We start from the raw sequence: 72,089 nt of genomic DNA on the forward strand, positions 1-72,089 counted from the left end.
CACACACAGTTTGTACACACACAGTGTACACACATACAGTTTGTACACACACAGTGCACACACACACAGTTTGTACACACACACAGTTTGTACACACACACAGTTTGTACACACACACAGTTTGTACACACACAGTTTGTACACACGCACACAGTGTACACACAGTTTGTACACACACACACACAGTGTACACACAGTTTGTACACACACAGTGCACACATACACAGTTTGTACACACACAGTGTACACACACATTGTACACACACACACAGTGTACACACACACACAGTTTGTACACACAGTTTGTACACACACACACACAGTTTGTACACACACACAGTGTACACACACAGTGTATACACAGTTTGTACACCCATAAACAGTGTACACACACACAGTGCACACATACACAGTTTCTACACACACTGTACACACGACACACACAGTTTGTACACACACAGTTTGTACACATACACAGTGTACACACACAGTTTGTACACACACACAGTGTACACACAATAATATCCACGTTTTTGTTGAGCTTACGCACCCAAGGGGTCTCTGTTGAAGAGAGGGAGCAATGGAAAATTAATCTAAATCAACTTAAACTCGAACTCCGCTCTGTGACGTCACCACTCAGCAATATCTCATCGGCGTGAAATGCCAGGCGGCGGTGTCCTTCGCTAGTGACTTCATGTCACCGAGGTATTCGGTGCGCTCTTGAGCGTGACGTCACCTCCGCTTGGTCACTGCAGAAATCTGTTCCGGTACAATCCTTATTTAGGTAAAGCTACGCCCAGTGACTGGCGGAACATTAACATCCTCGACAAATGGACCAAACTAATTAACATAATTTATTCATATTCTTAGTTTTTTCGGTAAAGTCACGTTGAAGAGAAACAACAAAATAACAAAATATATAAAACAATAAAAAATTCTCACGACGTTTCGACCATAACTCAAACGGTCATCATCAGGTGTGTCGGTTTGCATAAATGTATTTTTAAAACGGTACATTTATTTATTTATTTAAAAAACGTTGGCGTCACGCGCAGCGATTTGGCAGTTTGCCCAGGACTAGTCCATCTATTTTTTTTTTAAAGAGGAGGGGGGAGACGAAATTTTTTATAATGTATGCTGTCTGAAAGCCACTGTAAGCGTGAACAATCAATCAAGAACTGAAATGATTTATCAAATCTTTCCAATGATTGCTAAGATAGAATCCATCTTCTCGGTTGAAATTGTCTCTGTGCTTGTATATGTGGATAGCCTCATGAACGAATCTCTCATGGAAGCCAGATGGCTTACAAAGAACCTCCGTCTTGGAAAAGTCAATGGCATGTGAGCCTACTGAATTAGAACAATGATCTGCTACGGCCGAGGTGTTAGTCCTACCGTGTTTAAGGTCTGCTTTATGTTCACGAATGCGGTCCGAGACATGGCGTTTGGTTTCTCCAATGTAACTACTACCACAGAGGCAACTTAGTTTGTAGACACCAGGGTATTGTATGTCCGGAATCACATCTTTTACAGACGGAACCAGATCACGGATTTTATGTAATGTGTTGAAACGGACCTGGATCTTGTGTTTATTCAAGATTTTGGAGATCTTTTTTGTGATCCCAGCAATGTAGGGTAAAGTGATGGTTTTGAAAGGCTCCTCAAGAGGGTTCTTCTTCATGGTTTGAGTGATAGCTTTGCAGATTGTATAGTCGGAGTAACCATTAGCCCTAAGAGCTTGGTGTACGTGCTTGAGTTCACTGCTTATGTGTTCCTGGTCGGATATGCATTGGGCTCTATGATACAGAGTCTTGATGAGAGAATTCTTCTGTGATGGATGGTGGTGGGAATCCGGTTTCAGATAAGCATCCGTATGGGTAGCTTTCCTGTAGACAGAGTGGCTCATTGAACCATCAGGTCTCTTTTTAATTAGGACATCCAAAAAAGGTATCTTGCCATCTATTTCGACTTCCATGGTAAATCTGATGGCTGGGTGTATGGAATTGATGTGGTCGAAGAATTGGTCTAGAGCAGGCCGGCCATGTGGCCAGATGACAAAAGTGTCATCCATGTACCTCTTCCATAAGGTTGGGCGCAGAGTGGCAGTCTGGATGGCGTCAGTCTCAAATTTCTCCATGAAAATGTTAGCTATAACTGGAGAAAGGGGGGAGCCCATTGGGGTGCCCTCAGTTTGTTTGTAGAAAGTTCCATTCCAAGTGAAGTATGTATTGGTTAAACAGTGTCTCACCAGGGGGGGTACCTCAGTGTTTAGTCCTTGATGAACCAAGTCTTCAATGATTGCAATGGTGTCAGGTACAGGAACCTTGGTGAATAAGGAAACTACATCAAAACTGACAAGCAGGTCGTCTGGGGACAGGGAAATACCCTTGATTGTTGATACCAGGTGAGTAGAATTTTGTACCGCAGAGGTGGTCTTTCCAGTGAAAGGACGCAGGATTTCAGACAAAAAACGAGCTAGTTTGTAGGTGGGGGAGCTGATAGTAGAGACTATGGGACGAAGAGGTGTATCAACTTTATGTATTTTTGGTAAGCCGTATAATCTTGGTGGCCTGGCAGCAGAAGGTTTCAACGAAAACTGTTTAGATTGATCAATTAATGCGGTTGAATCAGAAATTATTTTGTTGGTTTGTGTGACGAGGCTGTTGGTGGGATCTCTTTTTATTTTTGTATAACTACCATCGTCGAGTAATTCTTTAATTTTGTTGTTGTATTCTATTTTATCCATGATGACAGTAGCATTGCCTTTGTCAGCTGAGAGAACTACAATATCATTCCTCTTTTTTAATTTATATAATTCAAAACGCTCATCTTTGCTGAGGTTGCTAGCTGGCATCTTAGCGTTTTTGAGGGTTGTAGCGATTTCAGATCTTGCTACGTTTGCAGCGATGTGACCCAGAGAGCAATACGCACAGAACTAGATCAGTTAGACAAGACACTCTACAAATCACACTTATCATTGACGGCAATAATGTCCACATCGGATTGGGAACATGTAGACAATATGACTGCCTCTTCAGCTGCTACTATGTCGACCAAATGTAAGGAAAACCTGATTTCCAAATTTAACCTCCTCTTCAACAAAAGACCGGACCCACACACCAAAAAGTTAGACGTTAATAAAGTCGTAATTAATCGCAGTAACAGTTCTATTTCCGATGGTCTGAAATCCGTTTTAGCTAAAGGTCTAAACTTTGCAGTCACACCTAAACACATACCAGTTAATGATATAATTGCCCAAGTAGACGTTGCTCTCAGGGGCCTGGGTCACATCGCTGCAGACGTAGCAAGATCTGAAATCGCTGCAACCCTCAAAAACGCTAAGATGCCAGCTAGCAACCTCAGCAAAGATGAGCGTTTTGAATTATATAAATTAAAAAAGAGGAATGATATTGTAGTTCTCTCACCGTTAACACCGCGGTGCACGCACAGACACTAGTGACACTCGCTCGTGTCTCACCGTTAACACTGCGGTGCACGCACAGACACTAGTGACACTCGCTCGTGTCTCACCGTTAACACTGCGGTGCATGCACAGACACTAGTGACACTCGCTCGTGTCTCACCGTTAACACTGCGGTGCAGACACAGACACTAGTGACACTCGCTCGTGTCTCACCGTTAACACTGCGGTGCAGACACAGACACTAGTGACACTCGTGTGTCTCACCGTTAACACCGCGGTGCACACACAGACACTAGTGACACTCGCGCGTGTCTCACCATTAACACCGCGGTGCACGCACAGACACTAGTGACACTCGTGCATGTCTCACCGTTAACACTGTGGTGCAGACACAGACACTAGTGACACTCGTGCGTGTCTCACCGTTAACACCGCGGTGCACACACAGACACTAGTGACACTCACGTGTGTCTCACCGTTAACACCGCGGTGCACACAGACACTAGTGACACTCGCGTGTGTCTCACCGTTAACACTGTGGTGCACACACAGACACTAGTGACACTCGTGTGTGTCTCACCGTTAACACCGTTGGTGCATGCACAGACACTAGTGACACTCGTGTGTGTCTCACCGTTAACACCGTGGTGCACGCACAGACACGCGCCGGCGCGGGCCACCGTTGGTATTTTAATATGCGCGTGCGACACACCCACACTGAATTTTGATTTAAAGCTTTCGTGACTGCAGTAATTCATATTCTTAGTTCTTTCGGTAAAGTCACGTGACTTTACCGAAAGAACTAAGATTATACACCCACACTGATTTATAGTCACCCACACACCGTCGTACGCCGATCGCTGTCCCACCGCTCTTCACACGCACACATGCACCACGCGTCACAACGTCAGTCTGTGCTAAGATTTATTTCCGAATAGGGACACCCGTTTATGGCCCCCTCCAGCCAGCACCCTTCGGACAGCGCCTAACCTCCTGTCACCTGGCCGTCGCAGAGTGCGTCTATCCCCCAAGCTCGAGCTGACTGAATTGGCCCCCCTCCCCGTACCCACTCACCTCTTCGGCTGCCCCATGGGGGCTGGGGAAGATGCTCACCTTGGGGACTTTTTCTGTCCGACCGTTTCCAGCTCCACCCTGCATTGGTCGAACAGACGCTGAGGACGGCTGGTCTCCTCCGCCGCTCCAGAAGGACTCTGATTCAATCCGCCCCTCCGGCCCCCTTATGTCTCCAAAGCCCCCCTTAACCCCTGGGTCACATGACGTCATCCTGCGCATCCAATCGAATCCTCTTTACGGACGTTTTGAGCGCTCTGGCCGTTGGGAGGGTGGGGGGGTCGCGTCATTCCCCCCCTTCCCATTGTCTCTGTGCCTGCGTTCCTCGCCGTTGACTCATCGATAATCCCCTTGCTCCCTCCAACTTGAGTCAACTCTTATCTGCCTAGGGGCTTTTCCCTCCCACCCCACTGTTTACCCTGCCACTGGGTGCTGGCCTTGAGGTCCCCCCCCCCCCGTGTTGTGTATGCTTCATCAACACCCTTTGCTATGTCAGCTGAATTTAGCTTTTATAAATATTCCTTTTGTAGCCAGACAGCTGAAATTGTGTGCTCGGAGTTTTGGGTGAACATTCATTTTGAAGATACGAGGGCTTCCAGGCATGTTTATAACCATTTGCCCTCTCATTGAGTGCCACAACAGCCCGTGTGATGAATTTTTGAAATTTTTTCACGATATCATGAATATATGAATAATAAACACGTGTAAGTCGCGTGTGACTGTATATTTGCATTCCTCTGTGCCTCGATACTGACGTGTAGATGGTGTGGATATTCTTTTTTTCTGTCTGCAGCTGATGCTGGTCTGATGGAGCAAAGGCAGTCAGCACAGCAGCTTGGTACAACAAGCCAACAATGCAACCAGCGTGCATACAGCACGGATCGGACTGTAAATTTTACACAGCACCAGATAACTCGCACAGGAGAGAAACCCTTCAAGTGCAGTGTGTGTGGGAAGGCATTTTCATGCTCATCTGCTCTTGTAACACACCAGAGAACACACACAGGAGAGAAACCCTTCAAGTGCAGTGTGTGTGTGAAGGCATTTTCAGATTCGTCTAATCTTAAAACACACCAGAGAACACACACGGGAGAGAAACCCTTCAAGTGCAGTGTGTGTGGGAAGGCATTTTCACGGTCATCTGCTCTTAAAACACACCAGAGAACACACACGGGAGAGAAACCCCTCAAGTGCACTGTGTGTGGGAAGGCATTTTCACGGTCATCTGCTCTTAAAATACACCAGAGAACACACACGGGAGAGAAACCCTTCAAGTGCACTGTGTGTGGGAAGGCATTTTCAGATTCATCTGATCTTATAAAACACCAGCGAACACACACAGGAGAGAAGCCCTTCAAGTGCACTCTGTGTGAGAAGGCATTTGCACAGTCAGCAGTTCTTCAAAGACACCAGAGAACACACACAGGAGAGAAACCCTTCAAGTGCAGTGTATGTGGGAAGGCATTTTCACGGTCATCTGCTCTTAAAACACACCAGAGAAGTCACACAGGCATCAGAAAATCCACAAGGAGCGGAGTCGGAGTCTGAAATCATCTTGTGAAAGTCAAAGTGCTGTAATGAGCCCATCCCTCATGAAACAAAAACCAGAATAAAATCCCAGCTTGGACACTTTTAAAGGTATCGAGGTGAAATATGAAGGGGTGAAGGTGAAATGTGGTGAAGTGATGGGGAAGAGCGAAAAAGTGACGTAAAATGTGAAGATGAAGATTCACCGCCAAAATGGGACCTTCACATCGATGGAGGCAACGTAAAGCAGGAGGAGAATTCTGACCGTGAGAGCGAGGCAACTCCCAGCAGTTTGTGGAAGTGGAGGTGTGGGTGGACTTCTTCGACAATATGAAGTCAAATGGAGACCAGTTAGTCGATGTGTAAGCTTGAGACAATGAAGCTCCAATAGATTCACCTTTGTCAACCTGCAGAGTAAGAGCGGCCAGTATTTGTGGACCTGTGGGTTGGCTAGATCTCTAACCCGGAGAGAGAGTCAATAAGCTCCCAAGCATTCACGATGTTATAATATTTGCATTTATACGGTGCTTGCTTAATTGCCTCAGCAATTCGGAGTTTTGTATCATATCGCATCTCAAACACTCGAAGAGCATCCCCAAGTAGCAGCTGCCCCTGTGTGGCACAATGTGGTGGCCCTGCACCAGCCTGCATGTGGACAAGAGCCTGTCAGTAGGGGGCGATGATTGATGTGTCATCTCAGTTGTGTAGTTTGTAGGTAATGTTTTGAATTTGCAAAATTTTGACTCAGACGCCAGCATGCAATGGCCTACTCGTTTTGAATGACACAATAGTATGTTTTACATACACTGTGAAGCAGATGGTGTATTTTTTTTTAAATAGCTTCTTGTTAATATGATATATCGTGATGCAGTATATTTCGCTGCAGTAATTCAATGTTAATATTCCCGTCAATAATTTAGAATGAATACTTGTCTGGTTTTGTGCATACTTGTAACATTTGATCTGTAAGGGTCAAACATTGAATAAGTGATGTTAGGACAAAGTGTGTGTGTGTTTTGGAAGTAACCTGTACAGAGAACTCAGGTGAGACCCGTTGTTCTTGTGATACAGGTCAAAGGGCACTTTTGTGTTTCACGAAGTATCTGCCTCTGGAGCAACTCATTGTCTTTGAAATAGGGAGCACGCTCGGATCATTCATCAGTTACAAGGCATACCACTTGAAAGTTACACGTATAGGAGGAGGTACATTCTCTACAACACGAATTGTAGTTTTGTCTTATGTGTTGACGTAGATTTTGTCTAACTGGGACTAGAAGTGCTCCTTGCTGATTGACGTCTGGATGTTCGTTACCTATCGGTTGAAGCAAACCCCACTGCTGTTGTTGAGACGCTGTCACAACATTTGCACACGAAGGACACATTCACGCAAGTACCCCATGCTCCGTTTTGAAGTTTTAAAATGAAACATCTTTGAATTGTGTTGTGTTTTGAATTAGATGATTTTATTTCTTCATTAAAAGTTAATTTTACATCTGGAAGACTTAGTTGAAAAGGACATTTCGTGTGAATTTTCTCTCGTCGTTAAGTAGACAATGGCCTTGCCGGGGGTTCGGTTCGATGCGGACTTTCACCTGGTAGGGGATTGCGGGATCGAGATAAGGCGACACGGAGCTGCTGGCCGTCTGCAGATCGATTCCAACGTAATGGAGCGTCTGTCCCTGCGCCTCTGTCGTTCGCATGCAGGGGGCGCGTGTAGGTTTACAGCGCCCCCTGCATGAAAACGACAAAGTGCAGCATTCATCACAAAGTTGTGCGTTTGTATTTTAAATGTTATTCTTTTATAAGGTGATGTTAATATCGAAAACTGACACATAGCTGGCATGCCATAAATAGGAAATTAACTCTGCTTATTCGTATCAATGTATTCATATATGTTGATGAACTGTTTTCAAGCAGATTTTGTGTCTCTAACAGCGACTACAGGGACCACGTGATTGTTTAAAAATGTCTTTGATTATAACTATAATTGCCTACAATTCGTCATGTGTAGCTTATTTAGACTATAATTTATTCACTACTCAAAATGTATTTACTTGAAAACATGGAGCTGATATTTATTCTTGGTTCTTTCGGTAAAGTCACGTAGAAGGGAAACAATAACAAAAATATAAAACAATTAAATTCTCACGACGTTTCGACTGCAACACAAGCAATCATCATCAGGTGTCACACAGGCACACACACAGAGACACAGGCACACACAGATACAGGCACACAGTGTGTACACACACTGTACACACACACACTGTACACACACACTGTACACAGTCTGTACACACAGTGTACACACGTACAGTGTGAACACAGAAACAGTGTGTACGTACACACACAGTGTGTACACACACACAGTCTGTACACACAGTGTACACACAGAAACAGTGTGTACACACAGAAACAGTGTATACACACAGAAAGTGTGTACACACTACAGAAAGTGTGTACACACTGTTTCTGTGTGTACACACACACACACGGTGTATACACAATAATGTCCACGTTGTTGCTGAGTTCACGCACCCAAGGGGTCTCTGTTGAAGAGATGGAGCAATGGAAAATGAATCTAAATCAACTTAAACTCCATCCACGCTCTGTGACGTCACCACTCAGCATGACCTCGTCGGTGTGAAACGCCAGGGGGAGGTGTGCCTCGTTAGTGACGTCATGTCACCAAGGTATTCACCCCACCCCCGTCCACCGCGCCCTTGAGCGTGACGTCACCTCTGCCTGGTCACTGCCGATATCTGTTCCGGTACAATCCTTATTTGGGCAAAGCTACGCCAAGTGACTGGCGGCTCATTAACATAATTTGTCCGTTAAAGCCGTCGCGAGTTTATTGGGACGGGTTCAGCACACACAACCCCATCCCTCGACATATGGCCCGGGCTCATTAACATAATTTTATTCATAGAAATATGTTTTACCCTTTTAACTGGCACAAAAAACTGACACCTTTATTCAAGGCATCATGTTTGCCAGTTAAAAGGGTAAAACCTATTTCTATATCTTGTTTCTGGCAAAAGAGGTCTCATAATATAATTTTATTCAGTTACGGAGCCGCTCGTGGGAGGGGAGTGTCTTGTACCCGGACGTGACGTCATGTCACCTGCTGCTGCCGCGTGACGTCTTGAGGTAACAGGAAGCGATCGCTTCGCTCTTGCACTGAAATCCGAGGTGAGAAATTATTATCGTGTTGGTGTTCGTGGTTGTTGTGGTGGTGGTGGTTGTTGTTGTTGTTTACCAAGGTAGAGCCTCTCTCTCGTAGGGATGTCAGTTGAGTAGCAGCGAGCATGGGAATCGATGTCCAGGTTGGAACTTTACAATGCGGGGCCTAGCCACGCGGGGCCTTGCCTCCTGCCCTCGCCTGATTGCATTTACTTTAATTATCTCTCTTAAGTTTAATTTGTCTTCACCCGGCTCGCCACTTTGTAACTTTGTTTTATTGTCAATATTCACGCAGTTTTTATTTTCTTTTGTTAGCAGGCCAAGCCCGCTTGAGCTGCTATACCGCTCTTGTTATCAGAAGCGACCTGCCCACAACACAAGGTGAGGCTTTGTCAACGTGTGTGAATGTTTTGACTTAAAACTTTGGTGACTGCAGGAATTAATATTCTTGGTTCTTTCGGTAAAGTCACGTACATAGAATATAAAATAACAGATAATAAATTTAATGAAAACTAAATTTTTTTAAAATGAAGCAAAAAACCCACGACGTTTCGATCGCAACACAAGTGGTCTTTATCTTATTAAATTTAATCTGTTATTTTTATTTTCTATCTACGTGACTTTACTGAAAGAACCAACAATACGTGCGTCCATGTCTATCGGTCAAAGACGCTAAGCGCGTGCCGCTGTTGACTCTGAATGTGTGGAGGGGAACACCTTCACCACGGGGAGAGAGAGACAGAGACACGGATAGCCTTGGCTATGTTGATTGATCCTTGATTCATTACTTGGTGGAGTGAGGAAGAATTAATGCTGAGCAGATGAAGGTGGCCAGGCATGGTGCTGGTCATACCGCCACCTGTTTACTCATGGCAGTATGTGACAGTGTCACGTTTGTTTGCAGTAAAGTCTATTAACTCTGTTGAACACGGAAGTTATATCAAGACAATAGTTTATTTTTGTTTTCCTCTGGAATGCTTTGTAAGAATGGAAACAGGAGGTGAACACAGCACACACATGCAGCTGAATTCGGAACTGTTCATCCCAGCATTCAAGGACATCTGAGCCTGGATTCACACCTCTAAGTTGCGATTGAACATTAAGTCATGCATTTCTGCAAAACACAAATAGTATTGTTTTCAACACCCTTTGCTATGTCAGCTGAATTTAGCTTTCATAAATATTCCTTTTGTAGTCAGACAGCCAAATTTGTGTGCTTAGAGTTTTGGGTTAACATTCATCTTGGAAGATATGAAGGCTTCCAGGCATATTAATGACATCTGCCCTCTCATTGTGTGCCCTAACAGCCCGTGGAGAGAAACCCTTCAGGTGCACTCTGTGCGTGAAGGCGTTTGCACGTTCATCAAATCTGATGAATTTGAGAAACTTTTCACTACATCATGAATATATTAATAAGTATAGACGTGTAAGTCACGTGTGCATTCCTCTGTGCCTGACGTGTAGATGGTGTGGATATTCTTTTTTTATGTCTGCAGCTGACGCTTCCTCTGCAGAATTGGTCTGATGGAGCAAAGGCACTCAGCGCAGCTCGGTACGACAAGTCAACAATGCGACCAGCGTGCATACAGCACGGACCGGACTGGAAATCTGACACGGCACCAGAGGAGTCACACAGGAGAGAAACCCTTCAAATGTACTGTGTGTAACAAGGCATTTGCATGGCCATCAGTTCTTCAGACCCACCAGAGAACACACACGGGAGAGAAACCCTTCAGGTGCAGTGTGTGTGGCAAGGCGTTTGCACAGTCATGTAATCTTGTAAAACACCAAAGAACACACACGGGAGAGAAACCCTTCAAGTGCAGTGTTTGTGGGAAGGCATTTGCACAGTCATCTGATCTTGTAAAACACCAGAGAACACACACAGGAGAGAAACCCTTCAAGTGTGCTCTGTGCGGGAAGCCATTTGCAGATTCATCAACTCTTCGAAGACACCAGAGAACAAAAAGGCATCACAAGGAGCGGAGTCGGAGTCTGAAATCAGCTTGTGAAAGTCAAAGTGCCGCAATGAGCCCATCCCTCATGAAACAAGAACCAGACGAAAATCCCAGCTTGGACACTTTTAAAGGTATCAAGGTCAAATATTAAGAGGTGATGGTGAAATGTGAAGAAGTGATAAGCGAAGAAGTGAAGGTAAAATGTGAAGATGAAGATTCATCTCCAGAATGGGACCTTTACATTGATGAAGGCAACGTGAAGCAGGAGGAGAATTCTGACTGAGGCAGAGTGAGGCAACTCCCAGCAGTTTGTGGAAATGGAGGTGTGGGTGGACTTGCTCCTAGACAATACAAAGTCAAGTGGAGACCCGGTAGATGTGTAAGCCAGAGACGATGTCGCTACAATAGATGCACCTTTGTCACAGGCCTTTAATGACAGTAATGTGAAGTTGAGCACTTTGTGGGCCCGTGGGTTGGGTAGATCTCTAACCAGGAGCAAGAGCCAATAAGCTCCCAAGCATTCACTATGTTATAACAATTGCTTTTACATGGTGCTTGCTTAATTGCCTCAGCAACTCGGAGTTTTGTGTCGTACCTCTTCTGAAACACTCGAAGAGCATCCCCAAGTAGCAGCTGCCCCTGTGTGGCACAAGGTGGTGGCCCTGCACCGGCCTGCATGTGGACTAGAGCCTGTCAGTAGGGGGCGATGATTGATGTGTCATCTCAGTTGTGTAGTTTGTAGGTAATGTTTAGAATTTGCTACAATTTCACTCAGACGCCAGCATGCAATGGCCTACTCGTTTTGAATGACAATAGTATGTTTAACATACACTTTGAAGCAGACTGTGCAACTTTTTTTGAAAGCTTCTTGTTAATACGATGTAACGTGATGCAGTATATTTCACTGCAGTAATGGTTAATATGCCTGTCAATAAATTTAGAATGTATACTTGTCTGGTTTTGTGCATACTTGTAACATTTGATCTGTAAGGGTCAAACATTGAATAAGTGATGTTAGGACAAAGTGTGTGTGTGTGTTTGAAAGTAACCTGTACAGAGAACTCAGGTGAGACCCGTTGTTCTTGTGATACAGATCAAAGGGTGTTTTTGTGTTCCACGAAGCATCTGCCTCTGGAGCAACTCATTGTCTTTGAAATAGGTAGCACACTCGGATCATTCATGAGTTACAAGGCATACCACTTGAAAGTTACACGTATAGGAGGAGGTACATTCTCTACAACACGAATTGTAGTTTTGTCTTACGTGTTGACGTAGATTTTGTCTAACTAGGGCTAGAAATGCACCTTGCTGATTGACGTCTGGATGTTCGTTACCTATCGGTTGAAGCAAACCCCACTGCTGTTGTTGAGACGCTGTGCACCAATAAGGGTTCAACACATTGACGGCCTTCAGGCCAGGAAAGTCACAACATTTGCACACGAAGGATGCATTCACGCAAGTACCCCATGCTCCGTTTTGAAGTTGTAAAATGAAACAGCTTTGATTCGTGTTGTGTTTTGAATTAGATGATTTTATTTCGTCATTAAAAGCTTGTATCAATTTACATCTGGAAGACTTCATTGAAAAGGACATTTCGTGTGAATTTTCTCTCGTCATTAAGTAGATGGCCTTGCCGGGGGTTCGGACACAAACAGTGTACACATAGTGTACACACACACAGTGTACACACACAATGTACACACAGTGTACACATGCACACAGTGTACACACACACAGTGTATACACACATAGCGTACACACACACAGTGTATACACAGTGTACACACAGTGTACACGCACACTGTACATGCACAGTGTATACACTGTACACATACACAGGGTATACACTGTACACACACACAGTGTACACACATACAGTGTATACACAGTGTACACACACAGTGTATATACACACACAGTGACACAGACAGTGACACATAGTGTACACACACAGTGTACACACACACACAGTGACACAACAACAACCGCCATTCGCCACTAAGTGGCGGTGACGTCACCACGACGCTTGTGCCAGGCACAGTGACACATACACAGTGACACACAGTGTTTACATACACACACAGTGTGTACACAATAGTTTCAGTTTATATATATTTGGTATACCCCTGTGAGCCATTCGGCTCTTGAATCAAGTGCAACCACAACAAACACAAACAAGAACAAGAAACACATCTTAAAGTGACTACTTTGTGTGCCTGCAAACAGAAAATCCATTAAAAAAACAGCAAAATGTTCCTGAAAAAAGCACCGTACACCAACGCTGTGTGCTAAAAATCCCAGTGGGATGCAATGTCCACGTTGTTGTTGTTGCTGAGTTCAAGGGAGGGAGCAATGGAAAATGAATCTAAATCAACTTAAACTCCAACCCCGCTCTGTGACGTCACTACTCAGCCTCACCTCATCGGCGTGAAACGCCAGGGGGAGGTGTCCCTCGCTAGTGACGTCATGTCACCAAGGTATTTACCCCACCCCATCTACCGCGCCCTTGAGCGTGACGTCACCTCTGCCTGGGTCAACTTGCGTTATCTGTTCAAGTACAATCCTTATTTCGGCAAAGCTACGCCCGGTGACTGGCGGCTCATTAACATAATATATTCGTGTCGACTGTCGCGAGTTTATTGCGACGGGTTCAGCACCCACGCCCCATCCCTCCACGTATGGGCCGGGTTCATTAACATAATTTATTTTAAATTAAGACCCGCTCGTTGCGGGAGGGGAGTGTTCTTGTACCACGCAAGTGACGTCATCTCCTGCTGCCGCGTGACGTCACGAGGTAACAGGAATCTGCCGCTCCGCGCGTGAACTGAAATCCGAGGTGAGAAATTCTCATGGTGGTAGTGGTGGTGGTCGTTGTGGTGGTGGTGGTTGTTGTTGTTGTTTACCAAGGTAGAGCCTCGCTCTCTCTCGTAGGGATGTCAGTTGAGTAGCAGCGAGCATGGGAATCGATGTCCAGGTTGGAACTTTACAACGTGGGGCCTAGCCACGCGGGGCCTTGCCTCCTGCCCTCGCCTGATTGCATTTACTTTAATTATCTCGCTTAGTTGAGCAATCTTTGTAAGAAAGTAATCTACCAGGCTATGCGTTTATTGTGTGTTGACCGACTCTCTGTGTTGCATTGCATTACATTTCCAAGTTTTACTCAGTTTGTTTGATTAAATGTGCTTTTGATTTAAAGCTTTCTTGACTGCAGGGATTTATATTCTTTGTTCTTTCGGTAAAGTCACCACCACGTAGAAGGGAAACAATAAAATAATAAAAATATCAAACAATAAAATTCTCACGACGTTTCGACTGCAAGACGAGCAATCATCAGGTGTGAAAACCACAGCAAGAAAATTTTCTTGCTGTGGTTTCTTGCTGTGGTTTTCACACCTGATGATGATTGCTTGTGTTGCAGTCGAAACGTCGTGAGAATTTTATTGTTTTATATTTTAATTATTTTATTGTTTCCCCTTCTACGTGGTGACTTTACCGAAAGAACCAAGAATATAAGTGTGCTTTCTCTCTCTCTGCGTGTACTCGTGTTATTATTATTTCCTGCAGTCACCAAAGTTCCAAATCTCTCATTGACACAAGGCCGTAATTATAATATATTATAATAATTATAATATATATTGGTGGGGGACATATCCCCCCACAATAATTAAACATGCTCAAAATGTCTCCCCCAATTTATTGCTATAAAAATATTTTTTTAAATAATAATTGCTATGCTATGTTAATAAAAACAACTTGCTAAACCTTGGCCACAAAATGTGGACTTGTCTTCATATAACAATGCGTAGATTTGTGTTTGTATGATTGCGTTGTACTTTATGAATCCCTAATCTCTGCCATTACATACTATGAAACAAGAAAAGTTAAAAAGTAAAAACAGAGCAATGTAATACAATACAATATTATACATTATTGTATCAAATAATACAAACATTCCATCCCATGTGTTAGTGAAATTTTTCAATATTTTAGGAAATGTCAGGAAATTAGTTTTCAAATTTAGATTTTTTTCCTGGGGGGGGGACCCCAGAGCCCCTGGTAGATTTGGTCCCCCACAATGTTGACTCCATGGCTACGGCCTTGCATTGACTCGCAGATTTCTCTACACCCCCTCCCCTCTCTCTCTGCCCCTCTCTCTCTCTCTCTATTTAAGGCCTCGACACAGAGGCGTTGTTTCTCTGTGTGCCTACAGTGAGGGAAAAAAAGTATTTGATCCCCTGCTGATTTTGTACGTTTGCCCACTGACAAGGAAATGATCAGTCTATAATTTTAATGGTAGGTTTATTTGAACAGTGAGAGACAGAATAACAACAAGAAAATCCAGAGAAACGCATGTCGAAAATGTTATAAATTGATTTGCATTTTAATGAGGGAAATAAGTATTTGACCCCCTCTCAATCGGAAAGATTTCTGGCTCCCAGGTGTCTTTTATACAGGTAACGAGCTGAGATTAGGAGCATACTCTTAAAGGGAGTGCTCCTAATCTCAGCTTGTTACCTGTATAAAAGACACCTGTCCACAGAAGCAATCAATCAATCAGATCCCAAACTCTCCACCATGGCCAAGACCAAAGAGCTCTCCAAGGATGTCAGGTACAAGATTGTAGAGCTACACAAGGCTGGAATGGGCTACAAGACCATTGCCAAGCAGCTTGGTGAGAAGGTGACAACAGTTGGTGCGATTATTCGCAAATGGAAGAAACGCAGAAAAACTGTCAATCTCCTTTGGCTTGGGGCTCCATGCAAGATCTCACCTCGTGGAGTTGCAATGATCATGAGAACGGTGAGGAATCAGCCCAGAACTACACGGGAGGATCTTGTCAATGATCTCAAGGCAGCTGGGACCATAGTCACCAAGAAAACAATTGATAACACTTCACCGTGAAGGACTGAAGTCCTGCAGCGCATGCAAGGTTCCCCTGCTCAAGAAAGCACATACATGCCCGTCTGAAGTTTTCCAATGAACATCTGAATGATTCAGAGGACAACTGGGTGAAAGTGTTTTGGTCGGATTAGACCAAAATGGAGCTCTTTAGCATCGACTCAACTCGCCGTGTTTGGAGGAGGAGGAATGCTGCCTATGACCCCAAGAACACCATCCCCACCGTCAAACATGGCGGTGGAAACATGCTTTGGGGTGTTTTTCTGCTAAGGGGACAGGACAACTTCACCGCATCAAAGGGACGATAGACGGGGCCATGCACCGTCAAATTTTGGGTGAGAACCTCCTTCCCTCAGCCAGGGCATTTAAAATGGATGGTGGATGGGTATTCCAGCATGACAATGACCCAAAACACACGGCCAAGGCAACAGGAGTGGCTCAAGAAGAAGCACATTAAGGTCCTGGGGTGGCCTAGCCAGTCTCCAGACCTTAATCCCATAGGAAATCTGGAGGGAGCTGAAGGTTCGAGTTGACAAACGTCAGCCTCGAAACCTTAATGACTTGGAGAAGATCTGCAAAGAGGAGTGGGACAAAATCCCTCCTGAGATGTGTGCAAACATGGTGGCCAACTACAAGAAACGTCTGACCTCTGTGATTGCCAACAAGGGTTTTGCCACCAAGTACTAAGTCATGTTTTGCAGAGGGGTCAAATACTTTTTTCCCTCATTAAAATGCAAATAAATTTATAACATTTTTGACATGCGTTTATCTGGATTTTGTTGTTGTTATTCTGTCTCTCACTGTTCAAATAAACCTTCCATTAAAATTATAGACTGATCATTTCTTTGTCAGTGGGCAAACGTACAAAATCAGCAGGGGATCAAATACTTTTTTCCCTCACTGTATGTGTGTATCTCTCTCTGTGTGTCTCTGTGTTATCTCTCTCTGTCTATGTGTCTCCGTGTCTGTGTTTTGTCTCTCTTTCAAATTGAGCAATCTTTGGAAGAACGTTATCAACCAGGTGGGGTGTTGACTCTTATGTTGGCCGACTCTGTTGTATTGCATTACATTTCTATTCTAGATTTAAAGCTTTCGTGACTGCTAGGATCCATACTCTTTGGTTCTATTGGGTAAAGTTACGTAGGTAAAAAATTAAATAACAAAAATCACGATGTTTTGGCCACAACACAAGCGGCCTTCATCAGGTGAAGGGACGAGACTGTCTAGAGGACAGCGCTGGAGTGGAAAAAGCCACGTGCAGATCACGACCTTTAACCTGTGTGAGAAGAAACAAAGCGCCTTGACAAAGGAATTAGCATAGAATTTAGCATTGAAATGGCTCATTGAAATAGCTAAGTTAAAGGATACTCATTCGCAGAGGCACCCCTTAACAAAGGAATTAGCATAGAATTTAGCATTGAAATAGCTGAGTGATTAGCTTGTAACTGGTCACAGAAATAGCTATGTTAAAGTCAGAGCATATACATTCACCGAGGCACTTAGTACAAATCAAACAGGAGAATTTAGCGAAATACAACCACGCTCAGACCGCGGACCTTTAAACTGTGTGCGAGCAAACAAGGTGTCCTGACAAAGAAATTAGCATAAAAATTAGCATTTGATTGGCCGATTTTAGAAAAGAGGTGTTGTACGTGCCGGTGGACTTGCCGTTTGGCGCGGGGGGGGGGGGAGAGTTTACCTATTGATGGTGTGAAAAGGGAATTTATAAGAGCTGCGAAAGTTTGGGGTGCCACTACTTGAAAAATATACTGTACCATTGAAATTAGTTTAATGTTTAGTTCGATTTAGAACATCTTTCCAATGGTTGCTAAATTTGAAACCATCTTCTCGGTTGAAATTGTGTCTGTGTTTGTAGATCTGAATTGCCTCGTGAACAAATCTCTGATAAAAACCCGTGGGTTTGCAAAGAACCTTGGTATCGGAGAAAATGATATCGTGATCCCCCACAGCGTTGTAACAGTGATCAGCCACGGCAGAAACGAATTCGTTTTGCCGTGTTTCAAATCTGATTTGTGGTCGCGAATTCGGTCAGAGACATGTCAATTTGTCTCCCCGATATAGCAATCACCGCAGGTACAACTCAATTTGTAAACCCCGGGGTACTGTAAGTCAGGAATGACATCCTTCACGGATGGGATCAGATCACGAATTTTGTGTACTGTATTGAACCGGACCTGGATCTTGTGTTTGTTTAGAATTTTGGAAATCTTTTTAGTAATGCCTGCTATATATGGTAGTGTGATGGTTTTGACCGGAGTATCAAGTGGTTGTTTCTGTATGGAGGGAGAAACAGCTTGGCGGATGGTACGATCAGAGTAACCATTCCTTTTGAGGACCAGTTGTACATGTTTTAATTCACTGGTCAGGTGGTGTTGGTCCGAAATGCAATGAGCCCTATGGTATAAAGTTTTGATGAGAGAATTCTTTTGGGTTGGGTGGTGGTGGGAATCAGGTTTCAAGTAGGAATCTGTGTGGGTGGGTTTCCTGTAGACAGAATGCCCCAATGAGCCATCAGGTCTCCTCTCAAACAGAACATCTAAGAATGGTAGCTTGCCATCTTTCTCCACGTCCATGGTGAATTTGATGGCGGGATGTTTGGAATTGATGTAGTGTAGGAAAAGGTTCAGAGCTGGGAGGCCATGTGGCCAAATCACGAAAGTGTCATCCACATATCTCTTCCACAGGGAAGGTCTGAGGGTGGAAGTCTGGATGGCGTCTGATTCAAATTTCTCCATGAATATATTGGCTATCATTGGTGATAAGGGAGATCCCATGGGGGTACCCTCATTTTGTTTGTAGAAGGAGCCATTCCAAGTAAAGTAGGTATTGTTGAGGCAGTGCCTAACCAGTGCAGGTGTGTCGGGGTCTAGTCCATGTTGGACCAAATTTTCAATTATTTCAATGGTATCAGGTACTGGGACCTTGGTGAACAAAGAGACCACATCGAAGCTGACAAGGATATCGTCAGGGGACAGTACAACGTCTTTGACCTACGTGACTTTACCCAATAGAACCAAAGAGGATGGATCCTTGCAGTCACGAAAGCTTTAAATCTAGAAGTGTACACACACACACTGTACACACACACACACAGTGTACACACACACACAGTATACACACACACAGTGTACACACACAGTGTACACACACACACAGTGTACACACACAGTGTATACACAGTGTACACACACACGGTGTACACACACAGTGTACACACACACACAGTATACACAGACACACAGTGTATACACACAGTGTACACACACACAGAGTATACACAATAATGTCCACGTTGTTGTTGCTGAGCTCACGCACCCAAGGGAGGGAGCAATGGAAAATGAATCTAAATCAACTTGAACTCCAATCCCGCTCTGTGACGTCACCACCCTGCATTACTTCATCGGCGTGAAACGCCAGGGGGAGGTGTACCTCGCTAGTGACGTCATGTCACCAAGGTATTCCCCCGTCCACCACGCTCTTGAGCGTGACGTCACCTCCGCTTGGGTCACTGCCGTTATCGGTCCAGTGGCAATCCTTATTTGGGCAAAGCTACGCCCAGTGACTGGTGGCTCATTAACATAATGTTGCCGTTAAAGCCGTCGCGAGTTTATTTCGACGGGTTCAGCGCCCACGCCCCCATCCTTTGACATATGGGCCGGCTTCATTAACATAATTTATTCATTTGGAGAGCCGCTCGTGGGGGGGAAGTGACGTCATACTACTTCCTGCTGTCGCGAGGTAACAGGAAGCTGCCGTGTGCGCGCTTGCACTGAAATCCGAGGTGAGAAATTCTCATCGTTGTGGTGGTGGTGGTTGTTGTTGTTTACCAAGGTAGAGCCTCGCTCTCTCTCGTAGGGATGTCAGTTGAGTAGCAGCGAGCATGGGAATCGATGTCCAGGTTGGAACTTTACAACGTGGGGCCTAGCCACGCGGGGCCTTGCCTCCTGCCCTCGCCTGATTGCATTTACTTTAATTATCTCGCTTAAGTTTAATTTGTCTTCACCCGGCTCGCCACTTTGTAACTTTGTTTTATTGTCAATATTCACGCAGTTTTTATTTTCTTTTGTTAGCAGGCCAAGCCCGCTTGAGCTGCTATACCACTCTTGTTATCAGAAGCGACCTGCCCACAACAACACAAGGTGAGGCTTTGTCAACGTGTGTGAATGTTTTGACTTAAAACTTTGGTGACTGCAGGAATTAATATTCTTGGTTCTTTCGGTAAAGTCACGTAGATAGGAAATAAAATTAAAATAACATAATGAAAATAAATAAAAATTGTAAATAAAGCAAATAAACTCACTTTTTGATCGCAACACAAGTGGTCTTTATTTAATGTAATTGTATAATCTGTTATTGTTATTTTCTATCTACGTAACTTTACCGAAAGAAACAAGAATACGTGTGTCAATCTCTATCGGTCAAAGATGCTCAGCGGAGAGACACGCAAACTCCAACTATACAGCAGGCATCAGGGTCGGGATCGAACCCACGACTTCCTGTATACCAGGTGAGGTAGTTAACATCTCACCACGGAGAGAGACACGCCAACTCCAGTTAGCCTCGGTTATGTTCGTTGATCCTCAATTACTTGGTGTAGTGAGGAAGCATTCATGCCAAGCAGATGAAGGTGGCCAGGCGTGATTCTAAACACGCCACCGCCTGTTTACCCGGTGACAGTGTACAGTTTGTGTTTGCAGTAACGTCTATTAACTCTGTTGAACACGGAGGTTATATCATAACAGTAGTTTACTTTTGTTTTCCTCTGGAACTCTTTGTAAGAATGGAAACAGGAAGTTAACACAGCACACACATTCAGCTGAAGTCGGAACTGTTCATCCCAGCATTTAAGGACATCTGAGCCTGGATTCACACCTCTAAGTTGCGATTTAACATTAATTTATGAATTTCTGCTTAACACAAATAGTATTGTTTTCAACACCCTCTGCTATGTCAGCTGAATTGAGCTTTCATAAATATTCCTTTTGCAGCCAGACAGCTTAAATTGTGTGCTCGGAGTTTTGGGTGAACATTCATTTTGAAGATACGAGGGCTTCCCGGCATGTTTATTACCATTTGCCCTCTCATTGTGTGCCATAACAGCCCTGTGATGAATTTGGGACACTTTTTCACTACATCATGAATATATGAATAAGTATAGACGTGTAAGTCACATGTGACTATATATGCATTCCTCTGTGCCTCGATACTGTCGTGTAGATGGTGTGGATATTATTTTTTTCTGTCTGCAGCTGACGCTTCCTCTGACGCTTCCTCTGACGCTTCCTCCGCAGAATTGGTCTGATGGAGCAAATGCACGCAGCGCAGCTCGATAGGGCAAGGCTCCAATGCGACCGGTGTGCATACAGCACGGATCGTACTGGAGATTTCACACGGCACCAGAGAACTCACACAGGAGAGAAACCTTTCAAGTGCAGTGTGTGTGGGAAGGCGTTTTCACGGTCATCCGTTCTTAAAGAACACCAGAGAACACACACGGGAGAGAAACCCTTCAAGTGTACTGTGTGTGGGAAGGCATTTTCACAGTCAACTGTTCTTAAAAAACACCAGAGAACACACACAGGAGAGAAACCATTCAAGTGCACTGTGTGTGGGAAGGCATTTTCACTGTCATCTGTTCTTAAAAAACACCAGAAAATACACACAGGAGAGAAACCCTTCAGGTGCATTTTATGCGGGATGATGTTTGCACAGTCACCACATCTTCAAGTACACCAGAGAACACACACGGGAGAGAAACCCTTCAAGTGCACTCTGTGCGGGAAGGCGTTTTCACAGTCACCACATCTTAAAGTACACCAGAGAACACACACAGGAGAGAAACCCTTCAAGTGCAGTGTGTGTGGGAAGGCCTTTGCACAGTCATCTGCTCTTGTAACACACCAGAGAACACACACAGGAGAGAAACTCTTGAGGTACACTCTGTGTGGGATGATGTTTGCACAGTCATCACATCTTGAAGTACACCAGAGAACACACACGGGAGAGAAACCCTTCAGGTGCATTCTGCAGGAAGGCGTTTGCACATTCATAAAATCTTCAAGTACACCAGAGAACACGGACGCATCAGAAGATCTGCAAGGAGTGGAGTCTGAAATCAGCTTGTGAAAGTCAAAGTGCCACTATAAGCCCATCCCTCATGAAACACGAACCGGAAGAAAATCCCAGCTTGGACACTTTTCAAGGTATCAAGGTGAAATATGAAGAGGTGATGGTGAAGAGGGAAGAAGTGATGGTGAAGAAGGAAGAAGTGATGGTGAATAGCGAAGAAGTATAGGTGAAATGTGAAGATGAAGATTCAACTCTAAAATCGGACCTTCATATTGATGTCAAGCAGGGGGTGAATTCTGACTGTGAGGCAGAGCGAGGCAACTCCCAGCAGTTTGTGGAAGTGTGGGTGGAGTTTCTCCTAGACAATACAACGTCAAGTGGAGACCCGGTAGATGTGTAAGCCAGAGACGATGTCGCTACAATAGATGCACCTTTGTCACAGGCCTTTAATGACAAGAATTTGAAGTTGAACACTCAATTCCTAGATTCAACCTGCAGAGTAAGAGTGGCCAGTCTTTGTGGACCTGTGGGTTGGGTCAATCTCTCACCAGGAGCGAGAGCCAATAAGCTCCCAAGCATTCACGATGTTCTCATGATAATTGCTTTTACGCTTTGCTCGCTTAATCGCCTCGGCAACTCGGAGTTTTGTATCTCCTCTGAGACGCTCGAAGAGCATCCCCAAGTACCAGCTGCCCCTGTGCGGCTCGGAGTGGTGGCCCTGCACCGGCCTGCATGTGGGCAAGAGCCTGTCAGTAGGGGGCGATGATTGATGCATCATCCAGGTTGTGTAGTATGTCGGCAATCTTGATTCGAAGCTTTTGTGACTGCAGGAATCCACACTCTCGTTATTTCTGTAAAGTCATCACGTGGGTAGAAACATAACAGACCACGGCGTTTAGATCACAACACAAGCAATCGTCATCAGGTGGGACAACCACAGCAAGAAGAAGACGCTGAAGTAGTAGGCGCCTATTTCAGCAGTTTTGTCTTCTTGCTGCTGTGGTTGTCCCACCTGATGACGATTGCTTGTGTTGCGATCTACACTCCGTGATCTATTATTTGTAGCTAATGTTTAGAATTTGCTACATTTTGACCCAGATGCCAGCATGCAATGGCCTACTCGTTTTGAATGACACTGCAATAGTACGGTGTACATACACTGTTAAGCAGGCGGTGCGTATTTTTAAAATAACTTCTTGTTAATACGATGTAACCTGATGCAGTCAATTTCGCTGCAGTAATTCAATGTTAATATGCCCGTCAATGATTTAGAATTAATACTTGTCTGACTGCGCGTACATGTAACATTTTGTCTGAGGGTCACACATTGAATAAGTGATGTTAGGACAAAGTGTGTGTGTTTGGAAGTAACCTGTACAGAGAACTCAGGTGAGACCCGTTGTTCTTGTGATACAGGTCAAAGGGTACTTTTGTGTTTCACGAAGCGTCTGCCTCTGGAGCAACTCATCGTCTTTGAAATAGGGAGCACGCCCGGATCATTCATCAGTTACAAGGCATACCACTTGAAAGTTACACGTATAGGAGGAGGTACATTCTCTACAACACGAATTATAGTTTTGTCTTACGTGTTGACGTAGATTTTGTCTAACTAGGACTATAAATGCACCTTGCTGATTCACGTCTGGATGTTCGTAACCATCGGTTGAAGCAAACCCCACTGCTGTTGTTGAGACGCTGTGCACCAATAATGGTCCAACACATTGACGGCCTTCAGGCCAGGAAAGTCACAACATTTGCACACGAAGGACGCATTCACGCAAGTACCCCATGCTCCGTTTTGAAGTTTTAAAATGAAGCATCTTTGAATTGTGTTGTGTTTTGAATTAGATGATTTTATTTCTTCATTAAAAGCTTGCATCAATTTACATCTGGATGACTCTATTGAAAAGGACATTTCGTGTGAATTTTCTCTCGTCATTAAGTAGATGGCCTTGCCGGGGATTCGGTTCAATGCGGACACACACAGTGTACACACACAGTGTGCACACACAGTATACACACAGTGTACACACACAGTGTACACACTGTACACACAGTGTACACACACTGTACACACAGTATACACACAGTGTACACACAGTGTATACACACAGTGTGTACACACACACAGTGTACACACACACAGTGTACACACACAGTGTACACACAATAATGTCCACGTTGTTGTAGCTGGGCTCACACACCCAAGGAAGGGAGCAATGGAAAATGAATCTAAATCAACTTAAACTCCAACTCTGTGACGTCACCACTCTGCATTACCTCATCGGCGTGAAACGCCAGGGTGAGGTGTACCTCGCTAGTGACGTCATGTCACCAAGGTATTCAGCCCTCCCCCGTCCACCGTGCTCTTGTGCGTGACGTACCCTCCGCTTGGGTCACTGCCGATATCGTTCCAGTGGCAATCCTTATTTGGGTACAGCTACGCCCAGTGACTGGTGGCTCATTAACATAATGTGTTTGTTAAAGCCGTCGCGAGTTTATTGCGACGGGTTCAGCGCCCCCGCCCCCATCCCTCGACGTAGGGTCCAGCTTCATTAACATAATTTATTCAGTAAGCGAGCCGCTCGTGGGAGGGAAGTGACGTCATACTACTTCCTGCTGTCGCGAGGTAACTGAAGCTGCCGTGTGTGCTTGCATTGAAATCCGAGGTGAGAAATTCTCATCGTGGTGGTGGTGGTTGTGGTGGTGGTTGTTGTTTACCAAGGTAGAGCCTCGCTCTCTCTTGTAGGGATGTCAGTTGAGTAGCAGCGAGCATGGGAATCGATGTCCAGGTTGGAACTTTACAACGCGGGGCCTAGCCACGCGGGCCTTGCCTCCTGCCCTCGCCTGATTGCGTTCACTTTAATTATCTCGCTTAAGTTTAATTTGTCTTCACCCGGCTCGCCACTTTGTAACTTTGTTTTATTGTAAATATTCACGCAGTTTTTATCTTCTTTTGTTAGCAGGCCAAGCCCGCTTGAGCTGCTATACCGCTCTTGTTATCAGAAGCGACCTGCCCACAACAACACAAGGTGAGGCTTTGTCAATGTGTGTGAATGTTTTGACTTAAAACTTTGGTGACTGCAGGAATTGATATTCTTGGTTCTTTCGGTAAAGTCACGTAGATAGAAAATGAAATAAAAATAACAATAAAAAATAGTAAATGAAGCAAAAAAAAACTCACGTTTTGATTGCAACACAAGTGGTCTTTATTTAATGTAATTGTATTATCTGTTATTGTTATTTTCTGTCTACATAACTTTACAGAAAGAACCAAGAATACGTGTGTCAATGTTTATCGGTCAAAGACGCGCAAACTCCAGATATACAGCAGGCGGCAGTGTTGGGATCGAACCCACGACTTCCTGTATACCAGGTGAGGCAGTTAACATCTCACCAGTTAGCCTCGGCTATGTTAATTGATCCTCGATTAATTACTTGGTGTAGTGAGGAAGCATTAATGCTGAGCAGATGAAGGTGGCCAGGCATGATTCTAGACACGCCACCTCCAGTGTGTGACAGTGTAAAGTTTGTATTTGCAGTAAAGTCTATCAACTCTATTGAACACGGAGATTATATCAAAACAATAGTTAATTTTTGTTTTCCTCTGGAACTCTTACTAAGAATGGAAACAGGAGGTGAACACAGCACACACATGCAGCTGAAGTCGGAACTGTTCATCCCAGCATTTAAGGACATCTGAGCCTGGATTGACACCTCTAAGTTGCGATTGAACATTAATTTATGAATTTCTGCATAACACAAATAGTATTGTTTTCAACACCTTTTGCTATGTCAGCTGAATTTAGCTCTCATAAATATTCCTTTTGTAGCCAGACAGCCGAAATTGTGTGCTCGGAGTTTTGGGTTAACATTCATCTTGAAGATACGAGGGCTTCCAGGCATGTGTATAACCATTTGCCCTCTCATTGTGTGCCATAACAGCCCTGTGATGAATTTGGGACACTTTTTTTACTACATCCTGAATATATGAATAAGTATAGACGTGTAAGTCACATGTGACTATATATGCATTCCTCTGTGCATCGATACTGACGTGTAGATGGTGTGGATATTATTTTTTTCTGTCTGCAGCTGACGCTGGTCTGATGGAGCAAAGGCAGTCGGCACAGCTCGGTACGACAAGTCAACAATGCGACCAGCGTGCATACAGCACGGATCGGACTGGAAATTTGACACGGCACCAGAGAACTCGCACAGGAGAGAAACCCTTCAAGTGCAGTGTGTGTGGGAAGGCTTTTGCATGGCCATCTGCTCTTAAAATACACCAGAGAACACACACGGGAGAGAAACCTTTCAAGTGCAGTGTGTGTGTGAAGGCATTTTCACAGTCATCTGCTCTTGTAGATCACCAGAGAACACACACGGGAGAGAAACCCTTCAAGTGCAGTGTGTGTGGGAAGGCATTTGCGCAGTCATCTGCTCTTGTAGCACACCAGAGAACACACACGGGAGAGACACCCTTCAAGTGTACTCTGTGTGGGAAGGCGTTTACACTTTCATCTACTCTTGTAATACACCAGAGAACACACACGGGAGAGAAACCCTTCAGGTGCACTCCGTGCGGGAAGGCGTTTGCACAGCAATCACATCTTATAGAACACCGGAAAACACAGAAGCATCAGAAGATCCACAAGGAGTGGAGTCTGAAATCAGCTTGTGAAAGTCAAAGTGCCACAACAAGCCCATCCCTCTTGAAACAAGAACCGGAAGAAAATCCCAGCTTGGACACTTTTAAAGGTATCGAGGTGAAATGTGAAGAGGTGATGGTGAAGAGGGAAGAAGTGATGGTGAAGAGGGAAGAAGTGATGGTGAAGAGGGAAGAGGTGATGGTGAAGAGTGAAGAAGTGAAGGTGAAATGTGAAGATGAAGATGAAACTCCAAAATGGGACCTTCACATCGATGGAGGCAACGTGAAGCAGGAGGAGAATTCTGACTGTGAGGCAGAGCGAGGCAACTCCCAGCAGTTTGTGGAAGTGGAGGTGTGGGTGGACTTCCTAGACAATACAAAGTCAAGTGGAGACCCGGTAGATGTGTAAGCCAGAGACAATGTCACTACAATAGATGCACCTTTGTCACAGGCCTTTAATGACAAGAATGTGAAGTTGAACACTCAGCTCCTAGGTTCATCCTGCAGAGTAAGAGCGGCCAGTCTTTGTGGACCTGTGGGTTGGGTCAATCTCTCACCAGGAGCAAGAGACAATAAGCCCCCAAGCATTCACTATTTTATCATAATAATTGCATTTACACGGTGCTTGCTTAACCGCCTCAGCAACTCGGAGTTTTGTACCTCGTCTGAAGCACTCGAAGAGCATCCCCAAGTAGCAGCTGCCCCTGTGTGGCACAAGGTGGTGGCCCTGCACCGGCCTGCATGTGGACAAGAGCCTGTCAGTAGGGGGCGATGATTGATGCGTCATCTCAGTTGTGTAGTTTGTAGGTAATCTTGATTCAAAACTTTCGTGACTGCAGGAATCCACACTCTTGAGTTCTTTCAGTGAAGTCACCACGTGGGTAGAAACAACAGATCACGGCGTTTAGATCACAACACAAGCAATCGTCATCAGGTGGGACAACCACAGCAAGAGAAACTGCTGAAGTAGTAGGCGCCTACTCCAGCAGTTTCTTCTTATTGCTGCTGTGCTTGTCCCACCTGATGACGATTGCTTGTGTTGCCATCGAAGTGCCGTGATCTATTATTTGTAGCTAATGTTTAGAATTTGCTACATTTTGACCCAGACGCCAGCATGCAACGGCCTACTCATTTTGAATGACGCAACAATAGTACGTTGTACATACACTGTTAAGCAGGCGGTGCGTATTTTAAAAATAGCTTCTTGTTAATACGATGTAACCTGATGCAGTATATTTCACTGCAGTAATTTTTGTTAATATGCCTGTCAATAATTCCGAATGAATACTTGTCTGTGCGTATTTTAAATGTTATTCTTTTATAAGGTGATGTTGATATCGAAAACTGCCACATAACCGGCATGCCATAAATAGGAAATTAACTCTGCTTATTCGAATCAATGTATTCATATATGTTGATAAACTGTTTTAAAGCAGATTGTGTCTCTAACGGCGACTACAGGGACCACGTGATTGTTTAAAAATGTATTTGATTATAACTATAATTGCCTACAATTCGTCATGTGTAGCTTATTTAGACTAATTTATTCACTACCCAAACTGTATTGACTTGAAAACATAGAGCTGATATTTGTAAGCAATGTCTTTTTTATTTTACGTTTGGAAAAAAATATTTGCACAAATGTAACTTGTTCAGATACAAGGTGAATTCACAAGGCTTTGTAAAAAATCCAATATTTTAGAATTTTGCCTTAACGGAGAATATTTTTTTTAATGTTGGTAAAAATAAAGATTCAGAAATATATATTGTGCCGTGTCTACAATTTTATTGTAAAGTGGAATTGGTAAAAAAAAATGATGGTTCAATGAGCCACTCTGTCTACGGGAAAGCTACCCATATGGATGCTTAGCTGAAACCGGATTCCCACCACCATCCATCCCAGAAGAATTCCCTCATCAAGACTCTAAACCATAGAGCCCAATACATATCCGACTAGGAACACATAGCCAGTGAACTCAAGCACGTACACCAAGCTCTTAAGGCTAATGGTCACTCCGACTACAATCCGCAAAGCTATCACTCCAACCATGAAGGACCCTCTTGAGGAGCCTTTCAAAACCATCACTTTGCCCTACATTGCGGGGATCACAAAAAAGATCTCCAAAATCTTGAATAAACACAAGATCTAGGTCCGATTCAACACATTACATAAACTCCGTGATCTGGTTCCGTCTGTAAAAGATGTGATTCCGGACATACAGTACCCTGGTGTCTACAAACTAAGTTGCCTCTGTGGTAGTAGTTACATTGGAGAAACCAAACGCCATGTCTCGGACCGCATTCGTGAACACAAAGCAGACCTGAAACACGGTAGGACCAACACCTCGGCCATGGCAGATCATTGTTATAATTCAGTAGGCTCACATGACATTGACTTCTCCAAGACAGAGGTTGTTTGTAAGCCATCTGGCTACCATGAGAGATTCATTCATGAGGCTATCCACATATACAGAGACAATTTCAACTGGGAAGATGGATTCTGGCTTAGCAATCATTGGAAAGATTTGATAAACCATTTCGGGTCTTAATTGATTGTTCACGCTTATGGTGGCTTTCAGACAGCATCCATTATTTTCGTCTCCCCCCTCCTCTATTCCGAACTTAGATGGACTCGTCCATCTGAACAAACTGTCAAATCGCTCTCCGTGGTGCTAACGTTAAAAAAACCCGCCAATTTTTTCAAAATTTCTTGCTGTGGTTTTCACACCTGATGACGATTACTCGTGTTGCAGTCGAAACGTCGTGAGAATTTTATTGTTTTATATTTTTATTATTTTATTGTTTCCCTTCTACGTGGTGGTGACTTTACCGAAAGAACCAAGAACATTAATTCCTCGCAGTCACGAAAGCTTTAAATCAAAATTTATTATTACTTCGTTAACACCTTTCACTTTCGCACGCCGCTAATTTTTTGCGACAAGAGGTTTCATTACTATAGGTGACACGTGCAGTGGGTCCAAGACGAGGCGAGACGGTTCGCTAGAGGCAACACGTTTATTCAACAAGGGAACCACAGCACAGAGGGGTGACGACTCCTCACAGCCGATAACCTCAGGAGGCCATCCCTCCACACTACGGTGCCCTTACTCTGGTTCGAGCACTAACCCTACACTGGTTATGTCTGAACTCGACCCTAGCCAGGGTCACTGGGCTCTTCGCTTCAGGGTCTTCAGGGTCTTCAAGGTAGCGCTCAGAGTCTTCTTCAGAGCTTCAGGTGGACGGGGACCACCAAACCGTTCAGGGGTCCGGCTTTTATCCCTGTTCCAGGGTCTCTCCGCCCCTGGCCAAGCCTTCTGGAACTCTCTAGAGGGCCCTGGAACATCCCCCAGCCCCGTCCGCCCCCCCCCCCCCCCCCCCCACGGTCTTGGGGTCTGGGGGCCCTGTTAGTCCCACCTGGTCTGTATACCACCCCGTTGACGCATGTCCGCTATTACAGGTCAGCTCCCGTGGTAATACGCATACAGCCCAACAATGGCACTACATCATCCCCCCCCCCCTTGTAGCATCCAGGCGTCTGCTACGTTCACAGGAAGCCCTAGACGCATGCACGAATATGCTCAAGGTGCCATGTCATACGTTCGAGCGTAGGGATGTCCCCGACTTATTTATTACCTTTACATGTAATCCAACTTGGCCTCAGATAAAACAAAAAAAGCAATAACTTTCATTCGGCCAGACACCCAGCCGTCGATACGACTTCACAGCCAGGGTGTTCAGACGAAAGCAAGTCAAATTCATCGAGAGCATTCACTGAGAGTCGTGTTTTTTGGAGAAACAAGATGCTGGATGTACTCAACTGAGTGGCAGAAACGAGGACTTACACATCATAGGGGTTTCCCCATTTTTTCTGGCAACAAAACTGAAACCTTTTGGCGTCCTCTGCTCGAGCACCAATTGGGTCGAGGCTCTCAAGAAAGCCGTCCCTTGGTGTGGACCAATCGGTTTCAAGGACAATGCCACATATTATCATAGTGCGTGTGTTTTGTTTGCATTTTGACTGCAGGTATTGTGGTTAATGCAGTAACATGAATCCTTGTAAAAAGGTTTCAGTTTTGTTGCCAGAAAAAAGGGGAAAAACCCCTATTATTATATTTTGGTCCCGCCAAAGGTGGTCTAATGATGTAGATGACTTCCCCACGCTCATATTTTAATCTGGCTGAAAGAATAAAATCATCCAATCCAAATCCAGAGGAAGACCCAAAATCTGTTTGCAGTAGTGACCGCAAATATGATTCATGGACCATGCGGAAACCTTAATGTCAATGCAGCAGCATGTATGAAGGACATAGAGAGCAGCAAGAAATATCCGAGACAATTTATTAAAGACACACAAACTGGAGATGATGGATATCCTTGCTATAGAAGGTGAGCTCCAGCAGACGGTGGATACACAGCAAGACTGAAGATTAGAGGCAACACGGAAATCGAAATGGACAACAGGTGGGTTGTTCCGTATTCTCCGCTTCTTTCTAAAATGTTTCAGGCGTAGATGTGTTGACCACGCTCCACCTCCTCCAGTCAGTGTGTGTATCATGGTGTGTGTGTCAGTGTGTGTGTCAGTGTGTGTAGGGGAGCGATAGTGTAGCGGTTAGCGCGCTGCACTATGAACCTGGCGACCCGGGTTCGATTCCCGCTCACGGCCAACACCAGTGACGATTATCTGAACCGGTCCCGGGCCTCCCCTAGGTCGACTCAGCCTCAAATGAGTACCTGGTGCGGTGTGTAAACATTGCCACTGGGGAGACAAAGGCGGTCGGGCGTGGTGCTGGCCACCCACCCCCTCGTGTACCGTTCTGGCCTTCATAGGTGCTCGCTAACAGCACTTGCCCCTACAGTCTGTTACAGGCTATATGGGGGATCTTTGTCTTTGTCTTTGTCAGTGTGTGTAGGTGCTCGCTAACAGCACTTGCCCCTACAGTCTGTTAAGGCTATACGGGGGATCTTTGTTTTTTGCTTTGTCAGTGTGTGTGTGTATCAGTGTGTGTCTGAGTGTGTGTGTGTTAGTGTGTGTCAGTGTGTGTGTGTGTCAGTGTGTCAGTGTGTGTCTGAGTGACTGATTGTCTGAGTGAGTGACTGAGTGACTGTCTGAGTGAGTGACTGAGTGTCTGAGCACGTGTCTGAGTGACTGAGTGTCTGAGTGAGTGACTGAGTGACTGAGTGAGTGACTGAGTGTCTGAGTACGTGTCTGAGTGACTGAGTGTCTGAGTGAGTGACTGAGTGAGTGACTGTCTGAGTGTCTGAGTAAGTGTCTGAGTGAGTGACTGAGTGAGTGACTGAGTGTCTGAGTGAGTGACTGAGTGAGTGTCTGAGTGAGTGACTGAGTGAGTGACTGAGTGAGTGACTGATTGTCTGAGTGAGTGACTGAGTGACTGTCTGAGTGAGTGACTGAGTGTCAGAGTACGTGTCTGAGTGACTGAGTGTCTGAGTGAGTGTCTGAGTGACTGAGTGAGTGACTGTCTGAGTAAGTGTCTGAGTGAGTGACTGAGTGAGTGACTGAGTGTCTGAGTGAGTGTCTGAGTGAGTGACTAAGTGAGTGACTGAGTGTCTGAGTGAGTGACTGAGTGAGTGACTGAGTGTCTGAGTGAGTGACTGAGTGAATGACTGTCTGAGTGAGTGTCTAAGTAAGTGTCTGAGTGAGTGACTGAGTGAGTGACTGAGTAAGTGTATGAGTGAGTGACTGAGTGAGTGACTGAGTGTTCGAGTGAGTGAGTGAGTGACTGAGTGAGTGTCTAAGTGAGTGACTGAGTGAGCGAGTGAGTGACTGAGTGAGTGACTGAGTGAGTGACTGAGTGAGTGACTGAGTGTCTGAGTGAGTGTCTGAGTGAGTGACTGAGTGAGTGACTGAGTGAGTGTCTGAGTGAGTGACTGAGTGAGTGAATGACTGAGTGAGCCACTCCCAACACCCTCACCCGCTGCCCGGTAGTCTCCTCACCCTCCTCCTCTCCACCCTACACCTCACCACCCAGCCCCTCCTCACCACCCTACACCTCATCACCCAGCCCCTCCTCATCACCCTACACCTCACCACTCAGCCCCTCCTCACCACCCTACATCTCACCACCCAGCCCCTCCTCACCACCCTATACCTTACCACCCAGCCCCTCCTCACCACCCTACACCTCATCTCCTCCTCCTCACCCTGCATCTCCCCTCCAGCTGGGGTTTCTCAGCCATGATGTCGTCTATCTGCTTGAGAATCCGGCACTCCTCCACCCTCTTGAGACTCGCCACCCTCTCCTCCTTCTCCTCCTCCTTCTCCTCCACCTCGTCGCCCGACTTGTAGTCGCCATCATCGACTGCACTGCGTGATCTCCATAGTCCCCTCCTCTTCTTTTTCTTCTTCCTCCTCCTCCTCCTCCTCGTCTTCCTCTCCTCCTCCTCCTCCTCGTTCTCCTCCTCCTCGTTGTCCGCCACCTCCCCATCGTCTCGTGCTCTGTCGACGCTCGGCTGCAGGCGGCTGGCGCGAGACTTCAGCAGCAGCCTGCGGACGCCCCCCGTAGACTCCACCACCTCCTCCTCCTCGCCCCTCCGCTCCTTCACCTCGTCACCCTCCACCACCACCTCGTCCTCCGGCGATGAAGACGACGACAACGACGATGCGTCCGAGAACGACCAACAGCTGGAGGACGATGACGACGCTCTCTGCTGCCGGTATTGTTGCTGAATTTGTCTCCGTCGCTGCCGCTGCTTCTCCAGGGCGCGACCCCGGCGCCTCTCGGTGGGCGGCGGCGGCTCAGCCAGCGGCCGCGGCATCAGCGAGCAGAAGTGGAACGTCGCCCCACGCGGGGTCGACCGCCGCTTGCCCGCGACCGCCGCCGCCGGCAGCGGCGGAGGAGGAGGAGGAGGAGGAGGAGGAGGAGGAGGAGGAGGAGGAGGAGGAGGAGGAGGAGGAGGAGGAGGAGGAGGGGGAGGAGCGCGGCAGGTAGAGGAGCCCGGGCAGGGATCGGGATTCGGTCCCACCGGGCAATCCGCCGCCGCCTCCCGCCGCTTGCTTAGCGGAGACCGCCCGGCCAAAACCTCCTCCTCCTCTTCCTCCGCCGCCTTCATCGCCGCCTCGGCCTCCTCTTCCCCTCCTCCTCCTCCTCTCGCTCCGCCTCCTCCTCCTCCGCCCCTCCTGCTGCTCCCCCTCCTGCCCATGCCCTGCCACCAAAAGTCGAAGTGTCTCTTCCGCGCCGCACGCGGTCCAACCGCGGCCTCCCTGCGTCTCTCCGCCTCCTCCTCCTCCGCCTCCTCCTTGCCCGCCGCCTCGTCAGCACCGAGCGCCGGCCCCGACTCTCCGCCGCCGTCTCCGCGCTCCGGGGCGACCCTCGGGCTGATTCCCGGCGTCGGCCGGGCGCCGCTGCTGCCGCCGCCGCGGGAGCTCTCCTGGGGGGGCGCCGCCGCCGCCGAAGTCTCCCGGCGGCGGCGCCCCCCCTCGAGAGCCCGGAACGTCACGGGGCGACGAAGACGACGGCCGCGGCGGGGAGGCCCCGGCGCGGGCCACGGCCCCCCGGCGTCGTCGCCGAGCGGGCGAGAGACCTTGGAGGGCGCCGCGTGGGACTCGGCTCCTCCTCCTCCGGCGTCGTCCGTGGAGCGCTTGGGCACCCGGATGGGCCGGTAGGAGCGAGCCCTCATGGAGGGGGCGGCTGTAGCCATGGCCGGGGTCGGGGCCGGGGCCCGGGCTGGGGGAGGCCGTCTGGGAGGCCGCTGGTGAGGGGGGAGGGCCGGAGGAGAGGGAGGAGACGCGGGATCAGATTCCAGCATTCAGCGCGCAAACATCCCGGTAGCGGTGGTGTTATTAGTGGTAGCGGTGGTGGTCAGTGATTGTAGTGATGTTGGTAATGGTGGTGGTGATGGTAGTGATGGTAGTGTATGGTAGTAGTGGTGGTGGTGCTGGTAATGGTGGAAGTGGCGGTAGAAGTGGTGGTGGTGATGGTGCTAGTAGTGGTGGTAGTAGTGGTGGTGTAATGGTGGTGGTAGCGTTGCTGGTAGTAGTGGTGGTAATGGTGGTGGTAGTGATGGTAGTGTATGGTAGTAGTGGTGGTAATGGTGGAAGTGGTGGAAGTGGTGGTGGTGATGGTGCTAGTGGTGGTGGTAGTAGTGGTGGTGTAATGGTGGTGGTAGTGACACCCGAGATTATATACAGGTTAAGGGGGGGGGGAGAGACAAGAAGGGCCGTGGGGCGGGGGCTAAGTTAAGCCGCCTTCTGTTATGCTGCAGGGGGTTGGGGGGGGACGGAGAGATGGCCGTGTGCAGGTTGAAGAGCGTTACACACGTGAACCAGAGGCAGTAGTTAAGCTGACAAACTGGTTGCCTTGCTGAGTATTCTGCTGTAAACTATACGGCTGCTAAAGTTTAACTTGGGTTTACTTTATTTTTTTTACCTCCGCGACTTTACCGAAAAAAATCCAAAGAGTATGAATCCTTGCACATCACGAAAGCTTCAAATCTAGCGCCTCACATCGTGTTAGTTTGGCACCGATGTTCGTGCTGATTGTTTTAAACTAGATCAATAAAACAACATTGATTACAGCCCCAGCTCAGGTTTTTTTTCCCATCAATGAAACACCCCCTGAAGTTAGAGCACCTTCCAGGATATAAACCAACACTGCCGCACGTCTGTCCAAGAGCTGTGTAAAAAAACAATTGAGTTGAAAAAAATGTCAAGCCGACAGGGAAAGGGGCTCCTGGCAACTGTGACCGCCAGCCAGGTCGATGTATTGGTAATGAGAATGTGCAATTTGTTTTATCCTTGGAAACACGGACTATGAATAAAACGAGATATTCTTAACTCTTTCGGTAAAGTCACGTTGAAGGGAAACAATAAAATATATATAAAACAATAAAAATTCTCACGACGTTTCGACCATAACACAAACGGTCGTCATCAGGTCGAAACGTCGTGAGAATTTTTATTGTTTTATATATATTTTATTATTTTATTGTTTCCCTTCAACGTGACTTTACCGAAAGAGCTAAGAATATAAATTACCGCAGTCACAAAACCTTTAAATCAAAAATTTAAAACGAGATACTCGCAGAGTTTACGCTTCTGAATGTGCACTTGTTCAAGCGATTCACTCGGTCTAAGAGGCAGACGCACGGTAAATTATTGGGCGGCACTTTGTAAGCTCCTAAGGGAGACAAAGCGAGCTTGAACACGACGCGCTCGAGTGAAGTCTTTGAGCGACGCATAGTTCATAGTTTCATTTATTTGGTATAGCCCTGTGAGCCATTCGGCTCTTGAATCGGGTGCAACCGCAACAAACAAAAAACATGAACAAGAAAACATCTTAAAGTGATTACGTGACTGTGCAAACAGAAAATACAGGAACAAAAATATCAAAATATTCCTGAAATAGCACCGTACACCAACGCTGTGTGCAAAAATCCCAGTGGGATGCAAGTCAAATAACAACAACAACCACAAGACAACTAAGATTAAAGCCATCAGTCTAACTCCGTACTACAATAAACAAAACATGGCCAAAACAAACAAAAAATTCGAAATCACCAAAATAAAAGCCATAAATGCAATGTAACAGTGATCATAGGGAGTGTGACCGATTTTTAACAATAAACTACATAAATAAATTATAACACCAAAATCTAGAGCCATAATTTAGGCCACTGAATAGCAGTGGCAGCTAGGGTTGTACAACTCCTCTAGAGCACATTGACACGCGTGCATTGCAAATAATTCAAGTTTAAAACACGCAGCAAAGATTCGTTACAAAAGCCTAGCGGCAGCCTTCACGCATCCTTTGGAAGCTTGCCAACCCACAACATAACCTAGAGACCATCTTCCAGGTCTCTATGGAGGCCATCGCATGACAGCGGCATCTGTAGCCGGCCAAAGTGCCGCCTCGGCCGGCTGGGCAATCTAGCCGAGACCGGTGACACTCCCGGAATAGGCCTCAACACGGCACTCACCAGCGCAACGCTGCGTAGGTGTCTGGGCGGGGGGGTCTTGAGCTATATCCTCCTTTGTGGTGAGGTTACAAACAAAACAATGTCCTCGTGTGGTCGTGGTGGAGGAGGAGATTCGACGTTCCGTGCCTCGAATCACGGGCAGGCGACTCGGCGGGGCTGTTATCACGTGAGGCCTTAGCAGGGCGCTTTTATAAACCGTAGTGCGGATAGGCGAACACGCAGTGCGAGCGAGGCTCAGATTCTGTAGAATTGATAAACACTGCCCATAGACTAAGCACTGCCCATAGACTCAACACTGCCCATAGACTCAGCACTGCCCATAGACTCAACACTGCACCATAGACTCAACACTGCACCATAATAGACTCAGCACTGCCCGTGGATTCAACACTGCCCGTAGACTCAACATTGCCCATATACTCAACACTGCACCATAGACTCAACACTGCCCGTAGACTCAACACTGCCCATAGACTCAACACTGCCCATAGACTCAACACTGCCCCATAGACTCACCACTGTGATCTCTACATTGGGTCAAACTTAACATCTCTTAATGTTCGACGGCTTGTGCACCAGATCTTATTTATTCACGATGTACTTACAAAAAATTCCGCAGACTACCTACTGGATCTCCTCTCTGTTTCAAAGAACAAATTTGACCTCAGGTCTTCGCTCATTTACCAGCTTCACATTCCCTATTGCCGTACAAAAACTGGAGGAAGGGCCTTTGCTATTCATGACCCCAGGGCCTGGAATGCTATTGCCAATAAACTGCAACTTGAATCACCACCTATGAGATCTTCACTCAAAACTGCTCTAGAGGAGTTGTACACCCCTAGCTGCCACTGCTATTTAGTGGCCTGAAATATGGCTCTAGATTTTGGTGTTATAATTTATTTATGTAGTTTATTGTAAAAAATTCGGTCACACTCCCTATGATCACTGTTACATTGCATTTATGGCTTTTATTTTGGTGATTTCGAAAAGTTTTTTTGGTTTAGGCCATGTTAATGTTTATTGTAGTACGGAGTTAGACTGATGGCCTTAATCTTAGTTATCTACATAATGACACCTTGCCGATATTAACTATGTTAACCTATTTGTATTTTTTATTTTTAAATTATATCTTAAAGCTATTTTATATTCGATATTTATTCAATTTTATATACTTCAGCCCCTTGGTGTTAGACTTTTAACCCTTATTATTATTATAGTAAGACTTGTTTAAAACTTATTTAAGATTTTAGATTCCTATATGTTGAATGTATGCACCATCCTGCCAAAGTAAATTCCGTGTCGGTGTGAACTTTCATAGCGAATAAAACCCTTTCTGATTCTGATTCTATTGTGGTTGTTGTTGTTGTTATTTGACTTGCATCCCACTGGGATTTTTGCACACAGAGTTGGTGTACGGTGTTATTTCAGGAATATTTTGATATTTTTTCCTGTATTTTCTGTTTGCACAGTCACATAATCATTTTAAGATGTTTTCTTGTTCATGTTTTTTTGTTTGTTGCGGTTGCACCCGATTCAAGAGCCGAATGGCTCACAGGGCTATACCAAATAAATGAACAAATGAACTAAAATGAACTAATATCGAAAGGCACATTAACATAATTTATTCATACTCTAATTTATTTATTTACGGAGAAGCTCATTGTGGGAGGAGCGTGTTCCGTTCCCCGGAAGTGACGTCATGGCACCTGCTGCCGCTTGACGTCACGAGGTATGCTTCCTGCACTGAAATCCGAGGTGAGAAATTCTCATTGTGGTTGTGGTTGTTGTGGTGGTGGTTGTGGTTGTTGTTTACCAAGGTAGAGCCTCTCTCTCGTAGGGATGTCAGTTGAGTAGCAGCGAGCATTGGAATCGATGTCCAGGTTGGAACTTTACAACGCGGGGCCTAGCCACGCGGGGCCTTGCCTCCTGCCCTCGCTTGATTTGCATTCACTTTAATTATCTCTCATAAGTTTAATTTGTCTTCACCCGGCTCGCCACTTTGTAACTTTGTTTTATTGTAAATATTCACGCAGTTTTTATTTTCGTTCTTTTGTTAGCAGGCCAAGCCCGCTTGAGCTGCTATACCGCTCTTGTTATCAGAAGCGACCTGCCCACAACAACACAAGGTGAGGCTTTGTCAACGTGTGTGAATGTTTCGACTTAAAACTTTGGTGACTGCAGGAATTAATATTCTTGGTTCTTTCGGTAAAGTCACGTAGATAGAAAATAAAAATTAAATTAAATGAAAAATTGAAAATAAAGCAAAAAAACCCACGAGGTTTCGATTGCAACACAAGTGGTCTTTATCTTATTAAATTTAATCTGTTATTTTTATTTTCTATCTACGTGACTTTACTGAAATAACCAACAATACGTGCGTCAATGTATCGGTCAAAGAGGCTAAGCGCGTGCCGCTGTTGACTCTGAATGTGTGGAGGGGAACACCTTCACCACGGGGAGAGAGAGACAGAGACACGGATAGCCTCGGCTATGTTGATTGATCCTCGATTCATTACTTGGTGGAGTGAGGAAGAATTAATGCTGAGCAGATGAAGGTGGCCAGGCATGGTTCTGGTCACACCGCCACCTGTTTACTCATGGCAGTGTGTGACAGTGTCAAGTTTGTGTTTGCAGTAAAGTCTATTAACTCTGTTGAACACGGAGGTTATATCAAAACAATAGTTTATTTTTGTTTTCCTCTGGAACTCTTAATAAGAATGGAAACAGGAGGTGAACACAGCACACACATTCAGCTGAAGTCAGAACTGTTCATCCCAGCATTCAAGGACATCTGAGCCTGGATTCACACCTCTAAGTTGCGATTGAACATTAATTCATGCATTTCTGCAAAACACAAATAGTATTGTTTTCAACACCCTTTGCTATGTCAGCTGAATTTAGCTTTCATAAATATTCCTTTTGTAGTCAGACAGCCGAAATTGTCTGCTTAGAGTTTTGAGTTAACATTCATCTGGAAGATATGAGGGCTTCCAGGCATATTAATGACATTTTCCCTCTCATTGTATGCCATAGCAGCCCTTGGAGAGAAACCCTTCAGGTGCACTCTGTGTGGAAGGCGTTTGCAGATTCATCAAATCTGATGAATTTGGGAAACTTTTTCACTACATCATGAATATATTAATAAGTATAGACGTGTAAGTCACGTGTGCATTCCTCTGTGCCTGACGTGTAGATGGTGTGGATATTATTTTTTTCTGTCTGCAGCTGACGCTTCCTCTGCAGAATTGGTCTGATGGAGCAAAGGCACTCAGCGCAGCTCGGTACGACAAGTCAACAATGCGACCAGCGTGCATACAGCACGGACCGGACTGGAAATTTGACACGGCACCAGAGAAGTCACACAGGAGAGAAACCCTTCAAATGTACTGTGTGTGGGAAGGTATTTTCATGGTCATCTGCTCTTAAAAAACACCAGAGAACACACACAGGAGAGAAACCCTTCAAGTGTACTCTGTGCGGCAAGGCATTTTCAGATTCATGTTATTTTGTAATACACCAGAGAACGCACACGGGAGAGAAACCCTTCAAGTGCAGTGTGTGTGGGAAGGAATTTTCAGATTTATCTACTCTTAAAAAACACCAGAGAACACACACAGGAGAGAAACCCTTCAAGTGCAGTGTGTGCGTGAAGGCATTTGCACAGTCATCTAATCTTGTAACACACCAGAGAACACACACGGGAGAGAAACCCTTCAGGTGCACTCTGTGCGGGAAGCCGTTTGCAGATTCATCAAATCTTCGAAGACACCAGAGAACACAAAAGCATCGGAAGATCCACAAGGAGCGGAGTCGGAGTCTCAAATCAGCTTGTGAAAGTCAAAGTGCCGCAATGATCCCATCCCTCATGAAACAAGAACCGGACGAAAATCTCAGCTTGGACACTATTAAAGGTATAAAGGTGAAATATGAAGAGGTGATGGCGAAATGTGAAGAAGTGATGGTGAAATTTGAAGAAGTGATGAGCGAAGAAGTGAAGGTAAAATGTGAAGATGAAGATTCAACTCCAAAATGGGACCTTCACATCGTGAAGCAGGAGAAGAACTCTGACTGTGAGTCAGAGTGAGGCAACTCCCAGCAGTTTGTGGAAGTGGAGGTGTGGGTGGACTTGCTCCTAGACAATACAAAGTCAAGTGGAGACCCGGTAGATGTGTAAGCCAGAGACGATGTCGCTACAATAGATGCACCTTTGTCACAGGCCTTTAATGACAAGAATGTGAAGTTGAACACTTTGTGGGCCCGTGGGTTGGGTAGATCTCTAACCAGGAGCAAGAGCCAATAAGCTCCCAAGCATTCACTATGTTATAATAATTGCTTTTACACGGTGCTTGGTTAATCGCCTCAGCAACTTGAAGTTTTGTGTCGTACCTTGCCTGAAACACTCAAAGAGCATCCCCAAGTAGCAGCTGCCCCTGTGTGGCACAAGGTGGTGGCCCTGCACCGGCCTGCATGTGGACAAGAGCCTGTCAGTAGGGGGCGATGATTGATGTGTCATCTCAGTTGTGTAGTTTGTAGGTAATGTTTAGAATTTGCTACATTTTCACTCAGACGCCAGCATGCAATGGCCTACTCGTTTTGAATGACACAATAGTATGTTTTACATACACGGTGAAGCAGACTGTGCAACTTTTTTTAAAAGCTTCTTGTTAATACGATGTAACGTGATGCAGTATATTTCACTGCAGTAATTCAATTTTGTTAATATGCCTGTCAATAATTTAGAATGTATACTTGTCTGGTTTTGTGCATACTTGTAACATTTGATCTATAAGGGTCAAACATTGATTAAGTGATGTTAGGACAAAGTGTGTGTGTGTTTGAAAGTAACCTGTACAGAGAACTCAGGTGAGACCCGTTGTTCTTGTGATACAGGTCAAACGGTGTTTTTGTGTTCCACGAAGCATCTGGAGCAACTCATTGTCTTTGAAATAGGTAGTACGCTCGGATCATTCATCAGTTACAAGGTGTACCACTTAAAGGTTACACGTATAGGAGGAGGTACATTCTCTACAACACGAATTGTAGTTTTGTCTTACGTGTTGACGTAGATTTTGTCTAACTGGGACTAGAAACGCTCCTTGCTGATTCACGTCTGGATGTTCGTAACCATCGGTTGAAGCAAACCCCACTGCTGTTGTTGAGACGCTGTGCACCAATAAGGGTCCAACACATTGACAGCCTTCAGGCCAGGAAAGTCAGAACATTTGCACACGAAGGACGCATTCACGCAAGTACCCCATGCTCCGTTTTGAAGTTTTAAAATGAAACATCTTTGAATTGTGTTGTGTTTTGAATGAGATGATTTTATTTCCTCATTAAAAGCTTGTATCAATTTACATCTGGAAGACTTCATTGAAAAGGACATTTCGTGTGATTTTTTTCTCGTCGTTAAGTAGATGGCCTTGCCGGGGGTTCGGTTCAATGCGGACACAAACAGTGTACACACACAAGTGTACACACAATGTACACACACTGTACACACAGTGTACACACTACACAGTGTACACACACATTGTGTACACACAGTGTACACACTCACAGTGTACACACACAGTATACACACAGTGTATACACAGTGTACACACACTGTATATACACAGTGTACACACACATTGTACACACATAGTGTACACACACACAGTGTACACACACGGTTTATACACACTGTACACAGTGTATACACAGTGTACACAAACAGTACACAGTGTACACACAGTGTACATACAGTATATACACAGTGTACACACACACAGGGTACACACACAGTGTATATATACACACACAGTGTACACACACAGTGTACACACACTGTATATATACACACACAGTGTACACACACAGTGACACAGCGACACACAGTGACACAGTGTATACACATAGTGTACACACACACAGTGTACACACACAGTGTACACACACTGACACACACACAGTGACACACATAGTATACACAGTGACACAACAACAACCGCCATTCGCCACTAAGTGGAGGTGACGTCACCACGACGCTTGTGCCAGGCACAGTGACACACACAGTGACACAGTGACACACAGCGACACACAGTGACACACAGTGTACACATAGTGTACACACACACAAGTGTACACGCACAGTGTACACACACACAGTGTAGACACATACAGTGTACATACAGTGTATACACACAGTGTACACACACACAGAGTGACATACAGTAACACACATAGTGTGCACACACAGTGACACACACAGTGACACACAGCGACACACAGTGTACACACAATGTACACACACACTGTACACACGCAGTTTATACACAGTGTACACACACAGTGTACACACACAGTGTATACACATAGTGTACACACACACAGTGTACACACACACAGTGTACACACAGTGTACACACAGTGTGCACACACACAATGTACACACAGTGTACATACACAGTGTACACATGCACAGTGTACACACACAGTGTACACACACAATGTACACACACAGTGTACACACACACAGTGTACACACAGTCATCTGGTCTTAATTGCGTTATTCCAATTCATAACACAATTCACGTCACCGAGGCTCGACCCGCATTATCATAACCACGCCCACTCGCATAAATTAATACGATTATCTCCCGAATCAGCTTAATTTATGTGCATAATTACACAAATTAACATAATTTCTGATAAATTATGCAAGTCTCAAATTTCATTAAATTTTCATCAATTTTCATAACACCTAAATATACAAGTTACAGAGCCGCTCATTGTGGGAGGGGCGTGTCTCTTACCCCGGAAGTGACGTCATGTTACCTGCTTACCCGCGTGACGTCGCAAGGTAACAGGAGGCTGCCGATCTGCGCTTGCACTGAAATCCGAGGTGAGAAATTATCGTGGTGGTGGTGGTGGTCGTTGTTGTGGCGGTTGTTGTTGTTTACCAAGGTAGAGCCTCTCTCTCTCGTATTGATGTCAGTTGAGTAGCAGCGAGCATGATGGCGCCGATGATGGCAGCCTCGGCCGGTTGGTACGCCCTGTTTTGTCCAGTTTTGTCTTGAGAGGGGCTTGCTGTTCAACACACTCGTGCTGGTGAGAGAGGCCTGCTGTTCATCACACCCGTGCTGGTGAGAGAGGCCTGCTGTTGTGGGGCCTGTTGTTCATCACACCCGTGCTGGTGAGAGAGGCCTGCTGTTCAGTACACCCGTGTTGAGGGGCCTGCTGTTCAGCACACCCTTGCTGGTGAGAGAGGCCTGCTGTTGAGGGGCCTGCTGTTCAGCACACCCGTGCTGGTGTGAGGGGCCTGCTTTTCAGCACACCCGTGTTGGTGAGAGAGGCCTGCTGTTCAGCACACCCGTGCTGGTGAGAGAGGCCTGCTGTTTAGCACACCCGTGTTGAGGAGCCTGCTGTTCAGCACACCCGTGCTGGTGAGAGGGGCCTGCTGTTCATCACATCCGTGTTGGTGAGAGGGGCCTGCTGTTCAGCACACCCGTGCTGGTGAGAGAGGCCTGCTGTTCAGCACACCCGTGTTGAGGGGCCTGCTTTTCAGCACACCCGTGTTGGTGAGAGAGGCCTGCTGTTCAGCACACCCGTGCTGGTGAGAGAGGCCTGCTGTTCAGCACACCCGTGTTGAGGGGCCTGCTGTTCAGCACACCCGTGCTGGTGAGAGGGGCCTGCTGTTGAGGTGCCTACTGTTCAGCACACCCGTGTTGGTGAGAGAGGCCTGCTGTTCAGCACACCCGTGCTGGTGAGAGAGGCCTGCTGTTCAGCACACCCGTGTTGAGGGGCCTACTGTTCAGCACACCCGTGCTGGTGAGAGGGGCCTGCTGTTCAACACACCCGTGCTGGTGAGAGGGGCCTACTGTTCAGCACACCCGTGCTGGTGAGAGGGGCCTGCTGTTCAACACACCCGTGCTGGTGAGAGGGGCCTGCTGTTCAACACACCCGTGCTGGTGAGAGGGGCCTGCTGTTCAACACACCCGTGCTGGTGAGAGGGGCCTGCTGTTCATCACACCCGTGCTGGTGAGAGGGGCCTGCTGTTCAGCATACCCGTGCTGGTGAGAGAGGCCTACTATTCATCACACCCGTGCTGGTGAGAGGGGCGTGCTGTCCATCACACCCTTGTTGGTGAGAGGGGCCTGCTGTTCATCACACCCGTGTTGGTGAGAGGGGCCTGCTGTTCACCACTCCCATGCTGGTGAGAGGGGCCTACTGTTCAACACACCAGTGCTGGTGAGAGAGTCCTGCTGTTCAGCACACCCGTGCTGGTGTGAAGATGGCGCTGATGATGGTAGCCTCAGCCGGTCGGTGCGACCTGTTTTGTCTTGTTTTGTCTGTCAATTCAGTGTTTTGCCAAGATTTTCGGAGTTCTCTAACAAGAGACGAACTTTTAAATATCAGGGAAACAACTCCTGTGGATTTAATTCCTACTTTTCTGCTTCCAGCGGCAGAATTAGTAGTCATTCATGTCAATGCTGCGCTAGGCTTTGCTCAAGCAACAAAACGCCGCCCAAGGGGTAAACGGTCGGGGGCTCTAGTACGGCTACGCAGACGCGGGATCCGAACAGTGCTTCCGAGCTTTTTCCTCTCCAACGTACGTTCACTGTACAACAAAATGGATGAACTTCAGCTACTGATGGTAAAAAACAAAGACTTTCTTTCAGCTTCTGCATTGTGCTTCACGGAAACATGGCTGTGTGATTTGATTCCGGACACTTCGCTACAACTAGCAGGTTTCCATCTTGTAAGATCGGATCGTGACATAGCACTCTCCGGCAAGACGAAAGGCGGTGGTATTTGTTTTTACATTAACAGTGGCTGGTGTGTAGATGTCACAGTGATTCTGCAACATTGTTCTCCACTCCTTGAATCAATTTTTATAACCTGTAAACCGTTTTACTCGCCTCGCGAGTTCGCGTCGCTCATTTTGGTCGGAGTTTATTTGCCGCCTTGTCCTCAGGTTAAAGAAGCCCAACGCATGCTCGCCGATCAGATTCTGAGTGTGGAGCGAGCAAATCCAGATTCGTTGGTTATCGTACTTGGCGACTTTAACAAAGGTAATCTCAGCCACGAACTCCCCAAATACATACAATTCATTAAATGCCCAACCAGAGAAGAGAACACTCTGGATCACTGCTACACTACAGTCAGTAGAGCCTACCACGCCGTCCCCCGAGCAGCACTAGGACACTCTGACCATGCCATGGTCCACCTGATTCCTGCATACAGGCAGAAACTAAAACTCTGTAAACCTGCTGTGAGGACATCTAAACAGTGGACCAGTGAGGCTGTGGAAGATTTGCGGGCGTGCTTAGACTGTACTGACTGGGATATGTTCACGACTGCTACCAATAGTCTGGATGAACTCACAGAGGCTGTGACGTCCTACATCAGCTTCTGTGAGGACTGCTGTGTCCCAACACGTACCAGGGTGAACTTTAACAACAATAAGCCCTGGTTCTCAGCAAAGCTCAGAAGGTTGAGGTTGGAGAAGGAGGAAGCGTTTAGGAGTGGAGATAGAGACAGATTCAAGGAGTCGAAGAACAGGTTTAGCAAAGCGGTGAGAGAGGCTAAATGACTGCACTCAGAGAGACTAAAACACCAGTTCTCTACAAACGACGCTGCTTCTGTCTGGAGAGGGCTCAGGCAGATCACCAACTACAAACCCAGAGCCCCCCACACCACTAATGACTCCCGCCTAGCCAACGACCTGAACGAGTTCTACTGTAGATTTGAAAGACAATTGGACTGTCCTGAACCACCCCTTCCAACCCAAGAGGCCCCATCCCCCACCAATACTATAGAGACGACTATCTCCTTTCAGGAGGGAGAAGTGAATAGACTTTCAAGAGGCAGAATCCACGCAAAGCAGCCGGGCCGGACTCTGTCTCTCCAGCCACCCTCAGGCACTGCGCTGACCAGCTGTCTCCGGTGTTCACCAACATCTTTAACACCTCCCTGGAGACATGCCATGTACCAACCTGTCTCAAGTCCTCCACCATCATCCCTGTGCCCAAAAAGCTAAGGCCAACAGGACTAAATGATTACAGACCGGTCGCCCTTACATCTGTGGTAATGAAGTCTTTTGAGCGCCTGGTCCTGGCACACCTCAAAGCCATCACAGACCCTCTCCTGGACCCCCTTCAGTTTGCCTACAGAGCCAATAGGTCTGTGGACGATGCAGTTAACATGGCCCTCCACTTCACCCTACAGCATCTGGACGCCCCAGCATCCTACGCCAGGATCCTGTTTGTGGACTTCAGCTCTGCCTTCAACACCATCATCCCTGCCCTGCTTCAGGACAAGCTCTTCCAGCTGAACGTGCCATACACCACCTGTAAATGGATCACAGACTTCCTGTCTGACAGGAAGCAGTGCGTTAAGCTGGGAACACAAGTCTCTGACTCCAGGTCCATCAGCACCGGAACTCCTCAGGGCTGCGTCCTTTCCCCTCTGCTCTTCTCCCTGTATATCAACAGCTGCACCTCCAATCATCTGTCCGTCAAACTATTGAAGTTTGCGGATGACACCACCCTCATTGGGCTGATCTCTGGTGGGGATGAGTCTGACTATAGGTGGGAAGCTGACAATCTGGTGACCTGGTGTAGCCAGAACAACTTAGAGCTAAATGCTCTAAAGACAGTTGAGATGGTTGTGGACTTCAGGAAGAATACAGCACCACTCACCCCCATCACCCTGTCAGACTCCCCAGTCAAAATTGTAGAGTCCTTCCGCTTCCTGGGCACTATTCTCTCCCGGGACCTCAAGTGGGAATTGAACATCAGCTCCCTCACCAAGAAAGCTCAACAGAGGATGTACTTTCTACGGCAGCTGAAGAAATTCAACCTGCCAAAGACAATGATGGTGCAATTCTATACAGCGATCATTGAATCCATCCTCACCTCCTCCATAACCGTCTGGTACGCTGCTGCCACTGCCAAGGACAAGAGCAGACTGCAGCGTATCATCCACACTGCTGAGAAGGTAATTGCCTGCAATCTACCAACCCTCGAGGACCTGCACACGACAAGGTCCATGAGGCGAGCGAGGAAGATTATGGCCGATTTCTCCCACCCTGGACACTCTCTGTTTCAGCTACTCCCCTCCGGCTTAAGGCTTCAGTCCATCAGGACCAAAACCTCACGCCATAAAAACAGTTTCTTCCCATCTGCTGCTGGCCTGTTAAACAAGGCCAAGGGCTAACACTGTTTTAAACATTTGCTCTACATAACGACACCTTGCCGATATTAACTATGTTACCCTATTTGTATTTTTTATTTTTAAATTATATCTTAAAGCTATTTTATATTCGATATTTATTCAATTTTATATACTTCAGCCCCTTGGTGTTAGTTAGACTTTTAACCCTTATTATTATAGTAAGACTTGTTTAAAACTTATTTAAGATTTTAGATTCCTATATGTTGAATGTATGCACCATCCTGCCAAAGTAAATTCCGTGTCGGTGTGAACTTACATGGCGAATAAAACCCTTTCTGATTCTGACTCTGATGGGAATCGATGTTCAGGTTGGAACTTTACAACGCGGGGCCTAGCCACGCGGGGCCTTGCCTCCTGCCCTCGCCTGATTGCGTTTACTTTAATTATCTCGCTTAAGTTTAATTTGTCTTCACCCGGCTCGCCACTTTGTAACTTTGTTTTATTGTAAATATTCACACCTGATGACGACCGTTTGTGTTATGGTCGAAACGTCGTGAGAATCTTTATTGTTTCATATATATTTTATTATTTTATTGTTTCCCTTCAACGTGACTTTACCGAAAGAACTAAGAATATGAATATAATATTCACGCAGTTTTTATTTTCTTTTGTTAGCAGGCCAAGCCCGCTTGAGCTGCTATACCGCTCTTGTTATCAGAAGCGACCTGCCCACAACAACACAAGGTGGGGCTTTGTCAACGTGTGTGAATGTTTTGACTTAAAGCTTTCATGACTGCAGGAATTAATATTCATGGTTTATTCGGTAAAGTCACGTAGATAGAAAATGAAATAAAAATAACAGATAATAAATTAAATGAAAAATAAACAAATTTGAAAATGAAGCAAAAAACCCACGACATTTCGATCGCAACACAAGTGGTCTTTATCTTATTAAATTTTATCTGTTATTTTTATTTTCTATCTACGTGACTTTACTGAAAGAACCAACAATACATGCGTCAACGTATCTATCGGTCAAAGACGCTAAGCGCGTGCCGCTGTTGACTCTGAATGTGTGGAGGGGAACACCTTCACCATGGGGAGAGAGAGAAAGAGACACGGATAGCCTCGGCTATGTTGATTGATCCTCGATTCATTACTTGGTGGAGTGAGGAAGAATTCATGCTGAGCAGATGAAGGTGGCCAGGCATGGTTCTGGTCACACCACCACCTGTTTACTCATGGCAGTGTGTGACAGTGTCAAGTTTGTGTTTGCAGTAAAGTCTATTAACTCTGTTGAACACGGAGGTTATATCAAAACAAGTTTATTTTTGTTTTCCTCTGAAACTCTTTATACGAATGGAAACAGGAGGTGAACACAGCACACACATGCATCTGAGCCTGGATTCACACCTCTAAGTTGCGATTGAACATTGATTTATGCATTTCTGCATAACACAAATAGTATTGTTTTCAACACCCTTTGCTATGTCAGCTGAATTTAGCTCTCATAAATATTCCTTTTGTAGTCAGACAGCCGAAATTGTGTGCTTAGAGTTTTGGGTTAACATTCATCTTGAAGATATGAAGGCTTCCAGGCATATTAATGACATTTTCCCTCTCATTGTGTGCCATAGCAGCCCTTGGAGAGAAACCCTTCAGGTGCACTCTGTGTGGAAGGCGTTTGCAGATTCATCAAATCTGATGAATTTGGGAAACTTTTTCACTACATCATGAATATATTAATAAGTATAGACGTGTAAGTCACGTGTGCATTCCTCTGTGCCTGACGTGTAGATGGTGTGGATATTATTTTTTTCTGTCTGCAGCTGACGCTTCCTCTGCAGAATTGGTCTGATGGAGCAAAGGCAGTCAGCACAGCAGCTCGGTACGACAAGTCAACATTGCGACCAGCGTGCATACAGCACGGACCGGACTGGAAATCTGACATGGCACCAGGGAACACACACGGGAGAGAAACCCTTCAGGTGCACGATGTGCAGGATGGCGTTTACACAGTCATATCTTGTAAAAGACCAGAAAACATACACGGGAGAGAAACCCTTCAAGTGCAGTGTTTGTGGGAAGACATTTTCATGGTCATCTGCTCTTAAAAAACACCAGAGAACACACACAGGAGAGAAACCCTTCAAGTGTACTCTGTGCGGCAAGGCGTTTTCAGATTCATGTAATCTTGTAACACACCAGAGAACACACATGGGAGAGAAACCCTTCAAGTGCAGTGTTTGTGGGAAGGCGTTTGCACATTCATCAAATTTTCGAAGACACCAGAGAACACAAAAGCATCAGAAGATCCGCAAGGAGTGGAGTCTGAAATCAGCTTGTGAGAGTCAAAGTGCCGCAATGAGCCCATCCCTCATGAAACAAGAACCGGACGAAAATCCCAGCTTGGACACTTTTAAAGCTATAAAGGTGAAATATGAAGAGGTGAAGGTGAAATGTGAAGAAGTGAAGGTAGAATGTGAAGATGAAGATTCATCTCCAGAATGGGACCTTTACATTGATGAAAGCAACGTGAAGCAGGAGGAGAATTCTGATTGAGGCAGAGCGAGGCAACTCCCAGCAGTTTGTGGAAGTGGAGGTGTGGGTGGACTTGGTCCTAGACAATACAAAGTCAAGTGGAGACCCGGTCGATGTGTAAGCCAGAGACGATGTTGCTCCAATAGATGCACCTTTGTCACAGGCCTTTAATAACAAGAATGTGACGTTGAACATGAGTTCCTAGGTTCATCCTGCAGAGTAAGGGCGGCCAGTCTTTGTGGGCCCGTGGGTTGGGTAGATCTCTAACCAGGAGCAAGAGCCAATAAGCTCCCAAGCATTCACTATGTTATAATAATTGCTTTTGCACGGTGCTTGCTTAATCGCCTCAGCAACTCGAAGTTTTGTGTCGTACCTCGTCTGAAACACTCGAAGAGCATCCACAAGTAGCAGTTGCCCCTGTGTGGCACAAGGTGGTGGCCCTGCACCGGCCTGCATGTGGACAAGAGCCTGTCAGTAGGGGGCGATGATTGATGTGTCATCTCAGTTGTGTAGTTTGTAGGTAATGTTTAGAATTTGCTACATTTTCACTCAGACGCCAGCATGCAATGGCCTCGTTTTGAATGACACGATAGTATGTTTTACATACACTGTGAAGCAGAATGTGCAACTTTTTTTAAAAGCTTCTTGTTAATACGATGTAACGTGATGCAGTATATTTCACTGCAGTAATCCCATTTTGTTAATATGCCTGTCAAGAATTTAGAATGTATACTTGTCTGGTTTTGTGCATACTTGTAACATTTGATCTATAAGGGTCAAACATTGAATCAGTGATGTTAGAACAAAGTGTGTGTGTGTTTGAAAGTAACCTGTACAGAGAACTCAGGTGAGACCCGTTGTTCTTGTGATACAGGTCAAACGGTGTTTTTGTGTTCCACGAAGCATCTGGAGCAACTTATTGTCTTTGAAATAGGTAGCACGCTCGGATCATTCAAGGTATACCACTTAAAGGTTACACGTATAGGAGGAGGTACATTCTCTACAACACGCATTGTAGTTTTGTCTTACGTGCTGACGTAGATTTTGTCTAACTGGGACTAGAAATGCACCTAGTGATTGACGTCTGGATGTTACCTATCGGTTGAAGCAAACCCCACTGCTGTTGTTGAGACGCTGTGCACCAATAAGGGTCCAACACATTGACGGCCTTCAGGCCAGGAAAGTCACAACATTTGCACACGAAGGACGAATTCACACAAGCACCCCTTGCTCCGTTTTGAAGTTTTAAAATGAAACATCTTTGAATTGTGTTGTGTTTTGAATTAGATGATTTTATTTCTTCATTAAAAGCTTGTATCAATTTTCATCTGGAAGACTTCATTGAAAAGGACATTTCGTGTGAATTTTCTCTCGTCATTAAGTAGATGGCCTTTTCGGGGGTTCGGTTCAATGCGGACACAAACTGTACACACACACAGTGTACACACAGTGTACACACAGTGTACACAAGCACACAGTGTACACACAGTGTACACACAGTGTACACACACAGTGTACACACAGTGTATACACACTGTACACACACAGTGTACATACAGTGTACACACACAATGTACACATTGTACACACAGTGTACACACACACTATACATACAGTATACACACAGTGTACACACACAGGGAACAGTGTATATATACACAGTGTACACACACACAGTGACACCCACAGTGACACACAGCGACACACAGTGACACAGTGTATACACATAGTGTACATACACACAGTGTACACACACAGTGTATACACAATAATGTCCACGTTGTTGTAGCTGAGCTCACACACTCAAGGGAAGGAGCAATGGAAAATGAATCTAAATCAACTTAAACTCCAACTCTGTGACGTCACTACTCTGCATTACCTCATCGGCGTGAAACGCCAGGGGAGGTGTACCTCGCTAGTGACGTCATGTCACCAAGGTATTCACCCCTCCCCCGTCCCCCGCGCTCTTGAGCGTGACGTGACCTCCGCTTGGGTCACTGCCGATGTCGGTCCAGTGGCAATCCTTATTTGGGCAAAGCTACGCCCAGTGACTGGTGGCTCATTAACATAATGTATCCCTTAAAGCAGTCGCAGTTTATTTCGACGGGTTCAGCGCCCACGCCCCCATCCCTCGACATATGGGCCGACGTCATTAACATAATTTATTCTGTTGGAGAGCCGCTTGTGGGAAGGAAGTGACGTCATACTACTTCCTGCTGTCGCGAGGTAACAGGAAGCTGCCGTGTGCGCGCTTGCACTGAAATCCGAGTTGAGAAATTCTGATCGTTGTGGTGGTGGTCGTTGTGGTTGTGGTTGTTGTTGTTGTTTACCAAGGTAGAGCCTCTCTCTCTCAGGGATGTCAGTTGAGTAGCAGCGAGCATGGGAATCGATGTCCAGGTTGGAACTTTACAACGCGGGGCCTAGCCACGCGGGGCCTTGCCTCCTGCCCTCGCCTGATTGCGTTTACTTTAATTATCTCGCTTAAGTTTAATTTGTCTTCATCCGGCTCGCCACTTTGTAACTTTGTTTTATTGTAAATATTCACGCAGTTTTTATTTTCGTTCTTTTGTTAGCAGGCCAAGCCCGCTTGAGCTGCTATACCGCTCTTGTTATCAGAAGCGACCTGCCCACAACAACACAAGGTGAGGCTTTGTCAACGTGTGTGAATGTTTTGACTTAAAACTTTGGTGACTGCAGGAATTAATATTCTTGGTTCTTTCGGTAAAGTCACGTAGATAGAAAATAAAATAAAAATAACAGGTAATCATTTTTCTTTTTTAAATGAAGCAAAAAACCCCACGACGTTTCTATGGCAACATTAATGTTGAAGATGCGAGGGCTTACAGGAATATTTATGACATTTGCCCTCTCATTGCGTGCCATGACAGTGCTGTTTGCACAGTCACACATAGTCACTGTAAGATGTTTTTCTTGGTCGTGTTTTTGTTTTTTTGCTTGTTGTGGTTGCACCCGATTCAAGAGCCGAATGGCTCACGGGACTATAACCAAAATAAATCAAACTGAAAATCAAAAAACTGAAACCGCGTGATGAATTTGGGAAGGTTTTTCACTGCATCTCCAAATACATATAAAAGGCAAAGTTGTGATTGTGTGTGTTGTCTGTTCAAAATGTTTAGCGTACTTCCCGACATGCAACAAACTGGAAATTTGCCATGTGGGTACTTTCCAGACTGTACACCGTGCAAACATTATACAAATACACTTTTAGTTTATTTTTTTGCACGGCAAGTGAGCTGTGACGTCAAATCTGTCACGTGACCCTCGCACGTGGAAGCGTCACGCATTGTAGTGTAGCGGTTAGCGTTGTCTGTGTCTGTCTGTGTGTGTCTGTGTGTGTGTGTAAGCGTAACGCATTATAGTGTAGCGGTTAGCGCTATGCCGCGCTACGAACCCGGCAACCCGAGTTCGATTCCCACTCACGGCCACCACCGGCGACGATTATTTGAACCGCTTCTGGGCCTCTCCTAGGTCGACTTAGCCTCAAACGAGTAACTGTTGTGGTGTGAACATCGCCACTGGGGAGACAAAGGCGGCCGGACGTGGTGGATCCAAGTCCCGGGCGAAGCCGGGTAGTACTGCTAGTCATGAATACATGAATGAATATAGACGTGTAACTCACGTGTGACTGTATATATTCATTCTTCCATGGTTTGATACTGACGTGTAGATGGTGTGGATATTCTTATTTTCTGTGTGCAGCTGACGCTGGTCTGATGGAGCAAAGGCACTCAGCACAGCAAGCCAGGACGACAAGTCAACAATGCGACCAGCGTGCATACAGCACGGATCGGACTGGAAATTTGACACAGCACCAGAGAACTCACACAGGAGAGAAACCCTTCAAGTGCACTGTGTGTGGGAAGACATTTTCAGATTCATCGACTCTTAAAAAACACCAGAGAACACACACGGGAGAGAAACCCTTCAAGTGCACTGTGTGTGGGAAGAAATTTTCAGATTCATTTGCTCTTAAAACACACCAGAGAACACACGCGGGAGAGAAACCCTTCAGGTGCAGTGTGTGTGGGAAGACATTTTCATGGTCATCCGCTCTTAAAACACACCAGAGAACACACACGGGAGAGAAACCCTTCAAGTGCAGTGTGTGTGGGAAGACATTTTCAGATTCATCTACTCTTAAAATACACCAGAGAACACACACGGGAGAGAAACCCTTCAAGTGCAGTGTGTGTGGGAAGACATTTTCAGATTCATTTGCTCTTAAAACACACCAGAGAACACACACGGGAGAGAAACCCTTCAAGTGCAGTGTGTGTGGGATGGCATTTTCATGGTCATCAGCTCTTAAAGCACACCAGAGAACACACACGAGAGAGAAACCCTTCAAGTGCACTGTGTGTGGGAAGACATTTTCAGATTCATCTAATCTTCAAAGACACCAGAGAACACACACGGAGAGAAACCCTTCAAGTGCAGTGTGTGTGGGAAGGCATTTTCACAGTCATCTGCTCTTAAAACACCAGAGAACACACATGGGAGAGAAACCCTTCAGGTGCACTCTGTGTGGGAAGGCATTTTCAGATTCATCTCATCTTCAAAGACACCAGAGAACACACACGGGAGAGAAACCCTTCAAGTGCAGTGTGTGTGGGAAGACATTTTCAGATTCATTTGCTCTTAAAACACACCAGAGAACTCACACAGGAGAAAAACCCTTCAAGTGCACTGTGTGTGGGAAGACATTTTCAGATTCATCTACTCTTAAAAAACACCAGAGAACACACACGGGAGAGAAACCCTTCAAGTGCAGTGTGTGTGGGAAGGCATTTTCACGGTCATCTGCTCTTAAAAAACACCAGAGAACACATATGGGAGAGAAACCCTTCAAGTGCAGTGTGTGCGGGAAGGCATTTGCACATTCATTAAATCTTCAAGTACACCAGAGAACGCACAAGCATCAGAAGATCCACAAGGAGTGGAGTCTGAAATCAGCTTGTGAAAGTCAAAGTGCTGCAATGAGCCCATCCCTCATGAAACACGTACCGGACGAAAATCCCAGCTTGGACACTTTTAAAGGTATCGAGGTGAAATATGAAGAGGTGATGGTGAAATGTGAAGAGGTGATGGTGACGAGCGAAGAAGTGAAAGTGAAATGTGAAGATGAAGATTCAACTCCAAAATGGGACCTTCACATCGTAAAGCAGGAGGAGAATTCTGACTGAGTCAGAGTGAGGCAACTCCCAGCAGTTTGTGGAAGTGGAGGTGTGGGTGGACTTACTCCAAGACAATACAAAGTCAAGTGGAGACCCGGTAGATGTGTAAGCTTGAGATGATGTCGCTCCAATAGATGCACCTTTGTCACAGGCCTTTAATGACAAGAATGTGAAGTTGAACATCAGTTCCTAGTTCAACCTGCAGAGTAAAGAGTGGCCAGTCTTTGTGGGCCCGTGGGTTGGGTAGATCTCTAACCAGGAGCAAGAGCCAATAAGCGCCCAAGCATTCACTATGTTATAATAATTGCTTTTACACGGTGCTTGTTTAATCGCCTCGGCAACTCGGAGTTTCGTGTCGTACCTCGTCTGAAACACTCGAAGAGCATCCCCAAGTGGCAGCTGCCCCCGTGTGGCACAAGGTGGTGGCCCTGCACCGGCCTGCATGTGGACAAGAGCCTGTCAGTAGGGGGCGATGATTGATGTGTCATCTCAGTTGTGTAGTTTGTAGGTAATGTTTAGAATTTGCTACATTTTCACTCAGACGCCAGCATGCAATGGCCTACTCGTTTTGAATGACACAATAGTATGTTTTACATACACTGTGAGGCAGACTGTGCAGCTTTTTTTTTAAAGCTTCTTGTTAATACGATGTAACGTGATGCAGTATATTTCACTGCAGTAATCCAATTTTGTTAATATGCCTGTCAATAATTTAGAATGTATACGTGTCTGGTTTTGTGCATATATGTAACATTTGATCTATAAGGGTCAAACATTGAATAAGTGATGTTAGGACAAAGTGTGCGTGTGTGTTTGAAAGTAACCTGTACAGAGAACTCAGGTGAGACCCATTGTTCTTGTGATACAGGTAAAATAGTGTTTTTGTGTTCCACGAAGCATCTGGAGCAACGCATTGTCTTTGAAATAGGTAGCACCCTCGGATCATTAATCAGTTACAAGGCATACCACTTAAAAGTTACACGTATAGGAGGAGGTACATTCTCTACAACACGAATTGTAGTTTTGTCTTACGTGTTGACGTAGATTTTGTCTAACTAGGACTAGAAATGTGTCTTGCTGATTGACGTCTGGATGTTCGTACCTATCGGTTGAAGCAAACCCCACTGCTGTTGTTGAGACGCTGTGCACCAATAAGGGTCCGACACATTGACGGCCTTCAGGCCAGGAAAGTCACAACATTTGCACACGGAGGCATTCACGCAAGTACCCCATGCTTCGTTTTTGAAGTTTTAAAATGAAACATCTTTGAATTGTGTTGTGTTTTGAATTAGATGATTTTATTTCTTCATTAAAAGCTTGTATCAATTTACATCTGGAAGACTTCATTGAAAAGGACATTTCATGTGAATTGTCTCTCGTCATTAAGTAGATGGCCTTGCCGGGGGTTCGGTTCAATGCGGACACAAACAGTGTACACACACACAGTGTATACACACACAGTGTACACACAGTGTACACACACAGTGTATACACACAATGTGTACACACAATGCACACACAGTGTACATGCAGTGTACGCACACTGTACACACAGTGTACACACTGTACACAAACAGTGTACACACACACATTGTGTACACACAGTGTACACACACACAGTATACACACAGTGTATACACACAGTCTATATACAGTGTACACACAATGTACACACACATTGTACACACACAGTGTACACACACACAGTGTACACACACAGTTTATACACAGTGTACACACAGTGTATACACAGTGTACACAAACAGTACACAGTGTACACACAGTGTACATACAGTATATACACAGTGTACACACACACAGGGTACACAGTGTATATATACACAGTGTACACACACAATGTATATATACACACACACAGTGTACACACACACAGTGACACAGCGACACACAGTGACACACAGTGACACAGTGTATACACAGTGTACACACACTGACACTGACACACACAGTGACACACACATAGTATACACAGTGACACAAGAACAACCGCCATTTGCCACTAAGTGGCGGTGACGTCACCACGACGCTTGTGCCAGGCACAGTGACACACACAGTGACACAGTGACACACAGCGACACACAGTGACACACACAGTGTACACATAGTGTACACACACAAGTGTACACGCACAGTGTACACACACGCAGTGTATACACACAGTGTATACACAATAATGTCCACGTTGTTGCTGAGCTCACACACCCAAGGGAGGGAGCAATGTAAAATGAATCTAAATCAACTTAAACTCCAACTCTGTGACGTCACCACTCTGCATTACCTCATCGGCGTGAAACGCCAGAGGGAGGTGTACCTTGCTAGTGACGTCATGTCCCCAAGGTATTCACCCCGACCTCCGTCCACCGCGCTCTTGAGCGTGACGTCACCTCCGCCTGGGTCACTTCCGATATCGTTCCAGTGGCAATCCTTATTTGGGCAAAGCTACGCCCAGTGACTGGTGGCTCATTAACATAATGTGTCCGTTAAAGCCGTCGCGAGTTTATTGCGACAGGTTCAGCGCCCACGCCCCCATCCCTCGACATATGGGCCGACGTCATTAACATAATTTATTCAGTTACAGAGCCGCTTGTGGGAGGGAAGTGACGTCATACTACTTCCTGCTGTCGCGAGGCAACAGGAAGCTGCCGTGTGCGCGCTTGCACGGAAATCCGAGGTGAGAAATTCTCATCGTTGTGGTGGTGGTGCTGGTTGTTGTTGTTTACCAAGGTAGAGCCTCTCTCTCTCGTAGGGATGTCAGTTGAGTTGCAGCGAGCATGGGAATCGATGTCCAGGTTGGAACTTTACAACGCGGGGCCTAGCCACGCGGGGCCTTGCCTCCTGCCCTCGCTTGATTGCGTTCACTTTAATTATCTCGCTTAAGTTTAATTTGTCTTCACCCGGCTCGCCACTTTGTAACTTTGTTTTATTGTAAATATTCACGCAGTTTTTATTTTTTTCACCAGGCCAAGCCCGCTTGAGCTGCTATACCGCTCTTGTTATCAGAAGCGACCTGCCCACAATAACACAAAGTGAGGCTTTGTCAACGTGTGTGAATGTTTTGACTTAAAACTTTGGTGACTGCAGGAATTAATATTCTTGGTTCTTTCGGTAAAGTCACGTAGATAGAAAATAAAATAATAAAAATAAATGAAAAATAAAAAACTTAAAATCAAGAAAAAACCCACGACGTTTCGATCGCAACACAAGTGGTCTTTATCTTATTGAATTTAATCTGTTATTTTTATTTTCTATCTACGTGACTTTACTGAAAGAACCAACAATACGTGCGTCAACGTATCTATCGGTGAAAGACGCTAAGCGCGTGCCGCTGTTGACTCTGAATGTATGGAGGGGAACTCCTTCACCATGGGGAGAGAGAGACAGAGACACGGATAGCCTCGGCTATGTTGATGATCCTCGATTCATTACTTGGTGGAGTGAGGAAGAATTAATGCTGAGCAGATGAAGGTGGCCAGGCATGGTGCTGGTCACACCACCACCTGTTTACTCATGGCAGTGTGTGACAGTGTCAAGTTTGTGTTTGCAGTAAAGTCTATTAACTCTGTTGAACACGGAGGTTATATCAAAACAATAGTTTATTTTTGTTTTCCTCTGGAACTCTTACTAAGAATGGAAACAGGAGGTGAACACAGCACACACATGCAGCTGAATTCGGAACTGTTCATCCCAGCATTCAAGGACATCTGAGCCTGGATTCACACCTCTAAGTTGCGATTGAACATTAATTCATGCATTTCTGCAAAACACAAATAGTATTGTTTTCAACACCCTTTGCTATGTCAGCTGAATTTAGCTCTCATGAATATTCATTTTGTAGTCAGACAGCCGAAATTGTGTGCTCGGAGTTTTGAGTTAACATTCATCTTGGAAGATAATGCTTCCAGGCATATTTATGACATTTGCCCTCTCATTGTGTGCCATAGCAGCCCTTGGAGAGAAACCCTTCAGGTGCACTCTGTGTGGAAGGCGTTTGCAGATTCATCAAATCTGATTAATTTGGGAAACTTTTTCACTACATCATGAATATATTAATAAGTATAGACGTGTAAGTCACGTGTGCATTCCTCTGTGCCTGACGTGTAGATGGTGTGGATATTCTTTTTTTATGTCTGCAGCTGACGCTTCCTCTGCAGAATTGGTCTGATGGAGCAAAGGCAGTCAGCACAGCTCGGTACGACAAGTCAACAATGCGACCAGCGTGCATACAGCACGGACCGGACTGGAAACTTGACACAGCACCAGAGAAGTCACACAGGAGAGAAACCCTTCAAATATACTGTGTATAACAAGGCATTTGCATGGCCATCAGTTTTTCAGAACCACCAGAGAACACACACGGGAGAGAAACCCTTCAGGTGCACGATGTGCAGGATGGCGTTTACACAGTCATGTAATCTTATAAAACACGAGAGAACACACACGGGAGAGAAACCTTTCCAGTGCAGTGTATGTGGGAAGGCATTTTCATGGTTATCTGCTCTTAAAAAACACCAGAGAACACACACAGGAGAGAAACCCTTCAAGTGTACTCTGTGCGGCAAGGCGTTTTCAGATTCATGTAATCTTGTAACACACCAGAGAACACACATGGGAGAGAAACCCTTCAAGTGCAGTGTTTGTGGGAAGGCGTTTGCACATTCATCAAATTTTCGAAGACACCAGAGAACACAAAAGCATCGGAAGATCCATAAGGAGTGGAGTCTGAAATCAGCTTGTGAAAGTCAAAGTGCCGCAATGAGCCCATCCCTCATGAAACACGAACCGGAAGAAAATCCCAGCTTGGACACTTTTAAAGGTATCGAGGTGAAATATGAAGAGGTGATGGTGAAATGTGAAGAAGTGATGGTGAAGAGCGAAGAAGTGAAGATGAAATGTGAAGAGGTGATGGTGAAGAGCGATGAAGTGAAGGTAAAATGTGAAGATGAAGATTCAACTCCAAAATGGGACCTTCACATCGTAAAGCAGGAGGAGAATTCTGACTAAGGCAGAGCGAGGCAACTCCCAGCAGTTTGTGGAAGTGGAGGTGTGGGTGGACTTGCTCATAGACAATACAAAGTCAAGTGGAGACCCGGTAGATGTGTAAGCCAGAGACGATGTTGCTCCATTAGATGCACCTTTGTCACAGGCCTTTAATGACAAGAATGTTAAGTTGAACACTCATTTCTTAGGTTCATCCTGCAGAGTAAGGGCGGCCAGTCTTTGTGGGCCCGTGGGTTGGATAGATCTCTAACCAGGAGCAAGAGCCAATAAGCTCCCAAGCATTCACTATATTATCATAATTGCTTTTACATGGTGCTTGCTTTATCGCCTCAGCAACTCTGAGTTTTATATCTCATCTCACGCTCGAAGAGCATCCCCAAGTAGCAGCTGCCCCTGTGTGGCACAAGGTGGTGGCCCTGCACCGGCCTGCATGTGGACAAGAGCCTGTCAGTAGGGGGCGATGATTGATGTGTCATCTCAGTTGTGTAGTTTGTAGGTAATGTTTAGAATTTGCTACATTTTCACTCAGACGCCAGCATGCAATGGCCTACTCGTTTTGAATGACACAATAGTATGTTTTACATACACTGTGAAGCAGACTGCAACTTTTTTGTAAAAGCTTCTTGTTAATACGATGTAACGTGATGCAGTATATTTCACTGCAGTAATCCAATTTTGTTAATATGCCTGTCAATAATTTAGAATGAATACTTGTCTGGTTTTGTGCATACTTGTAACATTTGATCTGTAAGGGTCAAACATTGAATAAGTGATGTTAGGACAAAGTGTGTCTGTTTGAAAGTAACCTGTACAGAGAACTCAGGTGAGACCCGTTGTTCTTGTGATACAGGTGAAAGGGTACTTTTGTGTTTCACGAAGCATCTGGAGCAACTCATTGTCTTTGACATAGGGAGCACGCTTAGATCATTCATCAGTTACAAGGCATACCACTTGAAAGTTACACGTATAGGAGGAGGTACATTCTCTACAACACGAATTGTAGTTTTGTCTTACGTGTTGACGTAGATTTTGTCTAACTGGGACTAGAAATGCTCCTTGCTGATTCACGTCTGGATGTTTGTAACCATCGGTTGAAGCAAACCCCACTGCTGTTGTTGAGACGCTGTGCACCAATAAGGGTCCAACACAGTGACGGCCTTCAGGCCAGGAAAGTCACAACATTTGCACACGAAGGACGCATTCACGCAAGTACCCCATGCTCCGTTTTGAAGTTTTAAAAGGAAACATCTTTGAATTGTGTTGTGTTTTGAATGAGATGATTTTATTTCCTCATTAAAAGCTTGTATCAATTTACATCTGGAAGACTTCATTGAAAAGGACATTTCGTGTGAATTTTCTCTCGTCATTAAGTAGATGGCCTTGCCGGGGGTTCGGACACACACACAGTGTACACACACAGTGTACACACACACAGTGTACACACAGTGTGCACACACAGTGTACACAATGTACACACAGTGCACACACAGTGTAGACACACTGTACACACAGTGTATACACAATGTACACACACACAGTGACACACAGTGTACACACGCAGTGTACACACACACAGGGTACACACACAGTGCACACACAGTGCACACACACACAGAGTACACACACAGTGTACACACACATTGTACACACACAGGGTACACACACAGTGTATATACACACACAGTGACACACAGTGACACTGACACAACAACCGCCATTCGCCACTAAGTGACGGTGACGTCACCACGACGCTTGTGCCAGGCACAGTGACACACAAAGACAAAGATCCCCCGTGTAGCCTTAACAGACTGTAGGGGCAAGTGCTGTTAGCGAGCACCTATGAAGGCCGGAACGGTACACGAGGGGGTGGGTGGCCAGCACCACGCCCGACCGCCTGTGTCTCCCTAGTGGCGATGTTTACACCACACTAGGTACTCAGTGACACAGCGACACACAGTGACACACACAGTGACACATGGTGTACACACACACAGTGTACACACACACACGGTGTATACACAATAATGTCCACGTTGTTGCTGAGCTCACACACCCAAGGGAGGGAGCAATGGAGAATGAATCGAAATCAACTTAAACTCCAACTCTGTGACGTCACCACTCTGCATTACCTCATCGGTGTGAATCGCCAGTGGGAGGTGTACCTCGCTAGTGACGTCATGTCACCAAGGTGTTCACCCCTCCCCCGTACACCGCGCCCTTGAGCATGACGTCACCTCCGCTTGGGTCACTGCCGATATCGTTCCAGTGGCAATCCTTATTTGGGCAAAGCTACGCCCAGTGACTGGCGGTTCATTAGCATAATGTGTCCGTTAAAGCCGTCGCGAGTTGCGACGGGTTCAGCGCCGACGCCCCCATCCCTCGACGTGTGGGCCGACCTCGTTAACATAATTTATTCAGTTGGAGAGCCGCTCGTAGGAGGGAAGTGACGTCATACTACTTCCTGCTGTCGCGAGGTAACAGGAAGCTGCCGTGTGTGCGCTTGCACTGAAATCCGAGGTGAGAAATTCTCATCGTTGTGGTGGTCGTTGTGGTGGTGGTGGTTGTTGTTGTTGTTTACCAAGGTAGAGCCTCGCTCTCTCTCGTAGGGATGTCAGTTGAGTAGCAGCGAGCATGGGAATCGATGTCCAGGTTGGAACTTTACAACGCGGGGCCTTGCCTCCTGCCCTCGCCTGATTTGCATTCACTTTAATTACCTCGCTTAAGTTTAATTTGTCTTTACTCGGCTCGCCACTTTGTAACTTTGTTTTATTGTAAATATTCACGCAGTTTTTATTTTCGTTCTTTTGTTACCAGGCCAAGCCCGCTTGAGCTGCTATACCGCTCTTGTTATCAGAAGCGACCTGCCCACAACAACACAAGGTGAGGCTTTGTCAACGTGTGTGAATGTTTTGACTTAAAACTTTGGTGACTGCAGGAATTAATATTCTTGGTTCTTTCGGTAAAATCACGTAGATAGAAAATTTAATAAAAATAACAATGGAAATAAATGAAAAATAAATTGTAAATAAAGCAAAAAAACTCACGTTTTGAACACAAGCACTCTTTATTTAATGGAATTGTATTATCAGTTATTGTTATTTTCTATCTACGTAACTTTACCGAAAGAAACAAGAATACGTGTGTCAATGTCTATCGGTCAAAGATGCTCAGCGGAGAGACGCGCAAACTCCAAATATACAGCAGGCGTCAGGGTCGGGATCGAACCCACGACTTCCTGTATACCAGGTGAGGTAGTTAACATCTCACCACGGAGACACGCAAACTCCAGTTAGCCACGGCTATGTTCGTTGATCCTCGATTAATTACTTGGTGGAGTGAGGAAGCATTCATGCCAAGCAGATGAAGGTGGCCAGGCGTGATTCTAGACACGCCACCGCCTGTTTACCCAGTCACAGTGTACAGTTTGTGTTTGCAGTAACGTCTATTAACTTTGTTGAACACGGAGGTTATATTATAACAATAGTTTATTTTTGTTTTCCTCTGGAACTCTTTATATGAATGTAAACAGGAGGTGAACACAGCACACACATTCAGCTGAAGTCAGAACTGTTCATCCCCAGCATTCAAGGACATCTGAGCCTGGATTCACACCTCTAAGTTGCGATTGAACGTTGATTTATGCATTTCTGCCTAACACAAATAGTATTGTTTTCAACACCCTTTGCTATGTCAGCTGAATTTAGCTCTCATAAATATTCCTTTTGTAGCCAGACAGCTGAAATTGTGTGCTCGGAGTTTTGGGTTAACATTCATTTTGAAGATATGAGGGCTTCCAGGCATGTTTATAACCATTTTCCCTCTCATTGTGTGCCATCACAGCCCTGTGATGAATTTGGGAAACGTTTTTACTACATCATGAATATATGAATATAGACGTGTAAGTCACATGTGACTATATATGCATTCCTCTGTGCCTCGATACTGACGTGTAGATGGTGTGTATATTAATTTTTTTCTGTCTGCAGCTGACGCTTCCTCTGACGCTTCCTCCGCAGAATTGGTCTGATGGAGCAAATGCAGTCAGCGCAGCTCGGTATGACAAGTCAACAATGCGACCAGCGTGCATACAGCACGGATCGGCCTGGAAATTTGACACAGCACCAGAGAACTCGCACAGGAGAGAAACCCTTCAAGTGCACTGTGTGTGGGAAGGCATTTTCACAGTCATCAAATCTGCAAACACACCAGAGAACACACACGGGAGAGAAACCGTTCAAGTGCAGTGTGTGTGGGATGGCGTTTGCACAGTCCCCACATCTTAAAGAACACCAGAGAACACACACGGGAGAGAAACCCTTCAAGTGCAGTGTGTGTGGGGAGGCATTTTCACAGTCATCAAATCTGCAAAGACACCAGAGAACACACACGGGAGTGAAACCCTTCAGGTGCACGATGTGCGGGAAGGCGTTTGCACATTCATCAAGTCTGCAAAGACACCAGAGAACACACACGGGAGAGAAACCATTCAAGTGCAGTGTGTGTGGGAAGGCATTTTCACAGTCAACTGCTCTTAAAAAACACCAGAGAACACACACAGGAGAGAAACCATTCAAGTGCACTGTGTGTGGGAAGGCGTTTGCACGTTCATCTGTTCTTAAAAAACACCAGAGAATACACACAGGAGAGAAACCCTTCAGGTGCTTTTTGTGTGGGATGATGTTTGCACATTCATCACATCTTAAAGTACACCTGAGAACACACACGGGAGAGAAACCCTTCAAGTGCACTCTGTGCGGGAAGGCGTTTTCACAGTCACCACATCTTAAAGTACACCAGAGAACACACACGGGAGAGAAACTCTTCAGGTGCAGTGTGTGTGGGAAGGCATTTTCACGGTCATCTGTTGTTAAACAACACCAGAGAACACACACAGGAGAGAAACCCTTCAAGTGCAGTGTGTGTGGGAAGGCGTTTGCACAGTCATCTCCTCTTGTAACACACCAGAGAACACACACGGGAGAGAAACCCTTCAGGTGCACTCTGCAGGAAGGCGTTTGCACATTCATAAAATCTTCAAGTACACCAGAGAACACGGAAGCATCAGAAGATCTGCAAGGAGTGGAGTCTGAAATCAGCTTGTGAAAGTCAAAGTGCCACTATAAGCCCATCCCTCATGAAACACGAACAGGAAGAAAATCCCAGCTTGGACACTTTTCAAGGTATCAAGGTGAAATATGAAGAGGTGATGGTAAAGAGGGAAGAAGTGATGGTGAAGAGGGAAGAAGTGATGGTGAATAGCGAAGAAGTGAAGGTGAAATGTGAAGATAAAGATTCAACTCCCAAATGGGACCATATTGATGGAGGCAACTTCAAGCAGGGGGTGAATTCTGACTGTGAGACAGAGCAAGGCAACTCCCAGCAGTTTGTGGAAGTGTGGGTGGACTTCATCCTAGACAATACAACGTCAAGTGGAGACCCGGTAGATGTGTAAGCCAGAGACGATGTCGCTACAATAGATGCACCTTTGTCACAGGCCTTTAATGACAAGAACGTGAAGTTGAACACTCAATTCCTAGGTTCAACCTGCAGAGTAAGAGCGGCCAGTCTTTGTGGACCTGCGGGTTGGGTCAATCTCTCACCAGGAGCGAGAGACAATAAGCTCCCAAGCATTCACGATGTTCTCATGATAATTGCTTTTACGCTTTGCTCGCTTTATCGCCTCGGCAACTCGGAGTTTCGTGTCGTATCTCGTCTGAGACACTCGAAGAGCATCCCCAAGTAGCAGCTGCCCCTGTGTGGCACAGGGTGGTGGCCCTGCACCGGCCTGCATGTGGACAAGAGCCTGTCAGTAGGGGGCGATGATTGATACGTCATCTCAGTTGTGTAGTTTGTAGGTAATCTTGATTCTAAGCTTTCGCGACTGCAGGAATCTACACTCTTGGGTTATTTCGGTAAAGTCATCACGTGGGTAGAAACATAACAGACCACGGCGTTTAGATCACAACACAAGCAATCGTCATCAGGTGGGACAACCACAGCAAGAAGAATACGCTGAAGTAGGCGCCTACTTCAGCAGTTTTGTCTTCTTGCTGCTGTGGTTGTCCCACCTGATGACGATTGCTTGTGTTGCGATCTAAACTCCATGATCTATTATTTGTAGCTAATGTTTAGAATTTGATACATTTTGACCCAGATGCCAGCATGCAATGGCCTACTCGTTTTGAATGACACTACAATAGTTTGTTGTACATACACTGTTAAGCAGGCGGTGCGTATTTTAAAAATAGCTTCTTGTTAATACGATGTAACCTGATGCAGTATATTTCACTGCAGTAATTAAATTTTGTTAATATGCCTGTCAATAATTACGAATGAATACTTGTCAGTGCGTATTTTAAATATTATTCTTTTATAAGGTGATGTTGATATCGAAAACTGACACATAACTGGCATGCCATAAATAGGAAATTAACTCTGCTTATTCAAATCAATGTATTCATATATGTTGATAAACTGTTTCAAGCAGATTGTCTCTAACGGCGACTACAGGGACCACGTGATTGTTTACAAATGTCTTTGATTATAACTATAATTGCCTACAATTCGTCATGTGTAGCTTATTTAGACTATAATTTATTCACTACCCAAAATGTATTTACTTGAAAACATAGAGCTGATATTTGTAAGCAGTCTTTTTTATTTATACGTTTGAAAAAATATATTTGCACAAATTGAACTTGTTCAGATACAAGGTGAATTCACAAGGCTTTGTAAAAAATCCAATTTTTCAGAATTTTGCCTTAACGGAGAATATTGTTTAAAATGTTGGTAAAAATAAAGATTCAGAAATATATATTGTGCCGTGTCTACAATTTTATTGTAAAGTGGAATTGGTAAAAAAATGATGGTTCAATGAGCCACTCTGTCTACGGGAAAGCTACCCATACGGATGCTTACCTGAAACCGGATTCCCACCACCATCCATCCCAGAAGAATTCCTTCATCAAGACTGCACCATAGAGCCCAATGCATATCCGACCAGGAACACATAGCCAGTAAACTCAAGCACGTACACCAAGCTCTTAAGGCTAATGGTTACTCCGACTACACAATCCGCAAAGCTATCACTGCAACCATGAAGAAGGACCCTCTTGAGGAGACTTTCAAAACCATCACTTTACCCTACATTGCGGGGATCACAAAAAAGATCTCCAAAATCTTGAATAAACACAAGACCCAGGTCCGATTCAACACATTACATAAAATCCGTGATCTGGTTCCGTCTGTAAAAGATGTGATTCCGGACATACAGTACCCTGGCGTCTACAAACTAAGTTGCCTCTGTGGTAGTAGTTACATTGGAGAAACTAAACGCCATGTCTCGGACCGCATTCGTGAACAGAATGCATACCTAAAACACAGTAGGACCAACACCTCGGCCGTGGCAGATCATTGTTATAATTCAGTAGGCTCACATGACATTGACTTCTCCAAGACAGAGGTTCTTTGTAAGCCATCTGGCTACCATGAGAGATTCGTTCATGAGGCTATCCACATATACAAGCACAGAGGCAATTTCAACCGGGAAGATGGATTCTGGCTTAGCAATCATTGGAAAGATTTGATAAACCATTTCGGGTCTTAATTGATTGTTCACGCTTACGGTGGCTTTCAGACCGCATTCCATTATTTTCGTCTCCCCCCTCCTCTATTCCGAACATAGATGGACTCGTCTATCTGAATAAACTGCCAAATCGCTCTCCGTGGTGCTAATGTTAAAAAACCCGCCACTTTTTTCAAAATTTCTTGCTGTGGTTTTCACACCTGATGATGATTGCTTGTGTTGCAGTCGAAACGTCGTGAGAATTTTATTTTATATTTTTATTATTTTATTGTTTCCCTTCTACGTGGCGACTTTACCGAAAAATAAAATAATAAAAATATAAAACAATAAAATTTAATTGTTTTATATATTTTTGTTATTTTATTGTTTCCCTTCTACGTGGTGACTTTACCGAAAGAACCAAGAATATGAATTCCTCGCAGTCACGAAAGCTTTAAATGAACATTTATTATTACTTCGCTAACATCTTTCACTTTCGCACGCCGCTAATTTTTTGCGACGAGGTTTCATTACCACAGATTACACGTGCAGTGGGTCCAAGACGAGGCGAGACGGTTCGCTGGAGGCAACACGTTTATTCAACAAGGGAACCACAGCACAGAGGGGTGACGACCCCTCACAGCCGATAACCTCAGGAGGCAGTCCCTCCACACTACGGTGCCCTTACTCTGGTTCTAGCGCAAACCCTACACTGGTTATGTCTGAACCCGACCCTAGCCAGGGTCACTGGGCTCTTCGCTTCAGGGTCTTCAGGGTAGCGCTCAGAGTCTTCTTCAGGTGGACGAGGACCGCCAAACCCATTCAGGGGTCCGGCTTTTATCCCCGTTCCAGGGTCTCTCCGCCCCTGGCCAAGCCTTCTGGGACTCTCTAGGGGGCCCTGGAACATCCCCCAGCCCCCCCCCCCCCCCCCATCTTGGGGTCTGGGGGCCCTGTTCGTCCCACCTGGTCTGTACACCACCCTCTGTTGACGCATGTCCGCTATTACAGGTCAGCTCCCGTGGTAATACGCATACAGCCCAACAATGGCGCTACATCATCCCCCCCCCCTTGTAACATCCAGGCGTCTGCTACGTTCACAGGAAGCCCTAGACGCATGCACGAATATGCTCAAGGTGCCATGTCGTACGTTCGAGCGTATGGATGTCCCCGACTTATTTATTACCTTTACATGTAATCCAACTTGGCCTGAGAAAAAACAAAAATAATAACTTTCATTCGGCCAGACACCCAGCCGTCGATACGACTTCACAGCCAGGGTGTTCAGACAAAAGCAAGTCAAATTCATCGAGAGCATTCACTGAGAGTCGTGTTTTTTGGAGAAACAAGATGCTGGATGTACTCAACTGAGTGGCAGAAACGAGGACTTCCACATCATAGGGGTTTCCCCTTTTTTTGTGTCAACAAAACTGAAACCTTTTGGCGTCCTCTGGTCGAGCACCAATTGGGTCGAGGCTCTCAAGAAAGCCGTCCTTTGGTGTGGAACAAGCGGTTTCAAGGACAATGCCACATATATATTATCATAGTGCGTGTTTTTTGTTTGCATTTTGACTGCAGGTATTGTGGTTAATGCTGTAATATGAATCCTTGTAAAAAGGTTTCAGTTTTGTTGCCAGAAAAAAGGGGAAAAACCTCTATTATTATATTTTGGTACTGCCAAAGGAGGTCTAATGATGTAGATGACTTCCCCACGCTCATATTTTAATCTGGCTGAAAGAAAAAAATCATCCAATCCAAATCGATGTTATATCTGTCGAGTTTCCAAATCCAGAGGAAGACCCACCACCCAGCCCCACCTCACCACCCTACACCTCACCACCCAGCCCCTCCTCACCACCCTATACCTCATCTGCTCCTCCTCACCACCCTACACCTCACCACCCAGCCCCTCCTCACCACCCTACACCTCACCACCCAGCCCCTCCTCACCACCCTACATCTCATCTGCTCCTCCTCACCCTGCATCTCCCCTCCAGCTGGTGTATCTCAGCCATGATGTCGTCTATCTGCTTGAGAATCCGGCACTCCTCCACCCTCTTGAGACTCGCCACCCTCTCCTCCTCCTCCTCCTCGTCGCCCGACTTGCAGTCGCCATCATCGGCTGCACTGCGTGATCTCCGTAGTCCCCTCCTCCTCCTCTTCTTCTTCTTCCTCCTCCTCGTCTTCCTCTCCTCCTCCTCGTTCTCCTCCTCCTCGTTGTCCGCCGCCTCCTCCTCGTCTCGTGCTCTGTCGACGCTCGGCTGCAGGCGGCTGGCGCGAAACTTCAGCAGCAGCCTGCGGACACCCCCTGTAGACTCCACCACCTCCTCCTCCTCGTCCCTCCGCTCCTTCACCTCGTCACCCTCCACCACCACCTCCCCCTCCTCCTCCTCGTCGTCCGTCCGCTCCTTCACCTCGTCACCCTCCACCACCACCTCCCCCTCCTCCTCCTCGTCCCTCCGCTCCTTCGCCTCGTCACCCTCCACCACCACCTCCTCCTCTTCGTCCCTCCGCTCCTTCACCTCGTTACCCTCCACCACCACCTCCCCCTCCTCCTCCTCGTCGTCCCTCCGCTCCTTCACCTCGTCATCCACCACCACCTCCTCCTCTTCGTCCCTCCGCTCCTTCGCCTCGTCACCCTCCACCACCACCTTCTCCTCATCCCTCCGCTCCTTCACCTCGTTACCCTCCACCACCACTTCCCCCTCCTCCTCGTCGTCCCTCCGCTCCTTCACCTCGTCATCCTCCACCACCTCCCCCTCCTCATCGTCCCTCCGCTCCTTCACCTCGTCACCCTCCACCACCACCTCCCCCTCCTCCTCCTCGTCATCCCTCCGCTCCTTCGCTTCGTCCCCCTCCACCACCTCCTCCGGCGATGACGATGATGAAGACGACGACGACGATGCGTCCGAGAACGACCAACAGCTGGACGACGATGACGACGCTCTCTGCTGCCGGTATTGTTGCTGAATTTGTTTCCGTCGCTGTCGCTGCTTCTCCAGGGCGCGACCCCGGCGCCTCTCGGCGGGCGGCGGCGGCTCAGCCAGCGGCCGCGGCATCAGCGAGGAGAAGTGGAACGTCGCCTCACGCGGGGCCGAGCGCCGCTTGCCCGCGACCGCCGGCGCCGGCGGCGGCGGAAGAGGAGCCGGCGGCGACGGAGGAGACGGAGGAGGCGGAGTAGGCGGAGGAGCGCGGCAGGTAGAGGAGCCCGGGCAGGGATCGGGATTCGGTCCCGCCGGGCAATCCTCCGCCGCCGCCATCTCCCGCCGCTTGCTTAGAGGCGACCGCCCGGCCAAAACCTCCTCCTCTTCCTCCTCCGCCTTCATCACCGCCTCGGCCTCCTCTTCCCCTCCTCCTCCTCTCGCTCCGCCTCCTCCTCCGCCCCTCCTGCTGCTCGCCCTCCTGCCCACGCCCTGCCACAAAAAGTCGAAGTGTCTCTTCCACGCCGCACGCGGTTCAACCGCGGCCTCCCTGCGTCTCTCCGCCTCCTCCTCCTCCGCCTCCTCCTTGCCCGCCGCCTCGTCGGCACCGAGCGCCGGCCCCGACTCTCCGCCGCCGTCTCCCCGCTCCGGGGCGACCCTCGGGCCGATTCCCGGCGTCGGCGTCTTCCGGGCGCCGCCGCTGCCGCCGCCGCCACCACGGGAGCTCTCCTGGGGGGGCGCCGCTGCCGCCGGAGTCTCCCGGCGGCGGCGCCCCCCCTCGAGAGCCCGGAACGTCACGGGGCGACGAAGATGACAGTCGCGGCGGGGAGGCCCCGGCGCGGGCCCCGGCCCCCCGGCGTCGTCGTCGTGGAGCGGGCGAGCGACCTTGGAGGGCTCCGCGTGGGACTCGGCTCCTCCTCCGGCGTCGTCCGCGGAGCGCTTGGGCACCCGGATGGGCC

The 72,089-nt window shown here is 46.2% G+C and overlaps 2 protein-coding genes and 1 pseudogene across 2 annotated transcripts; 2 read left to right on the forward strand and 1 right to left on the reverse strand.

Annotated features, from left to right (window-relative positions):
- The first annotated feature begins 20,303 nt into the window (after window positions 1-20,303).
- On the forward strand, window positions 20,304-23,863 carry LOC142909542 (uncharacterized). Its single transcript, XM_076059764.1, has 2 exons — window positions 20,304-20,590; window positions 21,375-23,863. The coding sequence occupies exons 1-2, from the start codon at window positions 20,508-20,510 to the stop codon at window positions 22,207-22,209; spliced, it is 918 nt and encodes a 305-aa protein (XP_075915879.1). The 5' UTR covers window positions 20,304-20,507; the 3' UTR covers window positions 22,210-23,863.
- A 9,080-nt stretch (window positions 23,864-32,943) lies between these two features.
- Window positions 32,944-36,931, reverse strand: LOC142909543 (uncharacterized). Its single transcript, XM_076059765.1, has 2 exons — window positions 36,737-36,931; window positions 32,944-34,510 (listed from the first exon to the last, which is right to left on the reverse strand). Exon 2 carries the CDS (start codon window positions 34,457-34,459, stop codon window positions 32,945-32,947), a length of 1,515 nt encoding a protein of 504 aa, XP_075915880.1. The 5' UTR covers window positions 34,460-34,510; window positions 36,737-36,931; the 3' UTR covers window position 32,944.
- A 17,237-nt stretch (window positions 36,932-54,168) lies between these two features.
- On the forward strand, window positions 54,169-56,283 carry LOC142909545 (uncharacterized; annotated as a pseudogene).
- Window positions 56,284-72,089: the final 15,806 nt, after the last annotated feature.

This window comes from Petromyzon marinus, unplaced genomic scaffold (genome assembly GCF_048934315.1).
Source record: "Petromyzon marinus isolate PM22_M1 ecotype Great Lakes invasive population unplaced genomic scaffold, UKy_Petmar_22M1.pri1.0 PM_G_Scaffold_124, whole genome shotgun sequence".
NCBI lineage: Eukaryota > Metazoa > Chordata > Hyperoartia > Petromyzontiformes > Petromyzontidae > Petromyzon > Petromyzon marinus.

Excerpts from the sequence above, each read along its gene's own strand:
- LOC142909542 (XM_076059764.1), top strand. The coding sequence starts at position 20,508 with ATGCTCAGCGGAGAGACACGCAAACTCCAACTATACAGCAGGCATCAG. Across the intron at positions 20,591-21,374 it reads CACGACTTCCTGTATACCAG|AATTGGTCTGATGGAGCAAA; the intron begins GTGAGGTAGTTA and ends CTTCCTCCGCAG.
- LOC142909543 (XM_076059765.1), bottom strand. The coding sequence starts at position 34,459 with ATGGCTACAGCCGCCCCCTCCATGAGGGCTCGCTCCTACCGGCCCATC.